Here is a 69,090-nt window from a genome sequence, read left to right on the forward strand (position 1 = left end):
CAATATTTCTTAATCTACAGAGTTTCAATCTAATATGCATGTAGCCTAACAATGTGTTGCATCTATTGGAACTATGCTGTTTTACCTAGCAGTGAACTCTATTCAACTCAGTACTCTTGTTAATGAAAAGATGCTACTTCAGTAGTTCCTTAACTAGAACTTGGGAAAGTTACTCTCTTGAAAAAAATAGACTATTTAAAAACCCTAAGCCAGGATATCCAGTGGCTAGGGGACTGTGGGTGCTGGGTTTCAAAAAAGAAATTTTTCCACACTCTGGCCTAAACATATTGTGATTACCTGGCCATTTCAGAAAGAGCAGTCAGAATGCAAAGTTGCTTCAGAAAATCTCCACACTGCTCTGAAAATTTTTAAGCCAAAAGAAAATGTAAAAAAAACAAAAAAACATATAATCACTGTATAAAGGATGGCCATTAGTGATCATTTTTATCAAAGTTCTCCATCTCCACCAACTTCTTTGAGGCATTTTTTAAAAGTTCATTTTTTAAGCAGCATTAGCTCACTCTAGGGGAGCAGGGAGATTTCTCAAGCATTCCAAATGCAAACTCTTAAAATAATAATTATGTTCCAGAAAATGGTCACCCACCGGGGTTTCTGTTCTTCTATTCCTGATATTGCTAAGGTATTCTCCTATACATTGGTCCCTCATGGCCAAAATGAGGGCCTAGAATACATCCATATACTTCAAAATCCATGTTTATCCTACTAAAATTATTGTGCCATTCTTGCTTTGTTCGAATGATACAATGCAACTATCCAAAAGGGTCATATACTTTGCGGAAAATTAGCTGTAATTGGAAATACTGAAACTGAGAAGAGCTGTAAAACTGACAGGGCAAAGTAAATGTTCCCCTATATGCAATATATTTGAATATGTTAAAGGTCAGTGAAGAATCAATGTAGCTAAGGCCCCGTCTACACTGCCATAAAATCCAGATTATCAAATCAGATAGTCCACGTTATCTGTTTTTAACTGGATTATCTGAGTCTACATTGCCATATAATCCAGTTCAAAGCAGATAATCTGGATTTTATTTGGCAATGTAGAAGGGGCTCCCTTTTCTTGTTTTCACTGATTGCAATTGCATGATTTAATTTCATGGGGGGGGGGGGTTGTAATATTTTTCGGTCCAGTTTTAAAAGCTAGTTTCCACATGCAACATCATATTACAAAGCAAGGGGTTCAGCCTTTCCTCAAGGGACTTTGTAACCTATTTCATATGTTGGCTATAATAGAGAACTTATTCATCCTTTTTCATCATGTTGGAGATTATATGGCAACAGAAAGCAAGTGCTAACAGGTACACCCTTGACAAATATCGAAGACAAATAATTACTTTGCCTTGAATCCTCATAACATTTGGGTTTTACTTGATTCAAGAAGGATCGAGTATGTCTGAACTACTCCAAGGATAGAGTTGTTATACTGCTTATGGCATCACTGTGGTTCTGGGAACAGTAAATAAAACTGGACTTTTTCCTACTCAGGCTCCCAAAATATATAGCAATAAGAAGATAACAGATGTCACCAAATCTTAGCTACTGTTCTGTCTAAATGAACCCTTTTGTTGTTTTACTAATGACAGATATCTGATTCTTATTACGTTTGAGCCCAGATCCGTTTTTAGCCGTTTCTTTCTGCCAATCCAGCTGGTCCAGCTTGTTCAGTTGGCAGTAACAGCAAGGCGTCAGCCTCTGTATTTTTTTCAGCCAGAACAGAACAGTGGCTGTGTTGTCAAAGGCTTTCATGGCTGGAATCACAGGGTTGTTGTGTGTTTTCCGGGCTGTATGGCCATGTTCCAGAAATATTCTCTCCTGATGTTTTGCCCACATATATGGCAGGTAGCCTCAGAGGTTGTGAGGTATAGTGGAAACTAGGTCAGTGAGGTTCATATAGTGGCTGTTGAAAACCAGTTGCCTTTGGTTATAAGTGGAGTGCGGGAGGGAGGCAGCCACTAGAAGGAAAAGCGTGAAGGGGAAAAGGCAAGGCACCACTCCAGGGCCTGCAAATCAATAGAAAAGGGGGCTTATTTAAGGAAGCCCAGCATAGATTAGATTGCTCTTCCTTCCCAGCCCTGAGAAGTGGAGAGTCAAGCTTCCTTAAAATGGCTTCAAAGCCTTCTGTGTAGGGAGGGAGGGAGAGCTACATGCACCTGTCTCCTGTAAAGTAGCATTAAACCCAACATTAATGTCTTAGTGAAGGATATAAGGACATGGGTTATGATCATTCTTATGTTTTCAAGCTTTTGGATATAATTCTAGTTTAGGTGCAGCAACCCTTGTATTATAGATTCTTGCTTTTGCCTTTGGTGATTTTTGGAATTCTTATTCAGAGTTGGTTATTACTTTTTGTTAAGATCCTGGAAATCTAGCTCATGGATGTAAGCTTTAGTGAATGTTTTGGCTGCGTATTTTGAACACTGTTTTGATACTGTATTTATATTAGATGCTCTTTTCTTAATAAATTTATTGTTATTTATCTGTGTAGTGTTTGAGTGGAAAAGGGATCAAGCAAGCGGCTGGGCTGCAACAGGACTACAGTATTGCTGCTAAAAATCCTGAAGTTTAAACAGCATGATATAATGGAGAGTGCTTATATGGGGGAGGGGGTTGTCAGTAAGATGCTTTCTAAGCAGTCCATCAATTCCTGTTAATCTTCCATCAATCACAGCAGCTGCTTCCTGATAAGTGGAGATTGGGGAATTTTCTCATTCCCTAGGAAAACTAGGGTATCATGAATATAAAATACAGTCAGTCCCCAAGTTACAAATGTCCAACTTACAAATGACTCATAGTTACAAATAGAGATGAGACAACACAAAGTGAAAGAAAAATATGCCTTGGAAGGGAAATTCCTTCTTGAAAGAGTTATCATGGGGAAAAGGTTTCTCCGCTGAAGTTTTATCACCAATCCTTGTTTCCACAACACACACACACACACACACACACATAGCTGGAGTTACACTTTTAAAATGTACCTGTTCTGACTTACAAACAAATTCAACTTAAAAACAAACAAGATTCCAGCCATTATGCTGTGAATTTCCTGGATGGATTATTCTGGATGAATTGTTAGACTTCTACAAGAACAGTTGTTATGCTAGAAACTGTGGTTGGGCAAGCACATTGCAGCTACACAAATATTTTCCTTCTTTTGTGTTTTTCATACTTACTGACAGAAAATTTCAAAATATGGCTTGCTTCTAACCTCAACAAACATGCCCATTGTTTGCCACAACAAAAGACCAGGAGGAAGGGAGGATCTATGGGTTTCTCCTACATGTTATATATGTGTTTCCAATGTCCCTCCTGTTGGTACTACTCTCTAACCTGAGACCAGCAAAAGACTTGGTTAACTGCCTCCATCATGAAAATCGCGGCTACATTTTTTATTCTCTTCCTGACTCTTTGTGTCTTCTCAGGTGAGTGTCTTTTAACATACAGAAATGGACAATCCAGAAAATTTAAGTTGGTGCAATTTTTCAGAGTGGGGAAGTATTCGGATTTCTCCCATGTTTAGATTGTGTAAATCTGAAGTTCATTCCACCCCAAATGGAAAAACTCTGGGCTTGTAATGAGCTGAACTTTGTAATCATGGACAAATTCCTTGGACTGAAAGGGTTCATTTGCATTAGTGACCTTGTTGGAGCGTATTTACATTTGCTTTGCAGTTTCAGGCTGGGGAAAAAGAAATATATAATCTAAGAATGAACTCAGGGAATAACATTTCTCCTTTGCTAAGCGGCATGTGCAGTTCTTGTAGCTCTTAAAAGAGAGATAGGTCAAGATTGTACACCCTGATTTCCTTCGTTTGCTTCTGCACTTTAACCTTTGGGAAATCATCTTCCTTCAGCTTCATGAGGGGGAATGTTGCCTCCACAGAGGTGTCTCATATGTTCAAAGATGTCACAACCCAGGCTGCAGAGCACCAATAACCATACACAGAGGCCAGAATCTATCTAATATCTTTATTAAGGAAATATGTAAAGTCAATAAAAGTAAATGTAGACTATAGTTCAGAAGATGACCTTTCAGGAAAGGTCAAATATAGTCCAGGGAAACAATGTCCAATATGAAATAGTAAGGTCCAAAGTTGTAATCCAATAACCGAAACACTCACTTTGCCAAGCAAAGTGAGGGGAGATGACAAGGTCCTTTAATCCATGCACTTAAGCAAGGCTAGGAAGTAAACTTGATTCTTGGTACACAAAGCTTGATTCAAGGCAACAAGGAACGTGGAGCAAGGACAGGATCCGTGGTAAATTCGTGGCGAGGTCCAAAAACAAGGCAAGGTCCGTGGAGCAAGGCAAGGTCCTGGGAAACAAGGCAGGGCTGGAAACAGGAACAAGAACTCGACCGCGGGAGTAGCGTAGTCCACACACAACCTACTCCCGTAGCTGACGAATTGACTCCGCAAGACTCCTTCGTGGGCAAAACACCTAAGTAGGGTCTCGGTTTCCCGCCAAGAGCAGATTCTCTGGGGAACCAGAAGCGAAAGCCATTCTCTGGGTCCAGATGCATGACTCCCTAAAGTTTCTCATGGGAAGCAGGCTAATCAACCATTTGTTTGGCCGCGATTCTCAGGCTTCTGCGATTAGCCTGTTGAGCTCCTCTCTGTTTTTGACAATAATCACAGCGAGAAAAAGGGGGAGATTTTGGCTCAGGGCTTGTTTGGCAAACTTCTGGAAGGCAAATCTCCTGCAGGTGCAAGGGTTCCAGTTCTGGCTGAGAAAGTACCAATTCTGACTGAAACGGAGGAAAACCTAAGTTTTCCTCCTCATCTGTCACAACAGTGTTAGGGACGGGACTACATGGCCCATGAGACATCACAAAAGATGGGGAATTTGAGTGCTGGACAAGGAACAGCCTAGCTGGAAGTTGTTTGGCTATGAGGAGATTCTGGACCCAACCATCTGCTGCATCATTTATCACCAATAAACTGTAAGAGGTCCAGGACCTGTTTTGGACTGAGAGGGAGTTCTTTAAAAAAAACCTTTATGTGATGGGAATATATAAAGACATAGGTCCTGGCTGGCTTCCAGTCCCCTGGAAATTGCCCAGCCCATCTAAATGCAAGAAGATGGCAACAGTTGTTGGTCATAGAATAAATTAGAGGCAGGAATCATGTACAAACATTAGACACTCATTTTTATAGTGTGAGGCTACTACTGATTACTCAAAAGCAGGGGTCCTTAAACTTTTAAAGCAGAGGGCCAGTCCACAATCCTTCAGACTGTTGAGGGGCCGAATTATCATTTGGGAAAAAAAATCCTATGCACACTGCACTTATCTTATTAGTAGTGCAAAACAACAACAATAACAATGAAAGAACAATACAATATTTAAAAATGAAAATAATTTTAACCAACATAAACCTATCAGGATTTCAATAGGAAGTGTGGGCCTGCTTCTGGCCAATGAGATAATCAGGTTAATTAGGATTGTTGTTGTTGTGTGTCTTCAAGTCATTTCAGACTTTGGGCGAGCTTAAGTCCAAAATTATTTATTTATTCATTTACTACATTTATTTACTACATTTATATCCCACCCTTTTTACCCCGAAGGGAACTCAGAGCAGCTGTATGTATATACAGTATATTATATTATTAGCATAGCACAATATTAGCATTATATATTACTATATTGAACTATATCACTATACTGTAATATTATATGTAATATATAACATATAATTAATATTATATGGTATTAGTATTATATTGTATAAAATAATATTATTATCAATATAATATGTATATACAATATATTATATTATTAAAACGGATATAAAAATATTATATTATAAATGAGGGCGGGGGCCAAGTAAATAACCTTGGAGGGCCACATCCGGCCCCCGGGCCTTAGTTTGGGGACCCCTGCTCAAAAGTAAACACACTTACTTGCTCAAAGGGAGAACCCACCCCCACTCCCACCCCGGTTGTCATTCCGAGGCAGGTTATAGCTTTTTCATTGAAGTATGTTTAATTCTATTTTAATATTTATATTTTGTAGCTTTTAAATTACATCACTTTTAAGGTGGTGAGCTGCTTTGGGCCTCAACAAAAAGAGAAAAGTTGGGGTAGTAACAACAACAACAACAACATCAACAACAACAATTCATATGTAAATGTTAAGCATTGTAACCAAACTTATTAAAATATTCAAACTCAGTGTATATTGATGATTGCTGTGATCTTACTGTGTATTTTACATGTATTTGATTTTTTTCCCTAGGTGTTGACAGTGATGAAGGAACTCCGGTGAGAGCTTTTGTTTTACATGGTTTTTAGTAGTGGTTTTAGTATCATTGACTTATTTTTCAAATAAATACTTCAAGTGCCAACAACATATTCCATGGGGCAGTGTCCCACCTTTACGGCCACCTCTCTAGTGAACTCCCCATTACCACAAATATTGCTCCTTGTGGCTATTGCTTCATTTCTTCAATATGATGTAAGTGTGAGAGGAAGGATCCAAAACAAATTTAAATAGGTAGAGTAATGAGATTAGCAGAAGGAACGAAACGTATAGCTCCTCATACACAAATTTGGCATAAATAAATAATAAAGATCACATGATAAGGATTAAGCAACTCCTTTAATAGTGAGTTCCATCACATTTTTGTTTGATTCATTATTTAGTTTGTTGATATCTCAAGGAACTCAAGACATGGAGCAAGAGACAATAACTCTGATTTTCCCCATTTATCCTCAAGAAATACCATGGGTCAAAGAGATAATCATGAATACTAATTATATAATGTTGGATTATATCCTATGAAGATGTTAAGATGTTATCTTCCGAAAGATAAGAGGAGGTCGATGAATTTGTGGAAACAGTAGATTTGTACAAATTGAGGAGAGACTTACATAAATACAAGGGCTCCTTGAAAAATTGAAACATTCATTTTCTTAGTGAGTCCTGGCCTTCTAATGAAACCTACATCTTTAAATGTGTATTGCTTACTTTTGCAGTTAAAGGAGAGGGAAGAGTTCTAACGAACCATGGATTGACAAAATGATGAATAAACTGGTCTGAAAACAAATCAAACTTAAATTTCCCCTAGAAGCTAAAACAGCTAAATTGGACATGACTCATGGAACAGACAATAATATGTAGTAACACTGAGGATGGAAATAAGAAACAAAGATGATCACATTACAGGTTGAGAGACTGAGGGCCCTTCCAGAAGGCCCTATATCCCAGGATCTGATCCCAGGTTTTCTGTATATCCCAGATTAACTGGCAGTGTGGAGTCATATAATCTAGTTTAAAGCAGAAAACTTGGGACCAGATCCTGGGATATAGGGCCTGTCTGGAAGGGCCATCAGTTGTGGGCGCCATAGCCTTGAGTTTGCAAGACCTGAGCAGGACAAGAAATGGCAGGGCCTCCTTGAGATATCTCATTCATATCGTCACCATAACTTGAAAACAATATGACTGCAAATAACAACTTACTAAAAAGTGATTAATGACCTTCCTCAATAGTGGGTGGTTTAAACTATTAGTACTGAGCCCTCTAAAGAAATAATTCAAAACAGGGTATAAATCCTAGTCATTATTCAAATCAAATCAGCTCTGCTTTCATCTTTGCCACAAAGTTCTCAAAACATCAAATTAGCAGTAGCTGACAAAACCTTTTTCAAGAGAAGATTTATAGAGTTCTCTTTAGCAGTTGTTTTCTTTTTGTTGTTAAAGCTTAACCACACCTGCAGACATTCACTATTGTTCAAAAAAGAAAAGGAAGAAGGAACTGGTGGATTGTTTTATGTAATCGCCTCCTAGCACCTATGTCAATAGATCAGAACAAAGAGGCACACCAAGGGGGACTGGGTATTTCATGGCTCAGTAGAGTATTATATCTGCCCTAGATTTTTGTCTATTCAGCATGCCAAATCCTATCCCCAAAATCAGTTCAGCCCCCTACAAAGCTCCCTTAAAGTCTAGACTGAAACCCAGATAAGGTTCACTGCCCCACTGATATGGGATATATCAACCTCATCCCTTTCCCTTTTAGGTCCTGAAAATGAACATACATGTTCAGTGTCAACTTCAGCTTTGATTCATATTATCATTTTGATGGAACCTAAATGACATATAGCTGTCATTAGCTGGGCTTTCTTGCTAGTACCATAGCAGTAGGACAAACTGGCTTTCTTTGATTGATGTCTTCTTATTGTTCTGTTCTTTCCTTGGACCCACCCAAGATATGTTGCTGCCTGAGCTGAATTGCAAAGGGCACCTGCCTTCCATACAACATCCTAATAAAGGGATTCCACCTAAACATTAGGGAAAAAAGTGGAATACATTAGAAAAAAGTTCCTGATGTTGGGAGCAATTTGATAGTGGGATACATGACCTCAGAGCATGATGGAAGGTGCATACACTGTAGAATTTAATGCAGCTGGACACCAGTTTAATTCCCATTGCTCAGTGCTTTGAAATCATAGGAGTTGCAGTTTTACAGGGCCTTTAGTTTTCTATACCAAAGAGTGCTGGAGCCTCACCAAACTACAATTCCTATGATTCCACAGCATTGAACTGAGTCTTGGTGGTGGGTCCATAAGTGACTGAAGAGACCTGTACTAGATCTTCATGGTCTTTCACAATGAAGACATAGATTTCCAGATGAAAGACAGTCCCGAGAAGAGTTTCCTTGATGTTCCTTTCTCTTGGCACATTTCTCCCTTTTGCCCTCTATTCATCAAAATCCACAATACTATTGATAACAGATCACCTTACAACATTTGAGGGCCAGGGCTAAAAAGCAAGAAAAGAAAAATGATAATGTAATGTGCTCATGTTTTTACAGGTTGATTGTGATCGGTACTTAAGACGAGTGCATCATACTGGAAAAGAAATCATGGCCTGCCCACTTATCTTTCGCAAAGTCTGTGGCACAAATGGAGAAACATATGAAAATGAATGTAAACTCTGTGCACATAACCTGTAAGTATGACAGCTACACTGACTTTTTTATTCTGAGCAACTAAAGATACATTTACACTGTAGAATTAGTGCAGTTTGACATCAAATTAACAGTCATAGCTCAATGCTATAGAATCCTGGGATTTGTAGTTTGCTGAGGCACCAGCACTATTTAGCAGAGAAAGCTGAATACCATGTATATTACAACTCCCAGGTGTCAGTTGTAATGTCAAACTGCTTTAATTCTATGGTGTAAGAATGTGAAAAACACAGATCTGTTCTTCCCTTCTTTCACTATTAGGAGAGCAGCAGAGTTAAAGAGGGGAGTTCTCCCCAAAATAGATTCTTTGGATATAACTATTTTCAAGCAGTTGCTTTCTGTGCCTTCCTCTTACTAATAACAAGGTTTACTATTTACACTGGCCAACACCCAATTCGATGTCTCAAATGTTAGACCTGTTCCTGGATATATTTGATCTACTACAAGTCTTCATCTGCTATCCCATAGAAAATCATGATAACCATATCTAAGAAACTAGAGCTGATGCAATTTTTTGAATCAGTGCCCCAAATAATGCCACGAACAAGCCTAAAATGAAAACACCAAGAATTTTATATTGTTGGACTGTGTAATTAATTCCTTTCTCCCAGTAGTGAAGGCATACCTAATTATAATAGTGATTGAATAGATTACTGTACACCCTTTGAGATATACCTGTAACATTTTAGTTTCATGGTTCATTAGGTGGTTTATTCTGTCACTTTTGTCCTGTTGTTAGTATTGTAGAAATAAGGTTGATTGAAGAAAATGCATTTTGTGCCATATGCCAAGAAGATATACAATCAAAAATTACTATGGAAATCAAAAATTACTATTGAGAAACCAGAAAGTAAAGAATTACTTTAAAAGCATATTGCTGACCTGGGGTCGTTTGAACTATAACTACAGTCAGGTCTGTAGCGAGGGGACGGTTTTAGGGGTTCAACCCCCCCCCCCCCCGAAATTTTTCAGGTTATAAAAAAAAACCTGGTTTACTCATGAATTTTAACTGATTAACCAAATCCCCATGCTAAGTCTATGAGACACAAAACATTAAGAGTCCCTCCAGGCACTATCTCAAGCAGATATTGACAGGTTTGTAGTGGGGAGGGGTGTGTGCAAAAGTTAAGGAGGAATATAGTGAAGAAAATATGAGATACCAGCTTCTCAACTTGCCAAAAGAATATAAATGGGCATATACAGGTCAAGTTCAATAATTCTACACTCTTCTCACTTTTTTTCAGGGAATTTGATGACAATATCAGCAAGAAGAATGATGGAATATGCAAGGACGTAAGTTCAAACACTGAGGGATTGAGAATGGAGGCGTAGATTTGTGAAATGAGGTTGAGAAATTAACATAATGTAAAGACTTCTGCAATCTTGATAGGCCAATAATGTAGTTTTTGTGTGCAGCTAAGCATGTGCAAGAATTACCCATCCTTCCTTGACTGTCTTTCTTTTCTGTCTTTAAAAGTGATACATGTCTGTTTCAACTTCCCATTTGAAGCGGACTGTGTTTTAGGTTACTGATGGTTGAGTGTGTGTGTTTGCAAAAGCCTGACAGTAATGCCAAGATGATTGGATGGCCAACTATACTGTAGTTCCATATGTAGGAGTATTAGCCACCTTGAGTCCCCAGAGGGAGAAAGAAAGTAGATAACAAGAATAAGAACAATTATCACACTATGCTGTGCCATACAGTGCTCGAGATAATGTGTGTTCATACAATATATTCATACAGCATAGTGTAATGATTGGGATGTTCGAGTCTAGTCCTTGCTATGTTGAGCGGGAAATGCTGAAGGAATGTTCTATCCAATGTTTTAAATTTGAATAAAATTCTTGAAAGCCCTGATTAAGCAGCCAGGCCAATGCTGATATAGGTGAGGAACCCAATGGAGGGACCCAATATGGAGTAACATATCACATTCCATCCCGTTGTCCCTATTAGACTACAGAATGCTCAATCTGGGGGCAGTCTACTAGCAGCAATCCTTTCTGTGTCGGACATACAGATTGTAGGGCTATAAATATTCCAAAGCATTAATTTCATCAGCCCTGTCAGTCAGGCCACCTGTATATGAAAGGGGGATATTGTCCTTTCCCTGAGGCAGGATAATTTTTTTTAAAAAAAACACTGTTTTTAAAAATCTGTTTATATTTATATAGATATATATAGATATATAGATATAATTATCACCACCATTCAATATGGTAGACAATTCTCCTCAATTATCTCTTTTAAGATATGAGCTTTCAGTGGTGCAATTTATATTAACTCCAGGTCTTTTTCCTTTCTCTTCTATGAACAGTGAGGAGATTACCATTCAACTTTTGAGAGAAAATGAAGTGCTGATTGATTACTGATGAATCGTATAATCAGAATAATGGAGGAGACCAAGTTGTCACCTACAAGTCTAATTCAGCCACAAGACCCTTTTAAATCAGCCAAATAAACACTCGCTCTTTTCTTTAAGTCCAGTTCTGAAGTAGTGATCAACCTGTGTGCGGGGTGTACTAATGTGCGCTAGAACTAGCAGCTTACATAACCAACTGACTATATTCCTGTATGTAGAAAGGGGCATCCCACTACAAATCCTAACTGACAAATTTACCATCTCTGAAAGAGCTAGGCTTTAATTTTCTTTTAAAAAATCATGTGTAAGAATTAATCTTCACTTGATATGCCATAACAACAAAAGCTTCATTTTTGCCTACCAGTGCTTTTCATAACATATCTTGCATTTTTCTGTCTTATTTATCCTTGTAAATTCCTTGTTTGTGCATAGACATGCTCGTTTCTATATCATTCCAATTTATTGTTTCTTTAGGCAGAAATCCAAACATTTACACAGAAGGTTTCTAGTGCCATTTCTTGAGACAGTTCACATTCTAGTTTATCTAACACAATTGAAATGAAATTACATACATTTTGTCATTTACATAAACAATGCATACACCTGAATAGAGATTTTTCAAATAAATATACTTCCATGGTTGAATATCAAGGGTCATTCAACCATGGTCCTACAAAGAACAACAATAATGTGACATGTATGACACAATACACTGTCCAAACTCAAAATGGGTTCTTTAATGTCTTGTCAAAAGCTGATTCAGACTTGATTTTCAAATGTTTCAGATCATCCATGTGTGAATTAAATTTGGCTGAAATATTTTTAATTTTAATTTCATAGTTACACTTTGAACAACTATCTCGAGTTCTGATTTTGCCTTAAGTTTTTGCTTCTAAACTAGTTTAGTTTAGAGATGAACAACTATAATATTTTCTGACGGATTCTTAAACACTCATTTTGACATTTCATGGTGTTAACCTGTTCCATAATAAACAACTTTAAAATATGCAATTACCTCAAAAATTATCATTCTGGGTTAGTTGCCAAATTATTTTTATGGAATTTTACTTGATCAGATTCTTTCAGTTAATATTTTATTGTATCTGGCTTTACATGGAAACAGGATTTGCATCCCTAAGGGAAAATTTGCAAAAAAAATTATAGAAGGCCACAATAATGTTGCTATACTAAGGCTGGGATAGATGGATCACATTCCAATATTATAACCAGAAAATTGTAGATGGAACCTCTTCAAGATCTCTTCCAACTGTCCTCCTATGTGTATGCAATTACTTATGACGGGTACCTGCAAGGTACAATGATGGTCTGTGTCCAGTTTGATGACAGACTCAGATGCACAGATATATCTTCTTGGGTGAAGAGAAGAATTTGAGACTGTGACTCATGGCTTTGACACTAGCACTCATAGAGCTCCAAGCTAGTGGTAAAGTTGTACTAACCATAGCATAGGATATTGTACCACATCTATATTGTCTTAAGAACTTGTCTCTTAAGACTGTGGTCCTTCACACCTGCAGTCTTCATACTTTAGAAGACATGTAAAGACATCAAGATTTTTTTACATAAGAAAGGTTTTTTTTCTTGCTGCTCAGTCATTTAGTCATCTCCGACTCTTCGTGACCTCATGGACCAGTCCACACCAGAGCTCCCTGTTGGCCGTCACCTCCTCCAGTTCCTTCAAGATCAAGCCAGTCACTTCAAGGATACCATCCATCCATCTTGCCCTTGGTCGGCCTCTCTTCCTTTTTCCTTCCATTTTCCCCAGCATTGTGATCTTTTCCAAGCTTTCCTGTCTCCTCATGATGTGGCCAAAATACTTCAGCTTTGCCTCTAATATCCTTCCCTCCAGTGAGCAGCCGGGCATTATTTCCTGGAGGATGGACTGGTTGGATCTTCTTGCGGTCCAAGGCACTCTCAGGATTTCCTCCAGCACCAGAGTTCAAAAGCATCTATTTTCCTTTGCTCAGCCTTCCTCATGGTCCAGCTCTCGCATCCATAGGTCACTATGGGGAATACCATTGCTTTAACTTTGCAGACCTTCATTGCCAGTGTGATGTCTCTGCTCTTCACTATTTTATCGAGGTTGGCCATTGCTCTCCTCCCAAGAAGTAAACATCTTTTGATTTCCTGGCTGCAGTCTGCATCTGCAGTGATCTTCGTGCCTAGAAATATAAAGTCTGTCACTGTCTCCACGTTTTCTCCTTCTATTTGCCAGTTATCAATAGGTGTAGTTGCCATGATCTTGGTTTTCTTGACGTGTAACTGCAACCCAGCTTTTGCACTTTCTTCTTTCACCTTGGTGATAAGGCTCCTCAGCTCTTCCTCACTTTCAGCCATCAGAGTGGTATCATTTGCATACCTATGGTTGTTAATGTTTCTTCCAGCAATTTTAACTCCGGCCTTGGATTCCTCAAGCCCTGCATGTTGCATGATGTGTTCTGCGTACAAGTTGAATAGGGAGGGTGAAAGTATGCAGCCCTGCCATACTCCTTTCCCAATCTTGAACCAGTCTGTTGTTCTGTGATCTGTTCTTACTGTGGCTACTTGGTCTTTATACAGATTTCTCAGGAGACAGACAAGGTGACTTGGTATCCCCATACCACCAAGAACATGCCATGGTTTATTATGATCCACACAGTCGAAGGCTTTGGAATAGTCAATAAAGCAGAAGTAGATGTTTTTCTGAAACTCCCTGGCTTCCTCCATTATCCAGCGGATATTGGCAATTTGGTCTCTCATTCTTAATTTAATATAAATATAATTTAATTAAGAACAGGCACTGAAAACAGGAAAGAAAGAAATCAGACTCAGACTCTTCTTCCCCTATTTTCTGCTACTCTAAAAGGTGGAAAACAAACAAATTAATTCAAATTACAATGAAGAAGAAGCTAATTAAACTTTAGGAAGAACCGACCTAATGGTAAAAGCTCTTTGACAGTAGAATAGACTACGTCTGTTATCTTCCATAAAATAGATGTGGATTGATACATTGGCAGGGAGTTTTTTGGGGGTTTTTTTTCGTTTCAGGAGCAACTTGAGTCGCTTCTGGAGAGAATTGGCCATCTGCAAAGATGTTGCCCAGGGGACGGCCGGATGTTTTTGATGTTTTTACCATCCTTGTGGGAGGTTTCTCTCATGTCCCAGCATGGAGCTGGAGGAAGTAATACATGGTGACACTTAGAGTCCTTTCTAACACCAATTATATTATAAAAATACATGTGGATTCAAGTCAGAATGAATTTGAGCAACTTTCTCTGCAAAGTATGTAACAAATTTGAGTTTCTGAGGTCAAGGATGTAAAAGCCCTTTGCCTATCCAAAACATTTCCTTGGATGAGACTAAGCTTATGTGATCATTTCTTTGCTGCTCTCACTGCATCAAAGTAGGTTCTAAAATGGGCCTTAACCTGTGCTCAATCAGATTTATTGAGTCTTTCTCCACCATTGCCTGAGTTGACCACTAGAAATCAAGAACTTCAGAAATCAAGGAGCCCATGCTCTCCACTTGAGTAAAGAACACCTGGGATCAACTGTGTCAATTGTCCAGGTCATCTCCTTGTTCCACAGATCAACCACAGCATCAACAGAATCCTTTCACATGACCCCTGTGGCCGTGCTGCTTTGCCAGCAGTTGCTAGCAAAAGGGAAGGTGTGCAGGGAGGCTCATAGTGTCCCACACACCCTTGATGTCCGAAGCGCCAGCATTCAAATTGATTTGAACCCGCAGCGGAGAGTTCCGCAGATCCATCACCAAAGGAACAGAGCGGGACCGCAGCAGACTATTATTAAAAGATCTTTTTTCTTCACTTTCCCCTTCCCTGAACTATGTAACAAATCCCCCCAATAAAAGTAGCATACATTTTATAGCAGTAGCACTCTCTATCTGGTTATTTTGTGTCTTTCCTTGACTCCTTCTTTTACATGCAATCCTCCCCCTCTCTCTCTCTCTCTAACCCGTCCGTCCTTTAAACTCTGGCTGAGGCTCCTCCGCCATAGGTTAATACGGCGGACGATACAAATTGGCTCATATCTTTATCAAAATTACCCCTAGCACGCTCTTCTTTTAGTTCTAACCCTTCCTAAGGCTCCTGACCCAAGGACCACCAGCGGAACCAAAATCGGTCCAGTTCTCGGCACCTCATCAGCTGACTGTCAAACAGAACCGACTGCTCTTTCCAAGCCAGACTTGCTCTTTTCCAGCCTTATCCTGGACTTTCCTCTCCCAGCGACCCGCGGGATGGTTTTAAGAGATCACTGGTCCTTTTCTGTGGACTGTGGATGGGGGATCGCTCTCCCGCTGGGGAGACATAGTTCTCCAAGGACCTTCACCCTCTCTACAGCTGCCAGGAGGGTGCCTGGACGGGCGCCCTCCACGTTTCATTCACACCTTCATAATTTTATGAATGAGAAGAACACTCTTCCCCAAACCTACCCCTGAACTTATGAAATCCTATACTTCCAAAGACTGCAACTCACATGTACCTCTTCCCCATGCTATTTCTATGAATTCCTTCCACCACAGATGAACTCTTTTCCCAATGTATCCGTGAATTTTCATATTCTATGAACCTGGACACCCTCATGAATCACTGTTATATGAATTTCTAATCGTTGGGCTAACTTCATGAATTGTAAAATCATGCTGCTAAAACTACACTTTTATGAATTTCCATGCTGGGTTCTCCAGATGTTATGAACTTCGTTCTTATCAAATATTTTCAATTGTTTATATCATTCATGATTCCCTTTTATGCAATGTAACTCACTTTTATGAATTCTCCCTTATTTCCATGAAATCTATCTATCTGCCTATATGTATTTGTACTCTTTGGGATCCCCGGAAAATATGTATTTTTCCCAGCATGGTTTATATTCCAACTTTATTTTATTTTTCATTTTATTTCATATAATTGTCAAGTCATGAAATCAAATAGGAAATATTTTGAACTCAACCTGAACCCCAGAACTTATCCCATTTCCTATGACCCAGGCTTCCCTTCCCAAAAACAAAAGGATAATCTGCCACCGCTAAACCCAATCAAATTCAAATTGCATGGACAATTCGCCCCAAGACAAACATTGTCATATCTCACCCAAAGGAAAATCCAGGACACCTCAGGAAGGCGCCCTGCAGAGCCTGTCAATATGGCTCATCACCACCCATCTTTGCTTCCACCTCTGACACCCCAAGGCATATCTAAAATCTGTATATGTGACAGAAACCCGGACACCCTTGATTGCTGCCATTAATAAATTAAGCACCCTTTTAGAAATCGGTCTAGCAGGACTTAATCCGATAGTTCCTGCCCTGTCACCTCATTGTTTCAATAACTCCCGCCTTCTCTTTCCTGATTGGCCCGAGTAGAGACAAAAGGCAGCTTCCTATTGGGCCAACGGAGCAAGGCGGGAAACGAAAGCCCGCCTCGTTCAACCTTCTAGCCTATCAACGATCAGATGGGCGGGGGAGCAGGGCGGGAAATTCAAAGGGCTGTCAGACTGAAATTTTGTATAAATATGGCTTTATTTTGATTGTATGGTACCCTAGTAGACCGAATGATCGCTACTAGAGTCCTCTTCAGCTGAATTGCTCAATAAAGACTCCTTGGCGGATTTTCCTTCAACTTTGGCGGACCTTCTTCATTTCGGCTTCAGGTTGTATTGCGGCTCATATTTTCCTATTGGCTCCGCCAAGGTCCGTTCTCTCAGGACCGGATCGGGTCTCTCCTTAAGGGCCCGATCCCCTAAAACGCGGTCGACAACACCCTCCCTCCTTCTCCCATCAGATGGTGGGGATGTGACAAGGCACGTTGGTACCCTGTCCCTGTCCCCATCATATGGGAGAAAGGGTGGCAACGTGTTACCCTGTTGCCTTTTCCCTATCATATGGGGAGAAAGAGAGGAAAATGTGAGTAGTTCCACTGGTGGCACCCAAAAAACACTTTCCTCTCTATTGTGGCAGAGGAAGCATCTTGTTTTTCACTGTTGTCCATTCCATCTGTATTCATGTTGTGGTCCCAGACTAAGAGTCACAGGGCAAAAGCACTTGTGTTCTCACCCTTTGACTCACACTATAAGGCAGATGCCTGCCTTAACAATACCTGTGGGGTCATGGCAGTGGGGAGGGTGAGTCAAAACAAAGTTTCAGCAATTCAGGTTTCCCCAGTTTCAGTTTCAACTTTCAATTTAGGCAAAGGCAGAATTGCTTTTATAAAAAGACTCACCAACCCATGAGAAAAATTCCCAACATAGTGAAAAAATAAGATAAATGAAGTTATGTTTCTTGCCAAAAGTAACATATGCAGCTATTGATTTTCACAGCCCCACCACATCTTTTCATATTTTAAAATCCAGCTGGATCTAAGAGTAAGGACCTTATCACATGGGCAGGGATAAAGTGGGGGACAGCAGAGGGAAACAAAGGGCAATTGTGGGGCAGCAGAGGGAGCCAGTAAGCTCTGTATTACCTCCCATTGGTGCCCATAGTCTCCCTTCCTATGATGTTTCCTGTCCTGTCGCCACTACCTCTTCAGCTCCTCTGCCTTTTGTGTATGATGAGTCAGGTGCATACTACCAGCATGGAGCCCCACGGAAGTAGCCCTACATCATGTGAAGGGCTCCAGGGGACTCCATTCTGGCAGAGGAGAGAAGCCAAAAGAAGATGCTGATTCTCTCCATCTGATAAGGACGTACATTTTCCAATATTATGTTAAAGTAGAAAGGATGAATCACTTAGGTTAGTGCCAATTTAAATATTTCTCTAATCAAATAGGCTAATTTATCCATTTTAGCTAGGTCTGTCAATTTCAACAATCACTCATCCCTAGTAGGTAATTCTGAATTCTTCCATGCTTGCACATATAGCAATCGTAGTGCTGTGATCAAATGTTGAAGCAATCTTCCATGGGTCTTCCCCAGACATGAAGCCAATAATACCCCCCCCCCCCTGAAAAAAAACCAGTTCAGATTTTGGTTGAATCATATTATCTTTAAAAAAAAACTCTGAGTCCCCCAGGGGAGAAGGGCAGGGTAGAAATGCCTGAAATAAATAACTAAATAAATAAATAAACTCTACACCATGGAAGATGTCTACTGGAAGACCCTTTTCCAGAGAATATTTAATAACATGGATGTATGTGATACAGGCAGCTGGCCTCATCTGGGAAACGCTGATGCTCCCTTCTCCATTTGCAGCACCATAGGTGGGCCCAGGAATGGATATTCCAACCAGCTGGCATTAGCCAGGCCTTTTTCTGGGTGGTCTGGTCACAACTGTTCTGTGGACTTTCTCTCTCCTGCCCCTCCATCGAGTCTAAATTGAAGCCCTAAGGCTCCCTTACCAAATGGCATTTTTAAAATGCTGCAGTCCTTACGCCTTCAGACTGGGAGGAGGGGGGGGTGTACCAACTTAGATACAAATTCAACTTAAGAACAAACTTACAGAACGTATCTTGTTCATAACCCAGGAACTGCCTGTATACGGAATCTGCACAAACAATATATGAATGCAATAACACATTCCTGCTCATGTTTCCAAACAACTGGTATGCACAGCCTTATCGCTTTGACTCTAGAGAAAGGCTATTGTGGCTTGAATTGTGTATACTCTAAACAAATAGAACACGGCGTCTTGTTGCATGGACAGAATTCCTTGCAGAAGAAAGTCTATAGATTTAGAGGATTGTCAGTTGAGAAAGGATTTCATAACAATATGGCGCTTCATATATGTATTCAGGCCCAGCCCAACATGGGAAGCCGACCACGACCCTGCGTTGGGCACCATGTTCCCGGGGGCGCTATCAAGCCCCTGGGAGGCGGGGCCAGTTTGATTTGTTCAGTGACTAAGCTCTTAACGTGCTCTTATCTCAAAGTGAATTTTTCAATTGAAATGCTATTAATTCGTTTTCCCCTCCCCCAAAAAGCTCCCTTTTTTACATGTTTAAATAAGAAAAATGTACTTTATAAATAACAAATAATGTATAAATGCACACTCACATGGTACAATAAAAAAGAAAGATCAAGTTTAAAATGGTAGAAGCACAAAGTTGTGGCAAGGAAGCACAAAGTGAAGAGAGTGAAGCATCATTTTCTTCATAATGTTATTTAACATCTACATGAAACTGCTGGGAGAGATCATCTGGAGTTTTGGAGTTCTGTGCCCTCTGTATGCAGATGACACCCAACTCTATTACTCTTTCCCACCAAATATCAAGGCTGCTGTCCTGACCCTGAACTGGTATCTGTCAGCTGTGATGGTTTCGATGAGAATGAACAAATTGAAATTGAATCCTGACAAGACAGAGGTACTCCTGGTCAGTTGTAAGGCGAATCAGGGTATAAGGTTGCAACCTGTGCTGGATGGGGTCACACTTCCCCTGAAGTCATAGGTCTACAGCTTAGGGGTCCTCTTGGACTCAATGCTGACTTTGGAGGTCCAGGTGTCAGTGGTGGCTGGGAGGGCTGCCAGATTGCTTACAGGAGTTGGGTGTGGAGAGCAAACCCCTCCACTCCTGAAGTAGCTGCACTGGCTACCAGTTTGTTTCTGGTAATTCAAGGTGCTGGCTTTAGCCTATAAAGCCCTAAACAGTTTGGGCCCAGCCTACTTAGCAGACCGCATCTCCTCCTATGAACCCACATGGGCCCTGAGGTCTTCAGGTGAGGCCCTACTCTCGCTCCTGCCTTCATCACAAGTGCAATTGATGGAAATGAGAGAGAGGGCGCTTTCAGTGGTTGCCCCTGGCTCTTGAGCTCTCTCCCTAAAGAGGTTAGAATGGCTCCCTCCTTGTTATCATTCAGGAACCAAGTGAAAACTTTCCTATGGAAGCAGGCCTTCCCTGAAGAGGAAGAGTAGTATTACAAATGCCAGATTTATGTGTGCAATATATCAATTATAGTGGAACTCCTACAATGGACCTGACAACGGTCTAAAGGAATTAATTTTAGTTTTAGTTTTAGTTTGGGGTTTTAATCTACTGAATATTTAAATTGTCATTTTTTGCTAGTTACGTGTTACGTGTATCATGGGTTTATAATTTTATCAGAAATGTTTTGATCTGTTGATTATGTTTATTTTTATGTATGGAATGTTTTATTTACGTGTTGTTCACTGCTTTGAGTCCAGATTCAGGAGAAAGGGGGGATAGAAATAAATAAATAAATAATACTGTACTCACTCCAGCCTCCCTTCCCCTCTTGCACTTTCTCCTTCTCTCTCTTTATGAAGCCAAACATACCAGGAATAAAAACCACACAAAATCCACTCACCCAAAATTCCAAGTGGACAAGAGCAAAGCAGATAGCAATCTCCCAAAGTGGCCAAGAGTATGAGGCAAGGAGGCACAGAGGCTCCTTAAAGCCTTAAAGCTCCCTATAGCATGTGCTCTTAACTCAAATGCTGCTCTTATGTCAAAGCAAAACTGGGGCCGAACAATTGCTCTTTACTCAAAATGCTCTTAAGTAGAGGTTCCACTGTATGCATTTTTCCTTCATTGTTTGGATGGGAGTTAAAATAAATCTCAGTAAATGTCACAATTGTGCAAGTGGTTTCTCTCTCCACCACAAAGACTTCTTTTTATCAGATAAAGATCTAGCTTCTTTCCAGTCAAATATTCCTCTCCACTTGTGTTGTTCTGAAGATATAAGCAAAAACCAAACAAGGTGCAACTCTCTTTGGAATCAATGCAATTTTGGAAGATATCAAGAGAAAATTAGTAAAGAAGGAAAGGGTTCAGCAGTCCCCAGAATTGACAAGATAACATTTCAGTGAAACAGAAATGTTTAATGACAGCCTCCCAAACTAAATAATTCCCCAGATTATAAAACTGCCTTGAGAATGCCAAGTCTTTCATAATCACTAATTGTAAAGTAAACTTCCGCAACCATATATATGTGTGTGGTTGTGTGCATGTGTTCCCAATACACCTGAACTCTTGCTTGTGACCGTGTCCTAACACACCATCTTCGTTCATCTGAATATCAATTCACTCCTTCCCTGAAGAGAATGGGTGTGCTTGTGATCTTTGCTGTTGCAATTTGCTGCTTCTCGGGTAAGTCTATTGTAAAAGGCACCCAGAAAGCTATGGCTGACTAACAGCTACTCTTGAATTTTCTGGAAAGAGCAGCTAGGATGGTCAACCAAATTCTGTTCCTTTTTAGGATGGAGCTTATCATAAAAAGTTGGGAAAATGAATATCGGATATCCAGCTTTCTACAGAAGAGTTTCAAATTCTGCCCCCCTTTTTCCTTGATTCTTATGTGTAGCCAAGCAAAACAATGTTATTGCCATAATTTTACATATTATTGTAAGCTGATGCCCCTGCCCATTGTCCCTATTGCATGCAATTGTCCAAAAAATAATTATTACATTCATTACAAAAAAATTAATTAATTTTCATTATGTTTCTACAGTAACAACTGTAGAAATGTCTCTTCCTGTCATAAAATAGAATGATCTAATGGGGCTTAATTCATTAATTCTTCTAATCCTACATACCCTTAGCTCAGAAAATTTAATGTTCACAATGGTTTGAAAAATACACTTTTGTAAAATTGAACTCAAGATGGTTCATAAAGATAATAATGCACTTTCTGGTTTTCTTTCAGTGGTCTTCGGTGAGGATGGGGCTGAGGTGAGTAAAACAGCGTTGGCTTTGCTGCTTTCTGTAGCTCATTGAATAACATGGATAATTTGTAAGCAACGTTTTGCTCCAAGCAGGAAAATGTAGATTGTGTTCACCAAAGATAAATGGGGGAAAAATACCATTTTCACTCTGCACTAAACAGGAACAAGCTCTCAACTATTTCCCTGGTGTAATTGCAAGGGATGAGAGCTTTGGAAGAACAGAACAATTGCTATCCTTTTCGAAGAGACATACATAAGAGACCTTGTTCCCTAGATTGTACTCAAGTTTAGTGAGGGCTAGTTGGAAAACAAGAAAGTGAAGGACTTGAATAAGTACTTTTTAAGAAGCCTTTTTGTTGAATCAGGTGTTCAATATAGGCTTCCTAACAGAGGTAGAAACAAAAGATTAGGTATGAGTCTCATTTATAAGCCGTTTCAGCTGCATGGATGTGCATTTGCAATGCAGAGAAGGTGACAAAGCAACAAACCCAATATTGTCCCCATTGCAGCTGCATAGAGTGCTGCATGGCTGACTTATCAAATAATTACAGTTCAATTATTTGGGGACATATACCCATGCTGAGTTTGCAATGCATCCGTTTTTGCCTCTATCTGTTTATTGGAAATGACCCCATGCCGTAGTTCATCAACTAGAACCAAAAGTTCATCACCCTCATCCTTCACACTGTGCAAATCTCTGGTTGGGAAGCATGAAAATAAGGGTAAACAGTGACACACCAGTGGCAGGGAAGTCTTAATGCACAGATCTTTAACAACACTCATGATCCTAAAAAGCACATTAGTTATCTCTCCTAATATTACCCATTAAATGTAATAAAAATAAATCTGTATTTTTGTTTATTGCATGGGCAAATCTACCTGGGATATATTTTATAGTTGGGCTAGCAATTCTAATCTCTCCTGCCTGCAAGAAAATTCCCAGTGACATAACCACTGGCTAATGGGTCTTTCTTAATGCTGGCAATGGCATTGTGGCCCAAAGGCATCTGGATAGCTCAGAAGGTGCAGGCTAAACCATGATGTACAGGCTACTTCCAACAAAGGAGAATGAACAAGCAATTTGGGGGACATCAGGGGCTGTCACTGGTGAACCACAGCATCCCTCGCAGTTAAAGTAGGATTGGGGATGATGATATATGTGGAAAGAATAAAAGATGACCTGTGACAAATCCATGACTACTGGGACCTGCATTCCTATACTAAAATGATCATTAGGGTAAAGGTAAAGGTTTTCCCCTGACATTAAGTCTAGTCGTGTCTGACTCTGGGGGTTGGTGCTCATCTCCTTTTCTAAGCCAAAGAACTGGCGTTGTCCGTAGACACTTCCAAGATCATGTGGCCAGCATGATTGCATGGAGTGCCGTTACTTTCCCACCAGAGTGATACCTATTGATCAACTCACATTTGCATGTTTTCAAACTGCTAGTTTGGCAGATGCTGAGGCTAACAGCAGGAGCTCATCCCACTCCCTGGATTTGAACCACTGACCTTTCGGTCAGCAAGTTCAGTAGCTCAGCGGTTTAACCTGCTGAGCCACCAGGGGCTCCTTAAAATGATCATTAATATCATAATACTTCAAAAGTATATGTAATATCGTCCTTTTGACATTGTAAAGCATAGATGGACAACTAGGGCCCTTTTTTGCCTCCAAGTTCTTTCAGAGGATATGCACACTATAAATAATGCCCTCTCCAAAATGACATTTTTTATATGTGCATGTTCCTTCATGTTGCTTGTTGAATTTCACAGGAGTTTCTTCAGCAAGCAATACTCAGACATGGTTTTGCCAGGTCCTTCCTCTGAAATATAGTCTATGGCATGTAGTTGGTGGTCTCCCATCCAACTAATCAGGCCAGATTCTGCTTAGCTTTAAAAAGATATTTAATAATGCAGGTGGGCATGGGGGTGACTGTCACCAATGTAAAAGGAAGGGGTGTCTGAACATGTTGAAAATAACAAAAACAGCCTTGGAGGTCCCATGCCATGCCAGCACAGCCCTGTGCTCACTCATGTGGAGAATGACCGGCTTAAATCACTTCTTTGAACTTTTGCATCCTCTGGATTGTGAACAATGTATTTGACCATTGGATAAGAACTCTGGTTTGCATCCCTGCTTGGCCATGGAAGCCCACTCGTGCCCTTGGACAAGTCACATTCTCTCAGCCTCAGAAGAAACCTTAAGAAAACTCCTTCTGAACACATCTTTCCAAGAACACTCAATGACAGGTTTATCTTAGGGTTACCACAACTCAGAAGTGGCTTAAGGCATGCAATATTTTAAGTGTGCTAACTTTCTAACTGGGGTAACGCTGTGTGCTTCCTTCTCCAGAATAGTGCTCTAGCACAGCTAACAAGTCTGCCTCCCTGGGGAAAACATTGTTCTGTGAAGTTGCCCTAATATGAGAAAATAAGGAAAGGGAAGGGATATATTCAAAAGGCTCATCATTCCCCCCTTCAAATAGAAATATTCAAATCTGGGATTACTGGGTAGATGTATTCCCTGCCCTCAATGCCTCACACATTTCTTTCATAGCTGGATTGTACCAAGTTCCAACGTGTGAAAGGCAATAAGGTCACCTGCCAAAGGATGAGGAAACCAGTTTGTGGAACAGATGACAAGACTTATTCCAATGAATGCATGCTTTGTCGTCAACAGGTGTAAGTCATATTGATATATTGATATATATGCAGAACATTTTACAGGGTGATAATAGTGATTGCTTTTTGTTTTGTTTTTGTAATGATATTTTGTGACGTTTAGTTTATTTGTGCTTCTCTAATTGTCAACAATTTACTCAGATGTTTTTGGGTAACAGCTGCATTTTATCCACATAGACATGTGACGCCTATCACAGACATTGTGAGGAACAGTGATTAGTCCAACCAAAACCAACAAACTTTTAGTGTTGGGCAAGTAATAACCATTTATCCAGATCCTCTTGGACAAAGGCCAACATACTAGGCTCTGAATGAAGGATTAAACCTATCTACCTTTTTATTTTTATTTTATGGATAAGATTACTGGAACATTAGAATGCATGAAGGGAACTACAAAATCTGGAATAGTAAATATGTTCAGGTTAAGGATCATTTATCTGGAATGCTGGGGACCTGTATTTAATTATTAATCCCCCCAAATTTTGGAATACCTGTATGCGTGTGTGTGTGTGTGTGTACACACACACACACACACACACACACAAAATAATTAACATTTTCTGTATAGAATATATATGAAACAAGATAGCTTGGAGATGGGATCCAAGTCCAAACACAACATTCATGTATGTTTCATATATATCTTATACATATAGCCTGAAGGCCATTCTATACAGAAAATGTTAATTATTTTGTGTATGAAACAAAATATGTGTACATTGAACAATCAAAAAGCAAAGGTGTCAGCAGCTCAGCCACTCCTGTGGGTGATTTTGAAGAATTTTGGATTTCAGAATTCCAATAAGGGATGATTAATCTATACTAATTAAAATGGCACTAGTCTACAGATAGTGGACCTACCTTTGCTGTGTTCTTTCCTGTTCAGAAGAAAAGAATACTATTGATGGTTTGACTGACCTAGAATCATAGAATAGTAGAGTTGGAAGAGACCTCACGGGCCATCCAGTCCAACCTCCTGCAAAGAAGCAGGAAATCGCATTCAAAGCACCCCCGACAGATGGCCATCCAGCCTCTGCTTCAAAGCCTCCAAAGAAGGAGCCTCCACCACAGTCCAGGGCAGAGAGTTCCACTGCCGAACAGCCCTCACAGTTGGGAAGTTCTTCCTGATGTTCAGGTGGAATCTCCTTTCCTGTAGTTTGAAGCCGTTGTTCCGCATCCTAGTCTGCAGGGCAGCAGAAAACAATCTTGCTCCCTCCTCCCTATGACTTCTCCTCACATATTTGTACATGGCTATCATGTCTCCCCTCAGCCTTCTCTTCTGCAGGCTAAACATACCCAGTTCTTTAAGCCGCTCCTCATAGGGCTTGTCCTCCAGACCCTTGATCATTTTAGTTGCCCTCCTCTGGACGCTTTCCAGCTTGTCAACATCTCCCTTCAATTGTGGTGCCCAGAATTGGACACAGTATTCCAGGTGTGGCCTGACCAAGGCAAAATAGAGGGGGAGCATGACTTCCCTGGATCTAGATGCTATACCCCTATTGATGCAGGCCAGAATCCCATTGGCTTTCTTAGCAGCTGCATCACATTGCTGGCTCATGTTTAACTTGTTGTCCACGAGGACTCCAAGATCTTTTTCACAAGTACTGCTGTTGAGCCAGGCCTCCCCCATTCTGTATCTGAATATAGGAAGATCTCTATTAAATTCCCCTCTCCCTCTCCCTCCCTCCCTCCCTCTTCCTCCATCCCTCCTTCTCTCTCTCTCTCTCTCTCTCTCTCTCTCTCTCTCTCTCTCTCTCTCTCTCTCTCTCTCTCTCCCTCCCTCCCTCCCTCCCTCCCTCCTTCCCCCAGGGAGTTTGGAAGAACAGTTGGGAAGAAACATAATGGAGAGTGTCTTAAGGTAAGTAAATTGATATGTTGATCCAGCAATACAAACATTTTGACAATAGGATTTAGAATGTGCCATTTTTGCTTCTCCCAATCTGCCTCTAGCCTTTCATAGGTATTGGATTATTGCTGCCATCATCCCTAGCCAACAATATGCAATAGTAAGAAGGGTGAAAATCTCAGACTGTAACATCCGCATGGTGTGTATGTGTCTGTGAATTGAATTAATGGTTTAATTTTCAATAAACCATTTAAACATCTATCTGTCATGTTGAATGGCTTCACATCACTTCCGACTTATGGTGATTCTAAGGTGAACCTATTATGGATTTTTTTGGCAGGATTTGTCCATTGGAGTTTTTCTTTTGTCTCCCTCAGAGTTGAGTGTGTGATTTTCCCAAGTTCACCAAGTAACTTGCTATGGCCAACGAGAGATTCAAACCCTGGTTGCCCAAGACATAAGGCAGCTGTACATGGCTATACTTTATTGTGGGGCCAACCTGGGTGGTCAAATTCCACTTTGGTCCCAGAAGGGTTTTAACCCCCTTCCCACCACTGCAGAAGTCAGAAGGAGCCTGAATGTCTAGCAGCACCAAACTCATGCTTACTGCCCCCTTCCATTCTTGTCACTACAGCAGACAATGGACGCAAAATGGCTAGTGTATGTCATTCGTCACTTGGAGTGATGTCAGCCTGGGCAACAAAGTGACATGGGGGGGATTTGCCCCCTCCTTTCCCCCTCCCTTCCCTGGCTGCCTTTGTGTGGGAGACTGCCAATGAATACCAGGTGGTTCTTGCAGAGGAAAGGACTGGCAAAACTACCTTTTTCCTAATAGAAACCTATTAAATTTATGGGACCACAATAAATTGGCAGGCAGCCTGAAAGCACATGCACACAAGCAGCAACTAAAAATAGAATGGACATTGCTATAGTGAAAGGCATGAATACATGGTGAAAATTCCAGGCACATAAAAAAATCTCACTGCTTATTTTGTGCCTGGGGACTGAAACTAAATTTAACAGAAATACTGAGTCTGATTCTGTTTGTAGAATTTCTGCAAGGGGTATTCACCAGAAACCAAAATATGCACTATGCTATATGACCCTCACTGTGGTTCTGATGGCAAGACATATGACAACAAATGTTTCTTCTGCGTTCAAGCCCTGTAAGTATATAGTAATGTTTAACTTGTTCTAAGTAACTCAAGTAATAGCACTGTGATACAAAGGAAAGCTGAATTCCGCTTCTAGGGGCATTTCCTCTATCTCCTTATACACAGATATATTTTGGCAGGATATTAAGCTGATCAATATCTAGAACAGGAATCCAAGTACATGTTCAATAGATTGTTGCAGTATTATCTGTTTAAAATTATATACATATGATCTCACAAACAGGCCACCAACTGGACTATACAAAATTATTTCCTCACTTATGGTGTTTCATAAAAATGTGGACTATATGCAAATTGGGGGGGGGCTATTGGGGGTCCAGGGGCAATACGCAGTTATATTTGCAAAAGTTATATTCCAGTTCCTATCAGTTACCAAAAATTGTTACTTGAATACTTTTAAAGTTTGTTGCTAATGTATGCCTTCAAGTTGTTTTCAACTTAGCAGTGATCTTGAGATGAACTGTTCATGGGGTTTTGTTTGCAAGATATGTTTCAAAGAAATTTGCTTTTGACTCTCTCTGAGACAGAATGAATGACCTGAGAGGATGAAATGGGGGCTAAATACGCTAAAGACCTCAGAGTTAATCTGATCTTGGAAGCTAAGTGGGGTCAGTCCTGACCAGTACTCAGATGGGAGACCACCATTGAATACAAAGTAGTCCTGGCTATATTTAAGAGAAAGGAACTAGCAAAACTACTTCTTGCTTAAGGAAACTCTATGACATTCATGGGATCGCAATAAGTGAGAGAGTGTGACTTGCTCAAGGTCATCCAATGGGTTTCCATGGCTGAGAAAAGATTTGAACCCTGCTCCGCAGATTCATATTCCAACCCCAAAACCACTACACCACACTGGCTTTCCTTTTGAAAATATAAGGGCAAAATTAATGATTAATTGGATTATCACACTCCTGCTAGAAGCATGATGCTTCAGTTTTGAGGAAAAAAGTGGAACTCTCAGGGCTGGATAAAGGGTGATTCATGGTGACCTCATGAATGTCATAGAGTTTTCTTAGACAAGGCATACACAGGTATAAGTAGAGTGTAAATGTATTAAGGATATTAATCCACAATACTCTAAAAACAGGTCCTGGTATTGCAAACCCATTCTGCTTTGAGTTGAAGGACACCAGGATAGTCACTGTTCTTATGGCACCAATTAGTTCCTCAAGCACTTGAAAAAGCCAGAAAGCACTTTTAGGTTATTGCAGCAGCTAGAATTTATCTCTTCCCAGTCTGTACATTGCCTCTGTGAATCTCTTCTTTTCCCCCAGAAGAATTGCACAATACCATGAGTTCAAAATCTCACAAGATGGGGGCTTCACAATTAATTATTTCTATCTTTTCTAACAAATTGAATGGCAATGTGCCTATAAATACTTCAAATACTGTAATAAAAAAGTAAAAATACATTTTGCGATCACTAGCCTTTCCCTGTTTTGTGTATTCTGCAAGCAGGGGTTGTACTTTTGATTGCCAAGCCATGCTTAAGCTGGAGGTATGCATGACCTGGCTGTTTGCAAAATGGACTATGTCAATTGATTAAAAAGTAAAGATGTATCCTTAATGGTCATTAAGGGAAATCCCTATCTGTGCCTGGAATTAACAGCAAAACTGTGAAGTTCCTTGATTTTTTTTGTTTTGTTTTATGGAAGAGAACTGGGCAAAAAAAGGGAAGTTATGACTTTGAAGCCAAAGGTCCACTAATTCTGTTTGCCAGAAGTGAAATGGCTTGCACTTTGGTCATCAGGAAGTGAAGTAGTTCAAAGTGACACCCACAGTCACAGGTCACTGTCCCCAAACTCACTACAGAAGCACTTTTGGATTACCACGCCTTCTGAAGACACTAAGAACACCAATTCACTCTCAGGCCCCTTCAACACTGCCATATAAAATCCAGATTATCTGCTTTGAACTGGATTATATAGCAGTGTAGATAGTGTGGATTATCTGCTTTGATAATCTGTATTATACAGGAGTGTTAGAAGGAGCATCAGATGCCTAAAAACAGGATATCCCCATTTTTTAAAAAGGATCCAGGATCTTATAGGACAGTTAAGTGTACAGTGTATACTACCATAATGTGGAAAGGCCCTAAATTATTGGAAACTCCCAAATTTAACTAGTAAAGTAAGTAAGTAAGTAAGTAAAGGTTTATTTGTATACCGCCCTCTCTCCCGAAAGGGACTTAGGGCGGTTTCCAATATAAAATCAGCATAAAACATTGTACAATAAAACACTGAAAACACTATAAAACGCTATAAGAATTAGAAACAAAAACAAAACATAACAATTGACTAAAACAATCACATAAGCAGAAGGAATATAATCACTCAAATAACATGAATCTGCAAAGAAAGAGGAAGAAAAGAAAAAAAGACCACTGGGATGGAGAAGAGGATGGCCTGGAGGGACCTCTAGAACTAAAATGCAATGTGATATTCTAAGATGCTTTGGGGCAGAGGAATAAAGTGCAGTGTTTCAAGTCAAAGAGGTGGCCTGTGCAACTACTATAGCTATGGGCTCGGTTATCCAAAGGCGCAGCGGAAGAGCCAGGATTTAAGCAGCTTTTTGAAGGAAGCCAGGGTGCGTGCTTGCCGGATCTCCTCCGTAAGGGAATTCCAGATCCGGGGAGCAACAATAGAAAAGGCCTGCTCCCTCGTCCCCGCCAACCGAGCCTGGGATGGTGGCGGGAGCGAAAGAAGTGCCCTACCGGATGAACGAAGAGGACGAGTGGGTTCATAGCGGGAGATGCGGTCACAAAGGTAGGCGGGTCCCAAACCGTTTAGGGTTTTATAGGTAAGAACCTGCACCTTGAATTGGGACCGGAAAATAATCGGTAGCTAGTGGAGCTCCTTAAACAGGGGAGTAGATCTCTCCCTGTAGTTTGCTCCAGTTAACAACCTGGCAGCCGCACGTTGGACTAACTGAAGTTTCCGGGCCATCTTCAGGGGCAACCCCACGTAGAGTGCATTGCAATAATCCAGTCTAGAGGTGACTAAGGCATGGACCACCGTGGCCAAGTCAGACTTCACGAGGTATGGTCGCAGCTGGCGCACAAGCTTTAATTGTGCAAAGGCCCTCCCGGCCACCGCCGACACCTGAGCCTCAAGTGTCAGTGATGAGTCCAGGAGGACCCCCAAGCTGCGGACCTGCGCCTTCAGGGGGAGTGTGACCCCATCGAGCACAGGTTGCCACCCAATACCCCGATCAGACTTGCGACTGACCTCGAGGACCTCTGTCTTGTCAGGATTGAGCTTCAGCTTGTTCGCCTTCATCCAGGCCATTACAGCGACCAGGCACTGGTTCAGTATCTGAGGAGCTTCCTTGGAATTAGGTGGAAATGAGTAGTAGAGTTGAGTGTCATCTGCGTAGAGATGGCACCCAACTCCAAAACTCCGGATGACCTCGCCCAGCGGTTTCATGTAGATGTTAAAGAGCATGGGGGATAAAATGGAACCTTGCGGGACCCCACAGGTCAAAGGCCAGGGGTCCGAGCAGGTATCACCCAGCTTCACCAACTGGGAACGGCCCTCCAGGAAGGACTGGAGCCACTGGAGCACAGTACCCCCAAGGCCCATCCCAGAGAGCCGTCCCAGAAGGATACCATGATCGATGGTATCGAAAGCCGCTGAGATGTCCAGGAGAACCAGAAGGGACACACTCCCCCTGTCTAGCTCTCTGCGGAGGTCATCCACCAAGGCGACCAAAGCCGTCTCAGTACTGTGACCAGGCCTGAAGCCGGACTGTGAATGGTCCAGAAAATCAGTGTCATCTAAGAATCCCTGGAGCTGAGAAGCAACCACCCTCTCCAGTACCTTGCCCAAGAAAGGGAGATAGTACATGAGTTTGGTATGAATTCACAATGATGTTGTGCAATGATAAGCATTTCTATTCTTAGCTAGGGAGGTTCAAGCCTGTGATACAATCCTTGACCCATAATGTCCTAAGGGCAACTCACACCAATATAAATGAGGGACTGCAATGATCCAGTCCTTCACTTACTGTTGAACTGCAACTCCCATCATTGCATATCACTGGTTATGTTGGCTAAGGCTCTGACAATATCTGGAGGACACATGTTATGAACAGTTCCAGTTCTATTCTGTCTTGCGTTAGTTAAATTCAGGAGTTTCCAATACCATTTTCACACTACAGTTGTGAAGCACTAAGATTACATTTAACTATCCTATGGGATCCTGCAACTTAGGAAGAAATATTAAGAATTCCTCTCCTGAGAGCTGTAGTGCCTCTGACCAAAGCACAAACCCAAGGTTTCCATGGGATGCAGCCATGGCAGTTTAAGTGAAATCACAATGCCTTCTTTGTGTTGTGTGAGGGAGCTCCAGCTCTTTCCAGTAAGTTCCTCTTGTAAAAATTGCCTAGCATAAGAATTTATTTTTTATATAGAGGAAAAATGTTTTAGGAAAGATGAATGTGGTCTATTGTAGGACCATGTCACAAAATGAATAGTGCACTTTTAAAAAAGTAGCTGTAGACTTCAGATACCCATTATCATACTTCCAATATATCTTACATTTTACTTTTTTTTTCTAGGAAAAGTGCTGAACCTTTTTACTTCAGGAATTTTGGAAAATGTAAGACACCTACTAATGAATGACCAGGAGACATCTTATTCCCTAACTAGAGTGTTGGGTTTGCAATTTGGCATTAAAACATTTAACTTGCACCTGTGTTGTGTTTTAATTTTTCTTGTTGAGTTTCATTTCATACCATAACATATATCGGAAGGCTGAATATATTTTTGAAGGTATGTTCAGAATGGGGTTTTTAACCTTAGGAGAGGAAAAGCATTATTCTTGCCCTGTGGTCTCTTTTGTTATATAACTATTTCACCACATGGCCGAGTGATTAATTCCCCTCCCAGAATATCCTCTGTTATTGTACCTCGACTGTGCATGTGCATGAACAGGTGTGAGCAAATGTAAAGTAAAGACTTGGCATGAAAGAGAACAGATTGAGGAGTTGGAATGCTGGAATAAATCATTCATAGAATAGTTGGAAGGAATCCCCAAAGACCAACTAGAAATCATTTGATAAAACATCCATGTATGTGACATCTGCATTAAAATATCTCTAAATGAAGCAGAGTCTTCCGCCTTCTAAGGTAGTCTATTCCACAGCTGAACCATTGTTGTCATCTGTTTGTCTTCTCAATGCTTAGCCAAAATCTTCTTTCTTGCAATGTTAAACAGTTACTGAGTCCTGTCTTCTGAACAGTACAAAACATAAGCCAACATTCAGTTTATATCACACATGGGCAAATGGAGACCTAGTACATGAGGCTCCCAAGGTTGTTTTTCCAGACTATCTGGACTATCATTTTTCTGGTGGCAGTAGTAGTGGAAGATGATGAGGAGAAAGAAAAATTGGGGTTAAGGGTGAATTTGCCTTTTGCCTTTTAAAAATTAAAAGGATCAATTTTTTAAAAGCAGACACAAACTTCTATTGAGTACTGGATTTGCTTATTTGTTTGCTTGATGCATTATAACAGATTTTTGTCTGAGATGCAAAAAAAATGATCCCTACACATGCTGTACTTGTCCACTCTTGGTTTGTTTAGACATGTGGCTAGCATATAATGCCATGCTATGTTAAATGCACATCTGTACCTTTCATGGCTCAGGTCCAGATTATTTGAAACACCACATTCTCTCATATCAATCTGCCTTTTTGAGATCTGGAGAGGCTCTTCTCTTTGGCCCACCCTTCTCACAGGTACATATTGCAGGAGAGTACCTTCTCCGTAGCTGCTCCCAGACTCTCCAACACCCTCCCTAGAGGGTAGCCTGGCACCCTCCTGTTAAGGAGGTTTTCTGAAGAAGATAGCCTCCTTCTTTGGTACAAACTTTCCAGTGATTTCCCAGTGTTTTGGATTAAGCAGAGGCTTTTTTCTTTAGAAAAACACTTCAGTAAATCAGTTGCCACATAATGGCTGGAGGGCAAAGTGACAGCATGTCTTTCCTCTTTGTTATGTTTTTTTTAAAAAAAGATTATTGGGCTTTAGCCATTCCTTTTTATCATATTCTATTGGAATAGCACTGCACTGGATTTTTTCATCAAGCTGGTTTTTACATTTGATCAGCAAACTGTCTAGTCCTGACCACAGCTATCTCAATGACTAGCTCTCCTTGTGTGTTGGTGTTGTGTGCCCTCAAGTCATCTCCAGTTCAAAATAACCATAAGGCAAACCCATCAGAGAGTGAGACTTTTCATAACTGAGCAGGGATTTTAGCCCTTGCCTTCAGAGGCAATAATCCAACACTCAAACGACTAAACCACATTGTCTCACTTGATGTATATCTCAGTTTAAAATTGTGTATTTCATTTCATATAGTTTCATTTATTTTTATTTTTTGACACAAATAGGCCAAGTTGTTTAAGCCCTTTTGGAACTGTGGAAAGTTTCTTTTAGAAATTGGAAGTTTCAAATGAAATTGCAAAAACAACATGGTGCGCTTTAAGATACGTTGTGATTGCTCTCACAAGAAGTGAGGAAACAACTAGGCCAAATTTGCAAAACTAAGCATACAGTTTGATCACGGGATTCTTAAGTAGCAGTACTCTTCACATGAGGCATTTTTGCCTCATTTTGCCGCTTTGCTTCATGGCAAGGATGGGACCTGCCATGCGCCATCACACAATGCATGGCAGGCCATGCCCATTTTCATCCCAAAGTCAGGGGGTGCTTCCTCCACAACTATGGGGGGAGGTCTATTTTGGGTAGCTCCATCAGAGCTAACCATCAGAGCTACCCTCACTTTCCTCCCATTTCCCTGTCTGATGAAGGAAAGGGGGATGGGGCAATGAACATTTCCACCCTTTCTGCCATCTGATGAGGGGAGGAAAAGGATGCCAATGCATCCTGTCCCATCCCCTCCATATGTTGAGGGGAGGAGGGAGGACACACAATGCCATGAGCTACCCTGCTCGCCTTCTCTTTCATTAGCATTTGCCAGCACAACGGCATGGCCTGAAAGGGCAGTGTGAAGAGGTCCCTGGATTTCTAAATCATCCATCTTTTCAAACATAAAGTATGAACAGCATGAATGGATTTGATTAGTAGCAGTGGCACATGGGAACAAATTAGTAACAATCCTTGGCACCCCACAACCTGGACTTAGCTGCAAGTTTTTTTTGTATCAAATCTTATTGAGAGAAAATATGGGAAGAGATGAATACAAACATTCATGGACAAAACACAGTATTCCACAAACCTGGTCTCCTTCAAAATTCAAATATGGAGGATATGTTGTAATCCTTTCTTGTTTTCCAACAGCTTTTTTTTTCTTTTTTCCTCATAAGAGTGACTTTGTTAATGGAAATAATGCCCATCAGTTTCTAGAGCAAGATGTCTTTCTGAAAATACCTTTAGAATATGAATGGTCTACTATTAAAATAGAGGTTGTAAAAGTATCATGATTGGGCAAATACAAGAGCAAATTGGGAAATGTACGCAGTGGCAGTGTGACTTGCTGATCTTTTCAAGTTTCATATAAAAATATAAATAACCAATTTGATTCCATTCCATTGTTACCGTGTTAGATGTACGTGGCTCAGTTCAAAACTGCTTGTCTTAAGTTTTAAAATCCTTCACAGCTTGGTAATAGAGAGTTCTTTCACATGGCGCAATTACTTCGATTCATTATCATTCTATTTTAACTGCCATGATAACTTCTATCGAAATTTGCTGTTTACAGAAGCGGGTTCAGAATTCTCAGCCAAAGCACTTTTCTAGTGCCTCCCTAAAATGGAAACCCCAGTATTCCCTATGACACATACACTGCCATTAAAGTGGAATCATAGTGACATAACTGTGTGGAAGGGCCCTGAGAAGGCCAAAAAATCACTTTCCACCAAGGTGGCCAGTGGATCTCCTCTTTTGAGAGTGATGAATCCACTCTTGAGTTTGCTGCTGCTCTTCTTTCTGCTACATCAAGTTGAACAGGAACTCATCAGTGTCAGTATCTGAATGGATAATGTCCAGCACTAGGAGAGCACCTGAACAACTCAAACATGTCAGAACAACCGGAAAGTAAAAGCATAAGTGAATTTGCCACCTTTATGGCAGAGTATCAACCAGCCACTCTAGCTTTCCACATGTCTGCATGTGCTCTAGATCTTTAGTAAACACACTTTTTAGAGTATCATGAATATCAGAAATACATCACAAAAGGGCTATACAGTGGTGGCACCTAAACAGAGTGCTTTATCCTGAGTAAATTTCCTAGTGCTGGCTTTGATGTCTTTTTGAGACAAGGCAATCCCTTTCTTTTAGTTTCCTCAGTTTTTCAGTTCTGTAAATTACTTTACTTTGCCAGTTTCTCCACGGCTCTTTATTTGTAATGTGAGATGTTCTCCTTTGCATTTCTTCTGTCCTAATTTGAACTTACTATAAGCTGCCTTAGAAATCTGTTAAATAAAAATTAAATACATTTATCATGTGCATTGTGCAGGGAGTTGGAACTGTTCCAGCTCACCATAATATTCTGTCATATTAGATTTCCACATCAAGATATTACTTGGAAGGAAGTTTCATAATCAAGGTTTCAGATAGATGTAAATATATACATGAAGGTAAAGATGGAAAGCAACCTTTCTTAGTCAATGGAATTTAAACATTGTCTTCTCTGGAAAGTATTAGCAGAGACTCTAGTGCGACCACTCTCTCTTACACACACATAATCATGAAGGAGGCAGGCTTCCTGCTCCTCATTCTGACAGTCTTCTTCTTATATTCAGGTGAGTCATGCATAACTATTGAAGTGATTCAGGAGAGGGGGAGATACGGGAAAGGGAGGCATAATTTAATTTGGCCTAGAGAAAGAAGGAGAGTTGTTGTAGATTTAAAACAGCCTCCTGACATAGGAAATTTGGGTGCCCAGGTTGGCGGACCCTCCGATCTGAAGGTGGTGGTGCTGAACGCCAGGTCTGTCAACAGAAAATCAGCGATTATCCAGGATCTTATCCTGGATGAGCGGGCAGACCTGGCATGCATAACGGAGACCTGGTTGGACGAGGCTGGGTGTGATGTCTCATGGGCCTTGTAGTCCCGTTCCTAGTACTATTGTGGCAGACGAAGAGGAAAACATGGGATTTCCACCGGTTCAGCCAGAATCGGAGCCCCTGCACCTGGAGGATGTTTGCCCTCAAGAAGTCAGCCAAACAAGCCTTGGGCAGAATTCTCCCCCGTTTTCCCGAAGAGACAATTATAATAGAGATAGAGGAGCTAGGGAGGCGAATCGCCGGAGCGCCAGAATCGCAGCCAAACAATTAGCTGATTAGGTCTGCTTCCCTTGGGAAATTCTAAGGAGTCATGCATCTGGACAGAGTGGGTTTCACTTCTAGTTCTCCAGGGAAAGTGTTCTTCTGGCGGGAAACGAGACCCTATTTAGGTGTTTTGCCGCGAAGGAAATCTTGCGGAGTCAACTCGTCAGCTTGAGGAGTGAGATCGTGTGTGGACTACGCAACTCCAGTTCCTTGTTTCCAGGACCAAGTTCCAAGCCTGCCTTGTTCCCGGACCTCGCCACGGACCTTGTTCTTGCTTCTTGTTTGCCTCGTATCAAGTCTTGTTTTACCAAGAATCTAGTTTGTTCTCCAGCCTTGTTGTCAAGATTCAATGGACTAAAAGACCTTGTCATCTCCCCACACTATTGCTTGGCAAAGTGTGTGTTTCGGTTATTGGATTATAACTTTGGACTTTAATATCACATATTGGACATTATTTTCCTGGACTATATTTGACCTTTCCTGAAAGGTCTACTTCTGAACTATATTCTTCAATTGTTTTTATTGACTTTATATATTCCTATAATAAAGATATTAGATAGAATCCGGCCTCTGCGCATGGTTATTGGTGCTCTGTAGCCTGGGTCCTGACACTGGGGGAGTTAATCTCACCCAGCTTTGTCCACCAGGTTACACTGTGCAGCACCAACCAAGGTCTGGAGGGCGGGGAGGGGGAGGTCACATTAGTCTATAAGAAGTCCATCCCCCTGACCAGGTGCCCCATCCCACAGTCAACCCTGTTTGAGTGTGCCCACCTGAGGGTAGGTGGCTAGGACAGTTTAGGGATTCTATTAGTGTACCGACCACCCCGCTGCACTCCCTGCCTGAGCTAGCCGGGGTGGTCTCAGGCCTGGCTTTGGAGTCCCAATGGCTCATTGTGCTGGGAGACTTCAGTGTCCATGCTGAGACCACTCTGTTTGGGGTGGCTCAGGACTTCATGGCCACCATGGTAACCATGGGGCTGTCCCAATTAGTATCTGGTCCTACCCACAGAGCAGGGCACACACTTGACTTGGTTTTCTGCCAGGGATGGGAAGAAGGTGACGGTGTGGAGGAGCTCACCATTGCTCCGTTGCCATGGACCGACCACCACCTGATCAGGTGCGCCCCCTAACCTCTGCAGGGGTAGTGGACCTATTAAAATGGTCTACCCCAAGAGACTGATGGATCCAAGTGGATTCCTGACGGCTCTTGGGGAGTTTTCCACTGCCTCGGCTGGCGATTCTGTCGATGCTCTGGTCGATCTCTGGAATAAGGAGGTGGCCAGGGCAATAGACACGATCACTCCGGAACATCCCCTCTCGAGTACCCAAGCTAAACCAGAGTTCTTCATTGGGGGGGCGTTGGGGTCCGTGTCATGGGTAAGTCAGAGCTTGGGTCAGCAGCGGAGTCTGGGGAAGCCAAGGGAGGAATGGAGAGATCTTCCATGGCTCGGCCAATAGCAGCAGCAAGCTCCTTACAACAACGGTTTAGCTTTTCCGACATCTCACCTGAAGAAAAGTATCGCATTGTGTGATGACTTAGTTAGTGAAGGAAATAAACTGTTGTGAGCAATCTCACTAGTGTGTCATTCCTAATGTTTGTCTCAGACATTAACATAAGAATGGGCAACTACTTCCTTCCAAGTTGTTCTGGGCTGTATCTAGGACTCTGGGAGATCAGGGGTCAAATCCCATTGTCACTGAAGCCCACTAGGAGTGCATGAACACTGTAGAGTTACAGTAACTCAGTTTGATATCACTTTAATTGCAATGGCTCAGTGCTATGGAATCCTAGGATTTGTTGTTTGGGGAAGCAGATAAGACCAAAGACCTTGTAAAACTAAAAGTCCAATGCATTGAAGCATGACAGTCAGTGTTAGGTCAAACTGCATTAATTCTGCAGTGTAAATGCACCCCTACATTGTAGTTTCTATTAGCTTTTAGCTATGGGGCAAGGACTCATGGAAACTGTAGATCAAAAACATATGGAAGATACACTCTTGTAGTAAGTTGTAATATCTTCTGAGACCTATTATCATATCTTAATTTGGCATTAAATAACACACACAAACTATTTCAAATAATGCATTTTTAAATACTTGGCTGCTGAATTTAACTTTTAAAAAGGCTTTTTCCAGCGCTACTCAAGATGGCATTAATATTGGAATACACACACACACACACACGCACACACACACACACACTGGGGATAAATAGTTTCACAACCTCACTCAGTCAATAGACTGTGTGTTTATTTCATCCAGCCAATAACTGGATACATTAGATATAAAAGTTTTTTTTAATGCAAGGCTTAGAAACTGCAAGAAGTTGGGGGAAACACTCCCAGGACTATTCAAAGAGTGCAAGATTAGGTCACCCATAAATGCTAATAAAAGCACAAAGGAACTGACCAGAACTTCACAAATTACTGCTTCTGGAAGCTTTCAGGAGATGCAGCCAGCCAACAAGTCTGGATGGCTGAAGTTTGCAGGAACAGTAATATTTTCCTAACTGTTCATCTGCAATATACCTTAATAGCAATGTCTGTGTCATAAAGCTTTGTGTACCTTCTAGTTCTCTCTTTTTTTTAAGACCAGTGCTCTTCAAACTTTGACTTCAGCTCCCAGCATTCCTGACCATCAGTCATGTTGGTTTGGATTTCTGGGAGTTGAGGTCCAAATCATCCAAAAGACAACTGTTCTGCAGTGGCTCCGCTCATTCCTGGAGGGTCGGTCCCAGATGGTGTCATTGGGTGACACCTGCTCAGCCCCACAACCTTTGTCTTGTGGGGTCCCGCAGGGCTCTGTATTGTCCCCCATGTTGTTTAACATATACATGAAGCCGCTGGGAGAGATCATCCGGAGTTTCAGGGTTTGGTGTCATCTTATGCAGATGATGTCCAGCTCTGTCACTCCTTCCCGCCTGTCACTAAGGAGGCTGTCCAGGTCCTGAACTGGTGTCTGGCCGCTGTATCGGATTGGATGAGGGCGAACAAATTGAAACTCAATCCAAACAAGACGGAGGTCCTCCTGGTCAGTCGTAAGGCTGAACAGGGTACAGGGTTGCAACCTGTGTTGGATGGGGTCACACTCCCCCTGAAGACACAGGTTCACAGTTTGGGGGTTTCTCCTGGACTCATTGCTGAGCCTGGAACCCCAGGTTTCGGCGGTGGCCAGGGGAGCCTTCGCACAACTTAGAATTGTGCACCAGCTGTGCCCGTACCTCGGGAAGCCGGATTTGGCCACGGTGGTCCACGGTCTGGTTACATCCCGCTTGGATTACTGCAACGCTCTCTACGTGGGGTTACCTTTGAAGATGGCCTGGAAGCTTCAACTAGTGCAACAAGCGGCAGCCAGATTAATAACTGGAGAGGCATACAGGGAGCGTACCACCCCCCTGTTAAGCCAGCTCCACTGGCTGCCAATATGCTACCAAGCCCAATTCATAGTGCTGGTTTTGACCTATAAAGCCCTAAACGGTTCTGGCCCAAACTACTTGTCTGAACGTATCTCCTCCTATGAATCAACTAGGGTGTTAAAATCATCTGGAGAGGCCCTGCTCTTGGTCCCACCTGCCTCGCAGGTGCATCTGGTGGGAACGAGGGACAGGGCCTTTTCGGTGGTGGCTCTCGGGCTGTGGAATGCCCTCCCCAGTAGTGTTCAACAAGCTCCAACTCTCCTAGGTTTCAGGAAAGCCGTGAAGACATGGCTATGTACTCAAGCGTTTGAGGAGTAACATCTAAGGTCGATATGACATGTTTTATTGAATGTATTTTGGGCAATATAGTTGCCGACTGTTGTAAGCCGCCCTGAGTCCTTCCGGGTGAGAAGGGCGGGGTAAAAGAGATGTAAATAAATAAATATAATAAATCACATCACAAAGGATCCTTTTTGATAAGAAATTATCCCTAAGATTCAAATCTATTATGTCTTTTATCCTCAACAAAGAGTTTGTTTATTTTGTTGTCTGTGCCCCTGTTCAGAAGATTTCATCTTACTTTCCATCCCTGAGATAATTGTACAATAGAATCCCGCTTATCCAACCTTCACTCATCCAACGTTCTGTATTATCCAATGCAGTCTGTCTCCTGCCTGGAGGCAGTATTGAACTGCCTTTTCTGTCGATTTATTGTAAAACATGATGTTTTGGTGCTTAATTTGTAAAATCATAATGTAATTTGATGGTTAATAGGCTTTTCCTTTATCCCTCCTTATTATTCAACATTTTCACTTATCCAACATTCTTCCAACCCATTTACATTGGATAAGCGAGGCTCTACTGTATCTTGAAAACTTTGCCTTGTTATGGAAACAAGGACTGGTGCTAAAGCTTCAGTGGAGACACCTTTTCCCCATGAAAACTCCTTTAGGAGTGAACTTCCCTTCCGAGGGGTAGATTTCCTCTCACTTCCTGTTGTCTCATTCCCATTCTTAACTATGAGTTGTTTGTAAGTCGGATGTTTGTAACTTGGGGACTACCTATACTACATAAGCTGCAAACAACAACAACAACAACAACAACATAGCTTTATTTATATCTCACTCCCTCTCTCCAAAAGGACTCGGGGGGGGGGGGGGGGCTTATACGAACCAAGTCCAGCTGCTGTTACATTCTCAATCTCACAACTCATTATTTACCAGGATTTTATCAGAAAGGATATTGACACTTACTTAGTACTATTTTAACCATAGATCACAGCTCTTCCAGACTGAACTGTGCCTCTCATCGCTCCTCCCATTAGTTACATTGGGAGTTACAGTCCAATAACATTAGAAAAGTTACAAGTTGCTTGGTCTTCTTTTTTTTAAAAAAAACAAACAGTTTGCTTCCACCCCCACCCCCACCCCTGAAAAATGCTACACTTCTTGCTTAAGCCAGAGAACACAGGAAAACACAGGAAAGAGAAGAAGAAATGTTCCTGTTCAAACTGCCAGGAAAAATGTCTTGGTTAATATTCAGAGTTGAACAGATAGCCATGGGACTTTTATTATGTGTTGCATTCTTCCCCTGTCATTGAATAACAATCCAATGATTGACTCACTTCTTAATTAAATTTCATCAGTGTCTCAATCAACAAAAATGAAACATAAGGCAACAAAACAGTAGCTGGATTCACAATGAACACTCATATCTGCAGTAAGGTACCATATGGCTAATTGAGAATATGTCTATATATTTTCTTGTATAACAGTTTATGGACAATCATATATAAATTGTCAGTGTTGTCTTTGCTGTAGCTTGGACTGAAGAGAAGATGACAATCTATTTATCCCTTGCTTCAGTCCAAGGCATAGCAAAGACAAATTGGAAAGGAGGGGTAGAAATTAAAATAGAAGAATGGTATAAGGAAATTAGTGATAAATGATAAATTAACATGTAATTTAAAAGTTAAAAAAAGGCCTAAGGAAAAATAACAATTTTGAAAGCACATGGAAAAATATTGAAGAAACATTGAGAAAAGAACAACCCTCACCTGAAGAAATGAAGTTCTGATGGGATCATGACGAAAAGAAGGAGAAGAAATACATATAGGAATTATAGAGATTGTATTTTGTAATGAAATGGAATGGAAATGTAATAAAATTATTAATTTTAAAAAGTGGCACTTGTGTTTGCAAATGTCATACAAATCTGTTACAAACTAAAAAGAAGTAGCTATAGCTATTTCTTGACCTTCCTATTACTACCAAGCCAAAATTTTTACTCCTACTCTGGACAGGTACACATTCCACTTGCCACACTGCCAACAGAACCTCTGAAGATGCCAGCCACAGATACAGGCAAAACATTAGAATAATAGAATAATAGAGTTGGAAGAGACCTCGTGGGCCATCCAGTCCAACCCCCTGCCAAGAAGCAGGAAATCGCATTCAAAGCACCCCCGACAGATGGTCATCCAGCCTCTGCTTAAAAGCCTCAAAGAAGGAGCCTCCACCACACTCCGGGGCAGAGAGTTCCACTGCTGAACAACTTTCACAGTGATGAAGTTCTTCCTGATGTTCAGGTGGAATCTCCTTTCCTGCTGTTTGAAGCCATTGTTCCACATCCTAGTCTCCATTGCTGAAGAAAACAAGCTTGATCCCTCCTCCCTATGACTTCTCCTCACATATTATACATGGCTATCATGTCTCCTTTCAGCCTTCTCTTCCGCAGGCTAAACATCCCCAGTTATTTAAGCCGCTCCTCATAGGGCTCGTTCTCCAGACCCTTGATCATTTTAGTCACCCTCCTCTGGACACTTTTCAGCTTGTCAACACCTCCCTTCAATTGCGGTGCCCAGAATTGGACACAGTGTGATTCCAGGTGTGGTCTGACCAAGGCAGAATAGAGGGGGAGCATGACTTCTCTGGGTCTAGATGCTATACCCCTATTTATGTAGGCCAAAATCCCATTGGCTTTATTAGCAGCCGCATCACATTGTTGGCTCATGTTTAACTTGTTGTCCACAAGGACTTCAAGATCTTTTTCACACGTACTGCTGTTGAGCCAGGCATCCCACATTCTGTTGGGCCACCCATTAAGAGAGAATGCTGTTGGGCCACACAGCCCAAAAACTCACAGCAACCCGGCTTTAGAGTTCCCTAGGAGAACTTTTGATGGAAAGCAAGCCAAACTGAACCACCTGTCAAATCTGAACAGACTAAGTCTTTTTTTCCAATCACACCCCTAATAAGGATTGTTCAGTAACAAGATTATTGTTGAATAACATATTCAAATTTAAATGTGAAGACTATCTCAGCAGTAGGTCTTCTTTGAGTATGCTGATTTGAGCCCTTTGCTAGATTAACTGTGCTGGCTGGCTACTAGTGTACAGAAGACAAAATGGTCTATCCTAGAGAGGGGAATGGATGAATGGGTGAATTATACTTATTAATGTTATTTATACTCAGTCTCCACTATAACATTGCAAATTGCAACATTGCAAATTGTGCTCATCTTTACATATTTTATATAGAATATAACAATATCAGTCTTACTGTAATCCCTGTCTTAAAAAATTACCAAATCCCAAAACTTACAAAACAATTGTCGTTATTTGACAGTTAACAGCAAGAAATGGTTGTCTCAAGAGATGAAGCAAGTATTGCAAAAGTGAGATGCCTTTGTATAACTGCAGAATCAGTGTGGCCGTAGTATGAACTTGAAGAAAAAGATGTTTTAAAAAGACCCTCCTTAAGGTTATAATATTGTAGCATTTATATATAATTAGTCTGAGATTTTGGAACTGTTGCAATTTGTGTTTTGATAGTTGATTTAATTTGTATTTAAAAATAAATGTATTTTCTTTTTATTGGATTTATTTAAATGATATTATAAATCTCTGAGGCCCCATCCACATTGCAATGTAGACCCATATAGTCAATGCACTTCAATCTGCATTATTTGAGTCTAGACTGACCACTATAATGCAGTTCAAAGTTTTGTGTATTAGCATTGAATTCTGCCAGTTTTGTAAGCCGCCTTGAATCCCTTCAGGTGAGAAGAGTGGGATAGAAATAATGGAAACAAATAAATATATTATATGGCTGTGTAGATGGAACCTGAGAATATCTACCCTAACAAAATGTAGAATATAAATCAGATAAATAATTATCTCAATTCGAGTTCAAGGCAAGCCGTTTAACATCACAGTGATCCAAATATACACCTCAACCACAGCTGCTGAAGAACCAGAATTAGATCAGTTCTATGAGGATCTGCAGCACCTACTCGATAACACACCAAAGAGAGACATTATTCTCATTACAGGAGATTGGAATGTTAAAGTGGGCAGTCAAACGACAACCGGGATCACAGGAAAGCATGGTCTGGGACAACCAAATGAAGCAGGACGTAGGCTGATAGAATTTTGCCAGGAAAACTCACTGTGCATAACAAACACTCTCTTCCAACAACCTATCAGCTTTACATATGGACTTCACCAAATGGTCAACACCGGAATCAGATTGACTACATCATTTGCAGCCAAAGGTGGCGGACATCCATCCAGTCGGTATAAACAAGACCCGGAGCTGACCGTAGTTCAGACCATGAACTTCTTATTGCAATATTTAGAATCAGACTAAAGAGAATGGGGAAAATACACAGACCAATTAGATATGATCTCACAAATATTCCTAGTGAATATGCAGTGGAAGTCAAGAATAGATTTCAGGGACTAGACCTGATAAATAGAGTCCCAGAAGAACTATGGACAGAAGTCCACAACATTGTTCAGGAGGCAGCAACAAAGTACATCCCAAAGAAAAAGAAAACCAAGAAGGCAAGATGGTTTCTGCTGAGACACTGGAAGTAGCCCAAGAAAGAAGGAAGGTGAAAGGAAACAGTGATAGGGGGGGTTATGCCCAATTAAATGCACAATTCCAGAGGTTAGCCAGGAGAGACAAGGAACTATTTTTAAACAAGCAATGCATGGAAGTGGAAGAAGACAATACGTTTAGATTACTGCAACGCACTCTACGTGGGGCTGCCTTTGAAGATGGCCCGGAAGCTTCAATTAGTCCAACGGGAGGCTGCCAGGTTAATAACTGGGGCGGTGTACAGGGAGCGTACCACTCCTCTGTTACGCCAGCTCCACTGGCTGCCGATTAGCTACCGAGCACAATTCAAGGTGCTGGCTTTAGCCTATAAAGCCCTAAACAGTTCCGGCCCAGCTTATCTGTCCGAACGTGTCTCCCGCTATGACCCACCTCGAAGCTTAAGATCATCAGATGAGGCCTCACAGGTGCGGCTGGCGGGGACGAGAGACAGGACCTTTTCAGTAGTGGCTCCCTGCCTATGGAACGCCCTCCCCAGTGAAGTCAGGCAGACTCCCTCCCTCCTATCCTTCCGTAGGAAGGTTAAAACTTGGTTGTGGGCCAGGCCTTCGAATAAGAATCAGCAGCATTAATTACTATTATATATGCTGGAACTCAATTGACAGACCCAGTCATTTAAACTTGAACACACCTATCTGTATTTTATAATGTGTTTTATGAATGTTTTATGTGAGTTAATTTTTAACTGATTTATAGTGTATTGTACAGGTTTTATATGTGTGTTTTATTGTAAGCCGCCCTGAGTCCCCTGTTGGGTGAGAAGGGTGGGATATAAATGTTGTAATAATAAATAAATAGAATAGAATAGAATAGAATAGAATAGAGTAGGAAGGACAAGAGACCTCTTCCAGAAAATCAGAAACATCGGAGGTACATTTCAGTGCTAAAGAATGGCACTTATTTCACATGCCAGTAAGGTAATGCTCAAGATCCTGCAAGGCAGATTCCAGCAATACATGGAGCAAGCGCTGCCAGATGTCCAACTGGGTTTACAAAAGGCAGAGGAACAAGAGACCAAATTGCCAGTATCCGCTGGACAATGGAAGAAGCCAGGGAGTATCAGAAAAACATCTACTTCTGCTTTATTGACTATTCTAAAGCCTTCGACTGTGTGGACCATAACAAACAGTGGCATGTGCTTGGTGGTATGGGGATACCAATTCACCTTGTCTGTCTCCTGAGAAATCTGTATAAAGACCAAGTAGCCACAGTAAGAACAGACCCCGGAACAACAGACTGGTTCAAGATTGGGAAAGGAGTACGGCAGGGCTGTATACTAACGCCCTACCTATTCAACTTGTACGCAGAACACATCATGCGACATCCGGTCCTTGACGAATCCAAGGCTGGAGTTAAAATTTCTGGAAGAAACTTTACAACCTTAGGTATGCAGATGATACCACTCTGATGGCTGAAAGTGAGGAGGAGCTGGGGAGCCTTATCACCAAGGTGAAAGAAGAAAGTGCAAAAGCCGGGCTGAAGTTAAACATCAAGAAAACCAAGATCATGGCAACCAGACCAATTGACAACTGGCAAATAGAGGGAGAAAACATGGAGGCAGTGACAGACTTTATATTTCTAGGTGTGAAGATCACTGCAGATGCAGACTGCAGCCAGGAAATCAGAAGACGTTTACTTCTTGGGAGGGGAGCAATGGCCAACCTCGATAAAATACTGAAAAGCAGAGACATCACACTGGCAATGAAGGTCCACATAGTGAAAGCAATTGTATTCCCCATAGTAACCTATGGCTGTGAGAGCTGGACCATGAGGAAGGCTGAGCGAAGGAAGATAGACGCTTTTGAACTTTGGTGCTGGAGGAAAATCCTGAGAGTGCCTTGGACCGCAAGAAGATCCAACCAGTCCATCCTCCAGGAAATAATGCCCGACTGCTCACTGGAGGGAAGGATACTAGAGGCAAAGCTGAAGTATTTTGGCCACATCATGAGAAGACAGGAAAGCTTGGAGAAGATCATGATGCTGGGGAAAATGGAAGGAAAAAGGAAGAGAGGCCGACCAAGGGCAAGATGGATTGTGATGAACCATGGGCCTTGTAGTCCTGCTCAGGACATTGTAATCCCTGATGAAGATGAAAACTTGGGTTTTTTACCTTCCCAGTCTGAACTGGATTCCTCTCAGCCAGATCCTTCCCAGGCAGATCTGGAAACCTTGCACCTGCAAGAAAGTTGTGCCCCAGAAGTATGTCAAACAACCCCAGAGCCTACTTCTCCCGTGTTCTTGCGCCGGGAGTTTTGTAAACAACAGAGAAGTTTGGATTCAGCTTCGCGCAGGAGTGCGAGGATAGCAGCTAAGAATGTTGCCAATTAACATTGGTTCTCGTGAGAATCTTTAAGGAGTTTAACATCTGGTCTCAGAGTTTAGCTTTCGTTTCTGATTCCCAGAGAACCGCTTTGGTGAGAAAGTTGGACTCTATATAGGTGTTTTGCCCGCGTAGCAACTTCGCGGAGTCAATTCGTCAGCCTACGGAGCGAGTTGTGTCTGGACAGCGCGCTCCGATTCAAGCCTCGCTTCAGCTCAAGCCTTGCCTTGCTATCCAGCCTTCGCCTTGCTTCCCAGCCTTTGTTTACCGACGGACTTTGCCTTGTTTCCCAGGACTAATCCTTGCCTTGTTTCACGGATTTTACCAAGTTATTCCACGGACCTTGTTCTTGTTCTTAGTTACCTTGTTCCACGTTCAAGCCTAGTTTCAAGTATCAAGTTATTTCCTAGCCACGCTCAAGTTTTATGGACTAAGGACCTTGTCATCTCCCCTCACTTTGCTTGGCAAAGTGAGTGTTTCGGTTATTGGATTACAACTTTGGACCTTAATATTTCTTATTGGACATTGCTTTTTTGGACTAATTCTGACCTTTCCTGAAGGGTCTAATTCTGGACTATTTTCTATACTTGTTTTTATTAACTTTATATATTCCTTCAATAAAGATATTAGTTAGATTCTGGCCTCTGTGTATGGTTATTGGTGCCTCTGCCGCCTGGGTCGTGACAGTTTGACTCCGCCACCCATAAGCACCAACTAACCGAGGCCAGGATGTCTACCGGAGCCGCGCCGGCTGGACAGCCGCTCAGCTACACCATCAGCAAGGACGAAGTGGACCGCATCCGTGACAGACTCAACGCGCAGGATGGAGAAATAAAAGGGTTGAGGGAGCGCGGAGTTCGCCTCCCGGCCATGGCGTTGCCTACCAAGTTTTCTGGAGAAGCTGCTAAGGTTCATGTTTTCCGCCGCCAATGTCAAGCTTATCTAGAGGCCCGTGATGCCGAGTTTCCCCAAGAAGACATCAAGGTGGCGTGGGTCTACAGTCTTCTAGACGGACCAGCGGCTAGCTGGGCGACGGCCCTGTTTGATCAAGCCTCCCCCCACCTAAGTTCAGCACAACGCTTCTTGGATCACCTTAAGGAGACCTGGGGAATCGAGGACAATTTGGAGGCAGCCGGTCACAAACTCCGGCGCCTCCTTCAAGGAGACAGACCCATGTCTCAGTACATAGCCGAGTTCCGCGTGCTGGCCCACAACACCGGCTGGAACGATGTAGCCCTCAGAGGACAATTTCGGGAGGGTCTCAACATTGAAATGCTGGAAGAAATCTCCAAGGTGGATCCTCCCCAGACCCTCGAGGCACTCATTGATCAATGTTTACGGGCTGAAGTCATGATTGCCAACAGGAAACAATGGGTTCGAGGCCAGGGCGGTAGAGCCGGGGCAAAACCCCCCGCTCCCGCCAGTGTTCAGCCACGTCCGGTGTGGAGACCCCCGCCGCCAACCCCATACCCCAGAGGAGGCGAGGAGGTGCCGATGCAGTTGGGCAATGTGCGTCCCAGACTAGATGCCGCCGAGAAGGCCCGTCGTCAACGCTTGAACCTCTGCTGGTACTGCGGGAACGGGGGCCACTTCGCCAGAGAGTGCCCAGCCAAAGGGAAGCCTGCCGCCCGTCTTGCGGCGGCGTCCTCCACGGAGTCGAAGGCGTCTGAGCCGACTGGCACACAGCCGGCGGGGGAAGCCAACGACCGGGTGTAGAGAGGCTCGCCAACCCGGTCAAAAAATCCATCCAAGAGCCGCCAACCGGGGTCCTGTTCCTTCTCGTGGTCACATTATGGTCAGCAAAAAGGGGACCCGTCATGATCCACGCCATGATAGACTCTGGAGCTACCAACAATTTCATCGATAGAGAGTATGCCGACTCTCTGGGATTACAATATCATGATTTCAAGAATGCCCGTGTGGTGCAAGCCATAGACGGCCGTCCCCTCAAGACGGGCCCCGTAAGCCAGTGGTCGAAACCCACCAGGATGTGGATAAGGGAACATATGGAAGAGATTTCCTTCTTTGTTACCGAGGTTCCCCATTTCCCTGTGATTTTGGGAATTCCATGGCTGACACTCCACGACCCTAACATCTCCTGGTCCAACAGAGAACTGCAGTTTGCTTCACCGTACTGCCAAAACCATTGCCTCGTAGCCAAGGTATGCCATGCCACAGACTCCGAGCCCATCATCACCTTGCCAAAGAAGTACTCCGAGTATTGGGATGTATTCAATGAGAAAGAAGCCGAAAAATTACCCCCACATAGACCTTATGACTGTGCCATTGACTTGGTGGAGGGGGCCCCGATCCCGCGAGGGCATCTCTACTCCCTGACTGAACCAGAGCAAGAAGCTCTCAGGGAATTCTTAGAGACAAACCTTCGCAAGGGGTTCATCAGACCCTCTCAATCCCCAGCCGCCTCCCCAGTGATGTTTGTGAAGAAGAAGTCAGGGGAATTACGCTTGGTGGTGGACTACAGAGCATTGAACAATATCACCAAGCGGAACAGCTATCCCCTGCCCTTAATCTCGGATCTACTGGACCGACTTCGAGGAGCCAAGGTCTACACCAAGCTGGATCTTCGGGGGGCTTATAATCTAGTTCGCATCAGAGAAGGGGACGAGTGGAAGACCGCCTTCCAGACTAAATTCGGATTATTCGAGTCCCGAGTTATGAATTTCGGTTTATGCGGAGCTCCCGCAACGTTCCAGCATTTTGTCAACGATATTTTTCAGGACTATCTAGACAGATTCTTGATAATCTACCTGGACGATTTCTTGGTGTTTTCCAGATCACAATCAGAACATGAGAACCACGTCAAAATGGTGTTGCAACGACTGCGGGATCATGGACTTTATGCCAAGCTAGAAAAATGCGCTTTTGATCTACAAGAGGTAGATTTCCTTGGCTACCGCATCTCGCCTCTAGGGCTTTCCATGGATCCAGCCAAAGTTTCAGCAGTATTGGAATGGCGGGCGCCAACTAACAAGAAAGAGGTGCAGCGTTTCTTGGGGTTCGCGAACTACTACCGCAAGTTCATTCCAGATTTTGCCCGCTGGTCCGACCCCATCACTAGCTGCATCCGTGGAAAGCAGCCTTTCCGCTGGACTGATCAAGCAGAGAAAGGGTTCCAGCAACTGAAGAAACTATTCACCTCCCAGCCAATTCTACAGCACCCAAATCCTGGAACCCCTTTTGTGGTGCAAGCGGACGCCTCTGATGTGGCAATTGGGGCTGTACTCTTACAACCGGTGGGAGATCACCTCCACCCCTGTGCCTTTTATTCTCGTCAACTAACCACACCAGAGAGGAATTACACCATTTGGGAAAAAGAACTACTGGCCATAAAGGCAGCCTTTGAAACTTGGAGACATTGGCTAGAAGGGGCCAAATTCCCCATTGAAGTCCACACTGATCATCGTAATCTAGAACATCTAAGAACTGCCCGCAAACTAAATCAGAGGCAGCAACGTTGGGCTTTATTCTTTGAACGTTTCAACTTCCAGATCCATTATGTGACCCCAGCTCAAACCAAGCAAGCAGACGCCCTGTCACGTAAACCGGAATACGCTGCAGGACGCAAGGAGACCTTTGAATCCCAACTGCTACAACCTGAGAACTTTGCCACGCTCACAGTGGGGAACACCAAATCCAGTCCCATTGGTTCAACTTCCCCTACTCCAGGACCCATCTGTGCTCAAGAAATCAGGGCTAGTCAGCAAGCAGATGCCTGGGCGCAGGACCAACTTCGCCAAGGTCTGCATTTTCCCTTTTCGCTTAAAGATGGGCTGCTCTGCTATAGAAATCATGTTTATATCCCACCCGGACCGGGCAGGGAAAAAGCGCTTCGTCTGTGTCATGACTGCAAACCAGCAGGACACTTCGGACTATTTAAAACCATGCATTTGATCCTAAGAGATTTTTGGTGGCCCAAGATCCGCAAGGATGTGGAAAAATATGTCAACACCTGCCCAGTATGCCAGCGCTCCAAGATACGAAGGGAGAAGCCCTCAGGGCTTTTGCACCCCCTTCCTACCCCATCTCGCCCATGGGAAATAATTTCCGCGGATTTCATCACTGACCTACCACCTTCCTGTGGATTCACCACGATCTTAGTGGTGGTGGACCTATTCACCAAGTTAGCCCATTTCATTCCCTGCGAAGGCCTCCCCACGGCCAAAGAAACTGCGGATCTATTTCTTCAGCATGTTTTCAGACTACATGGATTGCCCAAGAGTTTAGTCACAGACCGTGGATCTCAATTCACCTCTCGTTTTTGGAAGGCACTACAAAAACTACTGGGCATAGACTCTCGCTTATCTTCAGCTCATCATCCCCAAACAGATGGGCAAACGGAGCGCACCAATGCCACTTTGGAGCAGTATCTTCGCTGTTATGTAAACTACCAACAGGACAATTGGGCTTCTCTGTTACCACTGTCTGAGTTTGCCTACAATAATGGAGTTCAAGCTTCTACAAAAGAAACGCCGTTCTTTGCAAACTACGGTTTCCATCCACGTTTCTTTCCCCCTGTCATTGAAACTTCAGAAGTTCCCGCAGCAGAGGATTGGCTGCAGGAACTCACAGCGGTGCAACAACTTTTGCTCCAGCAACTGGACCAAGCCAAGGAGGACTATAAACGCCACGCTGACAAACACCGCCAGCCGGGCCCCGAAATCAAGGTAGGAGATCGGGTTTTTCTGTCCACTCGCTTTCTGCCCTCCCACCGCCCATGCCGGAAGTTAGATGCCCGCTTCATTGGCCCCTATCCAGTGGTGGCGCAATTAAACCCCGTGACTTTCAAACTCCAACTTCCGCGTTCAATGCGCATTCACCCAGTGTTTCACCGTTCCCTGCTCCTTCCGGCGGATGGTGTGCGTCCTGATACAGACCAACCGGCCCCCCCTCCTGTTTTGATGAATGGGGAGGAGGAGTTCGAGGTTGAGGACATTTTGGATTCTCGCTTTCATCGCCGCCGCCTACAATATCTCATTGACTGGGTGGGTTTTGGGCCTGAGGAACGCTCTTGGGAAGACGCCTCCACAGTCCATGCTCCTGATCTAACCCGTCGCTTCCATCTGACCTATCCCACCAAACCGCGACCTCGCGCCTCGGGGAGAGGACCCCAGTTTGGGAGGGGCCCTGAGGAGGGGGATAGTGTGATGAACCATGGGCCTTGTAGTCCTGCTCAGGACATTGTAATCCCTGATGAAGATGAAAACTTGGGTTTTTTACCTTCCCAGTCTGAACTGGATTCCTCTCAGCCAGATCCTTCCCAGGCAGATCTGGAAACCTTGCACCTGCAAGAAAGTTGTGCCCCAGAAGTATGTCAAACAACCCCAGAGCCTACTTCTCCCGTGTTCTTGCGCCGGGAGTTTTGTAAACAACAGAGAAGTTTGGATTCAGCTTCGCGCAGGAGTGCGAGGATAGCAGCTAAGAATGTTGCCAATTAACATTGGTTCTCGTGAGAATCTTTAAGGAGTTTAACATCTGGTCTCAGAGTTTAGCTTTCGTTTCTGATTCCCAGAGAACCGCTTTGGTGAGAAAGTTGGACTCTATATAGGTGTTTTGCCCGCGTAGCAACTTCGCGGAGTCAATTCGTCAGCCTACGGAGCGAGTTGTGTCTGGACAGCGCGCTCCGATTCAAGCCTCGCTTCAGCTCAAGCCTTGCCTTGCTATCCAGCCTTCGCCTTGCTTCCCAGCCTTTGTTTACCGACGGACTTTGCCTTGTTTCCCAGGACTAATCCTTGCCTTGTTTCACGGATTTTACCAAGTTATTCCACGGACCTTGTTCTTGTTCTTAGTTACCTTGTTCCACGTTCAAGCCTAGTTTCAAGTATCAAGTTATTTCCTAGCCACGCTCAAGTTTTATGGACTAAGGACCTTGTCATCTCCCCTCACTTTGCTTGGCAAAGTGAGTGTTTCGGTTATTGGATTACAACTTTGGACCTTAATATTTCTTATTGGACATTGCTTTTTTGGACTAATTCTGACCTTTCCTGAAGGGTCTAATTCTGGACTATTTTCTATACTTGTTTTTATTAACTTTATATATTCCTTCAATAAAGATATTAGTTAGATTCTGGCCTCTGTGTATGGTTATTGGTGCCTCTGCCGCCTGGGTCGTGACATGGATGGACGGTACCCTTGAAGTGACTGGCTTGACCTTGAAGGAACTGGGGGCAGTGACGGCCGACAGGGAGCTCTGGCGTGGACTGCTCCATGAGGTCACAAAGAGTCAAAGAAGATAAATAATTCATCTAATATGTAATGAATAACAAAAGGTTTTACAGTTTACATTGCATTTATGTACCTTGCTGATGTAAGCTGTGTTGGTAGCTATCACCTGAGATGAGTATCAACATGTATCAACTATTATTGGGATGAACTCATGGAAGATAGAGGTCTGGTAGTAACAAATGCTTAATCAGTCAGCATTTATGCCCTGCCTTTCTGCATTTTCACAAAATCAAAGCAGCCAATGACTGCAACGCAACGTACATTCTCATCAATAACAAAGAGTGATGACAATAGTATTTGTACTTAAGGGTGCCAGATTAGGACTATCCTAGGCCCTGAAATTTCAAGGCCAAAACCAATGCTCTATAATGTCACATGAATTGAGTCTTACTGATATTATCAAAGTAGCACCACTGGAGGCAAATGCTGGCAATATTATAAAGCGTGTTACTTTAAACATCAACTGCACTTACAAAGACATGCCATTCAAAAAGCCAAGTCTAACATATGTGGCTCTCCCTAGCATGCATACATTCTGTTTTCCAAATTATCACTCTTGCTGAGATTCCTCCCCCTGAAGGCTAGAGAACAGGGAACCATAGCAGTAGTTACAGCAGCATTTAAAAAAAACAAAAAACCGAGCAAATTAAAATTGTGACCAGCTCCTTCTGGAAAATGTGTGCTGTGTAGTTGAGCTTCACAAAATCCTCATCCATCCATACAGTTGCATTTGATGCCAAGTGAAATTTGAAAACTCATTCCCTTTCTGTTAGGCAATTTTTACTTTTCATTATTTAAAGCTATTTTCAGTAGTGTTGCAGATTGGAAATAACTCATGTGACCATGAGACTGGTTCTAACACAAGATAAGGACCTGTTAATTCCTGTTCCCATAATGGCCTCAATAATGGAAGATGAGGAATGTGTGGATTTCAGCAGGCACTGAAAGCATGCATTTGGGGAGCTATATGGATTGCTGCTTCCTCTCCATCTCTGCTGGCTTTCATTAGGTCCCCAGATGTCAAGACTTGGGCATCATCTACAATTTTCAGGGCCCCATTTCTTATGACAACGCAAACAGTAATCTCTTACCTTCATGTTTTGAGCCCAAAATCTCAGTTTTTGAATAGTTTAGACCTAGCAATTCTGTGTCATTGAATATCTGTTGCTGAGGGGAAACAGTAACTGAATACTCGTTGCTAAGGGGAAAACAGTGGAAGGGTCAATATTATTGTAATCTAATTCTTGATTCCTTAAAATTGCTAGTAATGGTGGAAGCAAATACGGTGCTAGATTAAAAAGACCTTTGTTCTAATCTAGCAGTTCTCCTACGCTAACCCCCCTCCATGTTTTAAGGTATGTGTACAGAATATATAGAGAATGAACTGTACACACAAAAGCTTTTGTGCAGAAGTTCTAACAGCCTACTAAGAGTGAGTATCAGCACAGGAAAGGCACATTTAGTTGCTGTCTACTGTGGGATTTAGTTCAAACATGAGACTTATCCAAGATATTGAAGTTATTTTAGGAACAAGATTTCATTCTGGATAACTCCTTTCAAGTTTAAAAAAATAGAGTGCCTTCGTCAAGCTTCTATCCAGAAGCCACCAACACTATACATAGAAAATAGGTGGGAATATTCCTACATATATTTTATCTTCCCATTCCTTCTTCACAATCTCTAAACAATGATGGATATAATTTGTCCATCAACCTTTTTAAAAATATTTGCTATTATTTGTGGTCAAAGGATAATATGTTACTTTTCTTACTGCTTTCTAACATGGTGGTTACAACACATTGACTGTTATTGCATAGCAAAAAAATAGGAATCTTTAAAGTTGGAACAGCTGACCACAATTCTTTGTAATATCACACGGACAACTATTGGGAAAAGAAAAATTCCTCAATACCCAGAGCATGTGTATAAGCATAGGAAAAACCTGGTAAAGCTATAGAACTCACCTGGTCAAGTGGGATCTGAAAAACAGCTACCATTACGTTGGACAAGAATCATGAGGAAGTTAGCAGGTTTTCTGCTCCTCACTGTGATGGTGTTCTTCTTGTATGCAGGTGAGCCATATTTTGTGCCCCAATGATCCTCTCTTTGGAGAGTTTTGCCTTTTAGAAGTCATAGACCATGAGGAGAGGGGGCAGGCTTGTTTTCTTCTGCTCTGGAGACCAGGACACGGAGCAATGGATTCAAATTGCAGAAAAAAAAGATTCCATCTAAACCAGTGGTTCTCAACCTGTGGGTCCCCAGGTGTTTTGGCCTAAAACTCCCAGAAATCCTAGCCAGTTTACCAGCTACTAGGATTTCTGGGAGTTGAAAGCCAAAACATTTGGGGACCCACAGGTTGAGAACCACTGATTTAAACATTAGGAAGAAATTTCCTGACAGTAAGAGCTGTTCAACAGTGGAATATTCTGCCCCAAAGGGCAGTGGAGTTTTTTCTCAGGAGATATTTAATCAGAGTGTGTAAGTCCATCTGTCAGGGGTGCTTTGATTGTGTTTTCCTGCATAGCAAGGGATTAGATTGGATGGTCCTTATGATATCTTCTAACTCCATGATTCCATTATATATTTCATTATAAGGAATGTAGTACTCCGTGAACATTTCTTAGGAAATTATTCAATGTGTATAAAGGAAAAGAAGAGGAGGCTTCATTCAGGATTACAATGGATGCACAGGGCTTTCCTGTAGAGGTAACTCTACACATTCTATACATCAGGCAGGCTTTGGACACTAATGCCTCCTAAAGCTGCCACTGCACATAATAATTTCTTATTACTTGTGCATGGCTCCCATGATTTATCAAGAGGGCCTGTAGCACATTTTTAGGCTAACATAGCACATATGGAAGTTTAACAAGATTGGTTCACTGTTTTTCTTTCCATTCAGTTCTAAGAAAATATAACTATACTCAATTAGTCTTAACTGACTTAGAAACCAGTGTCAGCAAGAAGAAAATTTGGCAGGCAATTCATGCTCTCAGATGATCTTTTGGGCTCATTTCCTCCTTCCTTCCCATAGATAAAAAGTATCAGATAAAGAATAAATGTCCATTCTAATCTATACACAATTTGTTTTAATGTTGAAATGAAATAAATATTTTCAATGTACCTCCCATAGCTCTATTAAAAAGATTATATACAGTACAAACATTTTCTGTTCATGCACCACGTCTTTCCATACATTTACCTGAGAAGCTGGAATACAACATTCATCTATATTACTATCTGCATAAAAGATAAAAGGATGCCAAATTGTGTTTAAAAATGTGTCCTTATCTTTCTTCCTATTGTTTCTAAGGCAAAAGAAAGAAATGAGGTTCCCCTTCAGATTGGGTATGGCCTAATGTGTACCTCTAAATCTTGTAGATTGCATCCTTGAGACCTTGAGGATAGGGTCTGGGGTCCTTCCCTAGCAAATTCCTTGGATTTTGTTCTCTTCTCCATCACAAGAACATTTACTGCATGGAAGAAGGCTTCTGGGGCTGTCGAGTACCTTTTAGGTTCACAGACAATAGAACCATATGTTCTTAGAGGGCTTTGTTACATGATGGAGGGAAATGGGCATTGAAGCAGGTCCGTCACCTTTCATGACAGTCCCTATCACATGATGTCATGCACATTCCTCTGCCAGTCTGCTTCCTCATTGCAATTAACTTGTCCCTATTATTGATGGGAAAAACCCATAGATAGCTGTTAAGTTTCTATGATGGCATGCTATCGGGGCAAAATTCTTGCTCAATTGCTCCCTCCCCTCATTATTCCCAAGAATTTGTGGGGTTTTTTTTGGAACAGGGAGAAAGTGGGATTATAAGGTTATGTAGAAGTACAACCACAGGATCATGGACTGGTGAATCAACAGTATTGCACGAATGGAGCAATGTGTGATAGCAAGGATGTTCATGCTGATATTTACTTATTATTGGTCTTTGCATGACTGCTATGGAATACTGGCTTTGTATGATTATATTCAGAACACCATGCTTGTTGGAAAGCTCTCCAAGGAATCAAAGGACTGCAGAAGAGCTTGCCTTTTCCCAAACCTCATTAAGCCCTTCTAAATGAATGGATGGATGAATCCCACTTTTTCTGTTGTGATAAGCACGTTGGTTTTGTTTTATAACTTTTAACACTTGGGGGTGTTTTTGGTTCTAGGTGTTGCCACAGAAGCCAGAGGCCTCCAAGTGAGTGTATCAGTTATTTACTTTTATTAAATAACTCTTTGCCATGCAATTGCTTGAAAATAGGATTGATTGTTTGATTGCCAGAAAGAACACACTGATCTTTTAAAAAGGATTAGGGCAAATATGCTTATTTTATCCTAGTATGGGTTTTGTTTGGTTTTGTTTGTTTGAGTAAATTTCTCAGAACATATAATTTGAAGGACAGTAGCTAATATCCTTCCCACAATAAAGCTTTTGCTGGTAGATCATATGTATATAAACCTATAGATGTTTTAAACCAGAAAGACCTTTTATTTATTTATTTTTAAAAAATCTGAAATTACTAATGGGGAGGCATGTGTAAAATACGAGGGCTATCCACAAAGTTGATTACGTTTTGGATTTTAAAAAGGACAAAGTATAGGAGAAATCATTTACCATATGCAGCTGAAAGCCACATCCCAATACTACATCTCACATAATCCCCATTGAAATCTAGGCACGTCTCAGATAGATAAATGAGGTTGGCAAGTTCTGCTCCAGTAAAATCTCCCACTTCTCCCTTCCTGCAGCGACACCAAAACGCTGTGTTGCCAGCCACGCCTCCATTGTTGGAAACGGAGGAGAGAGGAGGCTGAATTTACTGGGGCAGAATTTTCCAACCTCATTTATCTAGATTGCCTAGATTTCAATGGGGATTACGTGAGATATAGTATTGGGATGTGGCTTTCAGCTGCATATGGTAAATGATTTCTCCTATACTTTGTCCTTTTTAAAATCCAAAACGTAATCAACTTTGTGGATAGCCCTCGTATTAAAATAGAAAATTATTCCATTCATAGGCTTCTGGATGGGTGAGATGCCATTTAGGAAACATTTTTTAAGATGTCAAGAGAATAAAGGAACATAGGGGCCCAGCTATGTATCCCGAGTACATAAATGTTGCTTTCAGGATGCATTTTATCTACATAGGCTTTTAAATGTGCCATTTGCTTTCTGCACAGAGTTATTGTCATGGGTTTCCATCAAAAATATGTACTGCAGACTACCGTCCCCACTGTGGTTCTGATAGAAAAACCTATGCCAACAAGTGTGCTTTCTGCAATGCATATGTGTAAGTAGAAGTATGCATTTGTATGAAATCGCTGTTCATTTTGTTTAGTTTCATACCTTTTGTGTCAGTTTTGTATTTGTCCCCATTTCCGATAACAGGGCACCTATATGAATAGAATTTTCGTCTTGCTTATGAAAAAAATACAATTTTTTTGGATCATTGGCGGCAATGGGAGGGCTTCCAAGGCTTCCCCCCCCCCCCCGGCTCGGTTTTTGGGCTAGAGGGGTGAAAATCACCACACAAGGAGAGCATTTCAACCTCCTTTAGCCCACCAACTTTTAAAATGTTTGGATCTTCCCCAGAGTACTATTGATATTAATTTTATTATTAACACTCATTGGCACACGTCAGATGTCATGAGGAAGTAGCCCTCTCTCAGACCCAGTTTAGGGTCCCAGCAGGGCCGCTCCAACGTGGGAAGTTAATTACGCCTCGGCGTTGGGCGCACGTCAATGGGGGGCGCTGTCAAGACTCATCGTCTTTTCGAGCAAAACATGTGCCTTGGCAGCCCTCCGTGTGCTCTGTGCCTTTTTCCAGCTGATTTTGACATTTTTGTCCCAGAGTGGGATTTGAACTCGTGCCCTCCTGGTTCTGAATGTGGTGTGCTCTCTCTGGGAACCACCAATCGCTCTGTAACAATAGCCATCCAGAACTTATACTTATTCACTCTGTTGCAATCGGTTCATCTTATCCCTCTATCTTCCAAGAATAATAATAATAATAAAACTTTATTTATTTATTTATTACGATATAATACTGATAATAATACAATTTAATAATATTAATTATATATTAAATATAATATTACTAATAATATTACAATGTAATGATTTAGTACAATATAGTAATTTAATGCTATTATTGTACTATGCTAATAATATAATGTATTGTATGTGAATGTAATTTGTAAGCCGCTCTGAGTCCCCTTTGGGGTGAGAATGGCGGCATATAAATGTAGTAAATAAATAAATAAATCTATTGAGCTGTCAAGCCTAATTGCCTACTCAGGCAAAACATTTGCCTTGGCAGCTCTCCATGCACTCCGTACCCTCCCATGCCTTTTTCCAGCTGATTTTGACATTTTTGTCCCTGAGCGGGATTCAAACTCGCGCCCTCCTGGTTTTGAGTGTGATGTGCGCTCTCTGGGAGCCACCAACTACTCTGTACCAATAGCAATCCGGAACTTATACTTATTCACTGCTGCAATCAGTTCATCTTTTCCTTCTATCTTCCAAGAATAGTAATAATAATAAAACTTTATTTATTTATTTATTTATTATGATATAATACTGATAATAATACAATTTAATAATATTAATTATATATTATATATTAAATGTAATATTACTAATATTATTACAATTGAATGATTTAGTACAATATGGTACTGTAATTTAATGCTATTATTGTACTATGCTAATAATATAATGTATTGTATGTGAATGTAATTTGTAAGCCGCTCTGAGTCCCCTTTGGGGTCAGAAGGACGGCATATAAATGTAGTAAATAAATAAATAAATCGAGCTGTCGAGCAAAATGCATGCCTTGGCAGCCCTCCCTGCACTCCGTACCCTCCCATGACCTTTTCCAGCTGATTTTGACATTTTTGTCCCTGAACTCGTGCCCTCCTGGTTCTGAGAGTGATGTGCTCTCTCTGGGAGCCACTGACCACTTTGTAACAATAGCAATCCGGAACTTATACTTATTCACTCTCTTGCAATTGGTTCATCTTTTCCCTCTATCGGGGCCGTCCCGGCCACACGGCTTCCCAAACTTGGGGACATTCCTTCCTTCATCCCTCCCTTGAGAGTCCCCTAGGACTGATGTGCCGAAGAGTTTGTCTTGCTAGGGTACTTCGGGAAACTACATCTCTCATGTGTATAAAATTGCCCTAAAAGCTCAGTGTTTCTGTCTATGTGTTCCTACTTGCCCATGTGTTATGTTGCCTCATTGTCTTGTGTTTCTGAGACCCCATTCCCTTCCCTTTGGCAGGAAACCATGTTCCTGACCCCAAAGAAGTCCTGCATCCCACATAATCATATAGCCTGCGGGGACGAAACCAAGCTGGGAATTTCCTCATCATGTATAATTATGTGAGAGGAAGTCATAGGGAGGAGGGAGCAAGCTTGTTGTCTTCTGCCTTGGAGACTAGAACTTGGAAGAATGGCTTCAAACAAATAACCCACATTACCTGATTTGAACTGGGATATATGGCAGTAAGGACTCAGACAATCCAGTTCAAAGCAGGTAATGTGGGTTATCCTGCTTTGATATCCTGGGTTATAGAGCTGTGTGGAAGGGCCCAAATTCTTTCTCCTTCTCTGCCAAATAATGCTGGAAAGTGTCCAGAGGAGGGCCATATCTGCGGCAGGCATCCTCAGAGGTTGTGAGGTCTGTTGGAAACTAGGCAAGTGGGGTTTGTATATCTTTGCTGAGAGGTGTTAGCTGGCCCTGATTGTTTCATGTTTGGAATTCCCCTGTTTTTGAGTGTTCTTTTTTACTGTCCTGATTTTATTTATTTATTTATTCCCCATACTTCTGTCCCGCTCTTCTCACCCGAAGAGGACTCAGGGTGGCCTCACAACTGGCAACAATTCGATGGCCGACATACAAATTCCAATAATATAATGACAATTAAACTCAAACATTAAAACAAAAACTACTAAAAACAACAATTACAACCACACAAGTGGTCCAGTGGTCAGTACTTGTGGTCAATACTTAAAAGTCCTCAAGTATTGCACTGCTAGGAATAATGCTCAAATGCTTGGTCCATAACCATGTCTAGCAAGGCTATTCTATGCTAATCAAGGTGATCAATTGCAGTTATTCACACTTGCCCTTCATATTATCCAACATTTTTGCTTATCCAATGCTCTGCTGACCCGTTTATGTGGTTTGGTGGGGGGGGCACCAAAATTTCTGTTTGCTTACACTTGAAAATTACCTTGGGCCGGCTCTGGGTCCCAGAGTAACAATTGTTATTAATATTATTATTAACACCTATTGGTACACATCAGCTGTCATGGGGAAGCAGCCCTCTCTCAGACTCAGCTTAGGTTCCCAGAGTAACTATTGTTATTAATATTATTATTAACACTCATTGGCACACATCAGCTGTCATAGGGAAGCAGACCTCTCTCAGACCCAGCTTAGGGTCCCAGAGTTAGTATTGTTATAAATATTAATATTATTATTAACACCCATGGGCACACATCAGCTGTAATGGGAAAGCAGCCCTCTGTCAGTCCCTGCTTATTGTTACCCGGCCTGAAATAAAAGGAAAACGAAAGCAAGCATGGTGTTTCATCCAAAAATGGCATCTTTCATTTTGTGCATCCGAATAGACGAATGAAACAGATGAAACAAATACTGCACACATCACTACTATTTATCAAATAATGAAGAAGTTTGCATTTTCTAAAATGTTCACACCATCTTCCGGGCTTTGTCTTTCTCTCACTAGCAACAGCGGTAGAAGGCTTAAACTGAGATTCCTTGGAAAATGTGGGAAAACTGAAGATTGACAAGATCAAGGAGTACCTGTGCTCATGATTCCCCATCCCACTTCATGTCTAACGAACAGCATCAATACAAAGCAAACTTTTCTTCCCCTTGCTTGTACTCTGTTACTGATGAAAGTCTTGCAATATCTTTGATTTCTCAATAAATAAGCAAAGCAACTTCGCTCATCGTGGATCTTAACATCTGAATCACATTACAGTAAGAAAAATTATTAGCCCTCTTTTGTTTTGACATGGGTCAAAAATCATACAAAAATGAAATCTGTGAAAGAAAGAATGGTTGGGTTTTATTACTAAAGGTGCACACACAGAGCCAGACCAAAAAAAAAAGGCATAAACAAGCCTTTAATTATTTTTTTTACAAATTATTTTCCATTGTATCCCTAAAAATCACTGCAGCTGAAAAGCAGAAGTCTAATATTAACATGGAATGGGGGAATTTGTTGATAAAAACATTATCAAAGGGATAGTGGGGTTTGTAATGGCAATCAGGAAATGCAGGAAGAGAAGCTATTTCCTCGCTACAGAGGAATTTCCCACTTCCCTGTCCTAAGGTGACGTTGTTGTTGTTGTTGTTGTTGTTGTTGTTGTTGTTGTTGTTATTCACTCTCCTCTCCCTATAGATCACAATAGAGCACAACAAGAAATAACACATAATATAGTATCTATCAATAAATACTTTAAAACTATAATTTAGAAATAATCTAGATAATTTAGAAATAATATGGATAGGCCTGCCAGAAGAGACTGATCTTAATTACTAATTTAAATAATGGTAGTTTCTTGAATTGATGAAGCGCTTCTGGCAGGGCATTCCTCAGTCTAAGAGCAGCTAAAGGAAAACCCTCTGAGTATGGGCAACAGGCTAGTTTGTTTGACAGGTGTACATGATTCCTAGAAGACCTGACCTTACAGGATAGATTATACAGGAAATAGTGGTCCTGTAGATGATCCGGAGATAAATCATTTAAGACTTTAAAGGTAATTTCCAGTACTTTCTCCAGAAATTAATTGGCAACTTTCAAACAAGTCAGAAGATGAATAAATGTTGGCGAACCTGTTTAAAAGGCTAATGTCCCCCTCATTAATGAGGCAATTTGAGATAGGAGATATGTATTAAATAAAAATAAATAAAAGAAATATAATAGGAAGTCTAGGAATTTTAGTTAAAAAACCAACCCGAAAAGACTTATCCATGGGTCAATGAGTACCATACCTTAACTCTTTTTTTTTCAAAGGAACCATCATCTTCTCTGAATGGAGTCATAAAGACAAGTGCTACTGCTGACTCTGCTTCTGGCCTTTTTTAAGGTCATGTTTAAACACACAACATTTGGCTCAAAAAAATCTGTTCTTGACCTATACATGAGATTACCTTATACATAAGTATATACAGTAAACTGGGATTGTTATTTACTACTAGATCAGCACACACCACAGTGTATCTTGCAGGAAACTGTAACCAAGTGATGGTGGGTAGAAACAAGTTCCAAGTGTTAACAGTAATAGTAGTGCTTCAATCTAGCTTCTATTTAGAAAGACCATTATGAAAATATTTTAACATTTATTTACTGTCAGTTATGGGCAATTTAGACGAGGTAGAATGGGCAATCATGCTCTACATTTCCTGCTGGGAAAGCAGTCAGGAATGGATACTAAGGATGGATACAATTAATTAGCAATATATGATGGGTGGAAACATAAAAGCTCTGAAAATTCCAGATCCCATCTGATTTGAAAATTAGGGAGACCATCAGATGCTGTAGGCTACATGTTGGAGGAAGGCAATGGCAAATCACTTCTGAGTGTTATTCTCCATTTATATTTATTTTATTGGAATCCAAACTCAAATTGTTTAATGTATAACAGATAATTAGTAAAATAAGCTTGATAGAAAGAGATCATTTTGTGAAATACATATGGACAACCTGCAGCTGATGATCTTTATGTAGTCATTGCTTCTGTGAGTTCAAAAGCTTCTGTCACAATTTTGCTGAGGAATCTGGAGCATAAGGAGAGTGCCATCCTTCTTTCTCCCATTGAGAACATATAGGTAGGATGAAAGTTATCATTAATATTCTTAGTATTTCTACATTCTTATGATTCCCAGCTTTTGTTTGGCATAATGGTACATGTATAGTTGTGTGGAGGCAATTATCAAATATATATACACAAGGAAGTTAGTTAGAGGATAGGCATAGTAACTTTATTGCAAATACCTCTGGATTTTCTTGATTCCTATCTCAGGTATATTCGCATAAAAATGAAGGAATATATTCCTGGAATCATTTCTGCACTCATAAGGGAAAATGTGAATAATGACAACAGAATACACAGAATGCTAAACCCCTAGAAATGTCTTTCATTAAAAGGTTTATTTCTGGCATTTCAGGAAACTCTTGGGCACACAGCTTGTTTTAAGAAGAATTTCTTGTTTTAAGAAGTAAGCCTTTGTTTTGGGGGAGTGCTCTAGTTAAACTTTAATGAAGCCACCTGGCAAGTAAAGGGTGAACACTGTACAGCACAAATGAGCAATTTACTTTGTAGTCGTCCATGTATTCATTATTTAACGAATGCAATGTGGCCATCTAGTGCATGCTCTTAGTATAGCATGCTCTCTCAACCACTATCATAGTCTTCCCATCTCCCATTCTTGTACATCAGTGATTTTCAATTGTGACATTCCATTATATTGCCACATAATGGCTTTTAGAATTCTGTAGTATCTGGGAGTAAAAGTGCAGCAATATCCCAGAACCCAAATCTATTGTAAATAACCAAAAAAGTTAATTTTGAGCTTGTCCCTCTTATTCATTACAGTAGGCCCTCCACATTCATTGGGGTTAGGGGTGCAGGACCCCTACAAAAGTGGGAAAACCACAAATAAGGAGACACTCTATTTTTACCTCTCTAGAAATCTGTATATTCTTCAGTGGGACTCTATTGTTAGCTTCTGACAAAGTTGACCATAAAATAGCACTGGATGACCTAGAATTCAATTACATTGATGAATTTATGGACCGTGACACAACTTTAAGTATTGTGGTTTGATGCTATGAAATACTAGGATTTGTAATTTGATGCACTGAAGACCTTATAAAACTACAGCTCTTGTGATTCCATAGCACTGGGCCATGACAGCTTCAATGGTATCAAATTGCATTAGGTCTATAGGATAGATACAATCCTAGAGATTCCCAGAGAAACCTTATTAATCAAATCTATAAATATTCAAATCCACAAAAGTCAAACTCACAAATGTGGATGGCAAACAATACATTCTTTGAGAAGAGGCTAGTTCCCATTACTCTTCATATTGTTGAAAGTAATGGGTGCTTGTTTGCAATGCTTCTTACTTTTTAACACTTTTTATTTTTGTAGCGAGGAAAAAAACACCTTTTGGACTGATAAAATAACACCAAATGCTTGGGACCAGAAGGTTGTTGTTGTTGTTGTTGTTGTTGTTGTTGTTTTGTTTTGTTTTGTTTGTTTTTTGTTTTTTGTTTTTTTGGAATCATTCGGAATTTGAAATACCCATGTTTGCATATACAGTATGTGTGTAGAAAGATATCTTGGAGATGAAACCAAGTCTGAACACAAAATCCATTTATGTTTCATATATACATTGCCTGAAAATAATATTATACAGTATTTTTTTAAAAAAAATAATTTGGTGCATGAAACAAAAGTTTGTCCACATTGAACCATCAGAAGGCCAAAGGTGATACCACAGGTGAATTATACAAATCTGTTGGAATCCTGTAATATTTCTATTGCAGTTGCTTGGTCTCTATAGAATATTGAAATTATCTCAAAGTGTCAAAATGTGTCCTTTAAAAGTAATGCCAGAACGTGACTAACCTAAAGGCAGAATCAAGTTTGCGGCTTATTCCAATGTCATCTGAAATAACAGTTTATGAATTTTATGAAAGGAAATATCTGAGAAGGACAACAACTGTTCTTTGTTATCAGATGTGCAGCTCCGTCCAACCAGTGCTGGTGTTGGAGTCTATTCCTGGTAACGTCCATTTGCCAATGCCCAGTGAGGGAAGAGGAAGCTGCCATTTCATATCCTGACTGCCCATCTCCACTGAATGCCAATGCAAATGTGCCGCAAAGATCTGAAACCTGAGTAAAAAAACACTAGTCTGTTGCTCATTGCACAAATAAGGTAACATGACTCTTGTTACTGCATTACTTTTGCAGTGTGACTTTGTTACCTTTTCCTTACCCAAGAGAATAATCAGTTACAGGAAACGGTATTACAGTAGAGTTTCACTTATTCAACATAAACGGGCTGGCAGAACGTTGGATAAGCGAATATGTTGGAAAATAAGGAGAGATTAAGGAGAAGCCTATTAAACATCAAATTAGGTTATGATTTTACAAATTAAGCACCAAAACATCATGTTATACAACAAATTTGACAGAAAAAGTAGTTCAATATTAAGTAATGCTACGTAGTAATTACTGTATTTACAAATTTAGCACCAAAATATCACAATGTATTGAAAACATTGACTACAAAAACGCGTTGGATAATCCAGAACATTGGATAAGCGAATGTTGGATAAGTGAGATTCTACTGTACTTGTACTTTGACAAGCTTTGACAAATCATTACACCAATGCAAGCCAGGATGATCTCAGACCACTGTATCACTGTAAGAGAGCATAACAGGCTGATGACTACTATTCATACTATGGGACTTTAAATAATTTTTATTACAGGGAAGGGGAACTCCAAGCATAGGGGCAGTGGTGGAGACTTTTATTAAAAAATTAATAACATAGCAGAGATTTTAAGGAGAAACAGAATAATACTGGGAATCCAAGCAGAAGTAAAATCAGGAGAGAGATAAAGAGATTTGAGAACCACCACCACCACCCCACCAAGCTAACAAAACAGTTGATGTCATGGATAGATGCCAATGAAAGAACTCAAATATGGTACCGTTGTGTTACACACTAGTTGAATTAGACTGCTCACCCCATCCTTATGCTGGGAGAAAGGCAAGACATGCGGCGACGGCCCTGATCCTCCTCCCCGGATCCTCAAGCTGTCCTCTTGATATTTTGCCAGTAGGAGGGTGAGACATGCGGTGGCTGAGAGTGCTCCAGAGGGCTTTCAGCCACCACATGCCTTCTTCAAGCTGTCCTCCTGGTATAAGGATGGAGCCGCTCGCACCATCCTTATGCCAGGAGGACGGCGAGACACGCGGTGGCTGAGAACGCTTCAGAGGGCTCTCAGCTGCTGCGTGCCTTCCTCATCTTTTTAGCATAAGGACAAGGCAGGCCACAGTGTTCTTGTACCAAGAGGACAGGAAAAATGAGGAGGGCCTGAGGTAAATCCCCAGGGGGCTGCATCCAGCCCCCGGGCCTTAGTTTGCCCATGCCTGCCTTAAGTAATCCTTTAATGCAACCATTAACTCAACTTCAAAAATGAATTAAAAAATTGCAAAAATTTCCCATACTCCAATTTCCTGATATTGGAATGGAGTTTGGGAAACTGTAATGCAAAAAGATACAAAATTAATAAAAAATACTTTATCAACAATTATTAACCTGGGCAACAGAAAAGGAACAAATTAAGGAATGTATGATCAAATGGGCAAAAGATGTTGGCTATAATTTAAATTTGGATCATTGGGAAGAGATTTGGAGGAAAAAATAAAATACTCAGCAGCAATTGACATTAGAGAAAATTGGTACAAGATGCAATACTGCTGGTATTACACCCCAGAAAGGTTAGCAAAATTCAACAAAAAAAATTCCAAAACATGTTGGAAATGTGTGTGTGTGGGGGGGGGGGGGGGAGAGGACAAGAACTTTTTTCCACCAACGGTGTGACTGTGAAAAAATCAAAAAATTCTGGAAGGCAGTCCATAAAATGACACAAAAGATGTTAGGAACCAAATTTAAATTAAAACCAGAAACGTATCTATTAGGATTTACAACTGCAACATTAAATAAACTGAAGATAGAATACTATTCCACATTAGCTCAGCAGCAAGATTGACTCTAGCAAGAGTGTGGAAAGGGGAAGAAGTTCCAAAGGTTGAAGATTGAATTAAAATACTAGACATTATACAAATGGACATTTTGACACAAAAAATAAGAGAAGGGAAAAATAAAACAGACTGGACAAATGTTGCAAATTTCTTGAGAAAAAGGAAAATGGACTTCATGATAGATCTGTCTTGCATATAAAAACAAACAAAAAAGATGGTGGCTAGAAGAAATGAAAAAAAGTATCGGGAAAGACGAGAAAATGTATTTGAAGCATAAGATGGGAAGTCAAATTGCACCGTCGTCTTTTTTTTCTTTTTCTTTTATTTTTTATTTTTATTTTTTTCTCGTTTCTCTTCTGTCTTCCCTTCCCACTATTCTTTACTATTTATTTTGTTCTCCCACTTTCGATGT

General features: G+C 41.4%; 1 protein-coding gene across 1 annotated transcript; it reads left to right on the forward strand.

Annotated features, from left to right (window-relative positions):
* Window positions 1-2,798: 2,798 nt before the first annotated feature.
* LOC134295885 (ovomucoid-like) lies at window positions 2,799-59,180 on the forward strand. The gene is made up of 13 exons (XM_062969369.1): window positions 2,799-3,440; window positions 6,253-6,278; window positions 8,831-8,967; window positions 10,231-10,279; window positions 21,292-21,409; window positions 21,966-21,991; window positions 24,539-24,663; window positions 26,473-26,521; window positions 27,560-27,675; window positions 32,242-32,282; window positions 55,829-55,927; window positions 58,023-58,051; window positions 59,035-59,180. The coding sequence occupies exons 1-13, from the start codon at window positions 3,386-3,388 to the stop codon at window positions 59,146-59,148; spliced, it is 984 nt and encodes a 327-aa protein (XP_062825439.1). The 5' UTR covers window positions 2,799-3,385; the 3' UTR covers window positions 59,149-59,180.
* Window positions 59,181-69,090: the final 9,910 nt, after the last annotated feature.

This window comes from Anolis carolinensis, chromosome 2 (genome assembly GCF_035594765.1).
Source record: "Anolis carolinensis isolate JA03-04 chromosome 2, rAnoCar3.1.pri, whole genome shotgun sequence".
Lineage (NCBI taxonomy): Eukaryota > Metazoa > Chordata > Lepidosauria > Squamata > Dactyloidae > Anolis > Anolis carolinensis.

Excerpts from the sequence above, each read along its gene's own strand:
- LOC134295885 (XM_062969369.1), top strand. The coding sequence starts at position 3,386 with ATGAAAATCGCGGCTACATTTTTTATTCTCTTCCTGACTCTTTGTGTC. Across the intron at positions 10,280-21,291 it reads ATGATGGAATATGCAAGGAC|CTTGCTTGTGACCGTGTCCT; the intron begins GTAAGTTCAAAC and ends TACACCTGAACT. Across the intron at positions 24,664-26,472 it reads ATGCTTTGTCGTCAACAGGT|GGAGTTTGGAAGAACAGTTG; the intron begins GTAAGTCATATT and ends TCCTTCCCCCAG.